Source organism: Pongo pygmaeus, chromosome 5 (genome assembly GCF_028885625.2).
Source record: "Pongo pygmaeus isolate AG05252 chromosome 5, NHGRI_mPonPyg2-v2.0_pri, whole genome shotgun sequence".
Classification (NCBI taxonomy): domain Eukaryota; kingdom Metazoa; phylum Chordata; class Mammalia; order Primates; family Hominidae; genus Pongo; species Pongo pygmaeus.
Window position 1 is genome coordinate 98,169,771 of NC_072378.2, and position 72,089 is coordinate 98,241,859.

Genomic DNA, 72,089 nt, shown 5'->3' on the forward strand with positions numbered 1-72,089 from the left:
TAATAATAAAAAATAAATAAAATAAAATAAAAAATAAAAAAAGAAAAAAAATAAAAAATAAGATGTCCCTGTATGTGATTTTGCAGTTAGTATACACATGTATATCACTAATTACAGGGAACACAGCGCGGATATGATTTCTACTTTACCAGTGTTGGCTCAAATCTTTCCATTAAGGGAGAGAACCAAAGGCATGCAGTGCTGGCTTCCATGATGTCATCTTTATGTACCCGTACATATTCTCTGCAAAACCAATAATTCTGAAAGAAAATGTGTGTCTCCTTAAAACCTCTTAATTTTCTTAATCTGCTTTAAAAGGTAGCACATTTTGAGGCTGCTGTTAGGATTTTTCTTTCATCTAGCTGAGTATTTTAAAAATTCTTTTGCTTTTAATATGTTTCATGTTTCTGTCCTAGACTGAGTCTTCTATATTTTATAATTGCTGAATTAGGATAAGCAGGACCCACTTCTCATTCCACTTCTCTATCTGCTTCTCAGGATTTGAATTCCCTTTTATTCTCTCCCTAAACATAAGTTCCTTGTGATTTACTAGTTTGAATCACATGATCTCAAAATAAGTGAACTCCAGGCATCTCACAGTCATTATTTACTCTGATCTTCTTAACCAAAGAAGGCAGCTATTGTCCATTCTGTACTCAGAGTTACCATTGGCTCCACACAGGTCTTCCCCAAGAGGTAGCACCTTAACTATGAGATATGAGATCTCTAACACCTCTTTCTTATCTTCATACTCTGGGTACCATAGTTGTGTTTTGGAGCTAGAAGCTTCCTAATAGAGTGACTTAAAAAAAGCAAATACCCAAAAACTAAAGGAAAGACCTCAGGGGTGCTACTCCTATTCTTTTTCCTCTTATGAAAACCCATCTCCTCTTCAGAGAAAACAGAATTTGTAAACACAGTATGCAGAAGCTGCGAATTGCCTCCAAACATCTGTAATCCTTTTTAATGCATTAAAATCTTTTAACTATTTGTGCCATATTGTGCATTTTTTTAGTAGAAACTGTTTTTCCCATTCAAATATTCAAATTGGAAGACTGTATTAATTACCTAAATCTAAGGCTAGTGTGTTTTTTCCATATACAAGAGAGGTGAAAAATCTATTTCCTAACTTCCATGCAGGAGATTTTCTTGACATTCCATTCAGAAGCCAGTTTCATAATTATATGCCAATCATTTTGATGAGAAATTTCATTATTTCTTCTTAAGAGATAATGTATATCAACATGTGAATTCAGATGATACACTTCAAAGAAGCAAAAATAAAATTGGGGCAGTATTTTAAGTTGTTGTTTTCCTTTTCTATAATTAAGTTCAGAATAAAAGTATGTGACATAAAATTACACACATTAGCAGAAACTTTAAAAATAATAAAAACGAAGAAATATTCACAAAGTCAACCATTACATTAAAATTCATTTTTGCTGGGTTAGCTGAAAAGACCATGAAAAAAATCCACCTGCCATTCAGTTTAATTTCTTGTGTTTAGAGCTCTACAGCATTCTGTGTAAAACTAATCAATAAAAAGGATTTATGAGACCTTGAAATAGAACAGTCGAAAAAAGGAAATTATAGTCAGTTTTAGTTATTAAAGATTTTTACCACTAAATTTAGTATAAGGGAAACTTTATACATCTTTTTTAGCTGAAACAGGGCATTTATCAAGTACATGGATTGGGGAGACAATTGTGCTTAGACCTGCTGTAATGTGTCTTTATTTGTTGCTCACCATTTAATGTTGGCTGTATTGAAGTAGGCCCAAACAGAAGGGAAATGAGATTGGAAAAACTTGTTTAAAAAAAAAAAAAACAAAACAGGTAGCCACAGTGAGCCCTCACCTACATATAAGATTTTAAAAAAAGTATTTATAAATTCTGATTCCGTCCATGTTAAATTGCTTTGTTTGACAATATTTTTAAAAGAATGAAGGCAGGACAAGGAAAGTAGAAGGCAAGGGAGAGAGGAAGTGAGGAGGAAAAGGAGGCAAAACCCACCAACACCTCAAATGGCTTTTCACTATTGTGAAATCGAAGTGCAGTCCTGATAATATTCAAAGACCAAGCCATCACTGATTTTCATTTATTTTCACTATCTTAATATTTGCAGGATGATGAGCATTTCTGAAAATAGTTATACATGGGCTGTGTAACATTGTTGCTTGGTGACAGTGAGTTTTGTGAGACTGCCCTGAAGCACTTGGGGACTGTGCATACTGCCTGGAGACTTTTACTTACATAGATTTCTCAGCAGGGTAATGGGAGAAAATTTGAGAATTTAGCTTTTGTTTGATGTGTTACAAATGACAGATGGAAAATTGCAATATTTTGAAAAGACAAAAATGCAATGATGCACAGAACATAAGACTGCCATAATAATAATGGTACTTAGCATTTATGCTGAGTTCTTCATCATCTACAGAGTACTTTACAAACAACTAATGAAGCCTCGTAACACTCCTGAAAGGCAGGTAGGCATCATTACTGCCATTCTACAGATGGAGAAAATGAGGCATGGAGGTTGAATATCTTTGCCTAAGGCTACTGGGAATAAATAGCAACACTTGAATTAAGGTTTAGGGATTCAGTCCTTTCTGCATAAAAGATCAGGGGACCAGCATTATTTGAATTAAAACAATGAAGGTTTAATACTAAATATTATCCTTTTTGAAAAGAAGATAAACTCATCATTCAGTTAACATTGATTTTCTTATAAATTGAAATTATACCTGCCTTCAGAAAACAACAATAACCTGTTCCGAGTTTATTTCCCTCATTCATTCTCAGTCTCCACAATTATCCCCATAGAATGCTTTTACTGAATGACGAGATGATGAGGGGCTTTACAGTCAGTGTCATCTCAAAGCATTGAGATTCGCTTTTGCTTTACATTAAAGTTGCAAATCATATCAATAGGCTTCATTTCATATTATGACAGGCTTCTCATTTCTGATAAGTAATAATTGTTAGCAATTTCAAAATCCTATATTATGTGAGAAAAATGTAGATTTTATATCTTTCTGCTAGTTAACTCTCTCCATAATTTTCCTCAATCCCAAAATTATTGCTCAAGATATAGAATGTTGCCAAAGAAATGATTCTCAGCCTGAAAGCAATGACCTGGGAGATTGTGTATTTTTGGAGGCTTTGGTGCTTACCTTTAAAAGTCATGCAGTTTTTGTTTTAGTTTTGTTTGTTTGAGATAGGGTCTCACTCTGTGGCCCAGGCTGTAGTGCAGTGGCACAATCTTGGCTCACTTTAACCTCAGCCTCCTGGGTTCAAGTGATTCTGATGCCTCAGCCTCCTGAGTAGCTGGAACTGCAGGTGCACACCACCATGCCTGGCTAATTTTTTGTATTTTTAGTAGAAACAGGGTTTACTCTGTTGGCCAGGCTGGTCTCGAACTCTTGGCTTCAAGTGATCTGTCCACCTTGGCATGCAGTTTCTAACCAATGTTTTGCAGATTAGAAGCACAATGTGGAAAATAGCACAAGTTTTAGGAAAATCTCCCCCGCCCCTTTTTTTTCTCTTTGGAAGATCAATGACCTTGTTTTCATGTGTAAATATTTGTAAATTCCCAGCTCCTAGGATCTTACCAACTGAGGGGACAAGATTTGAAACAATAGTGAGCAGTTCACTTAACACTATGGTATGAAAATATATAATTAAGTCATACGCTCATAAATGTTGAGGAAACATGAAAAGGAACAGAGATTGCTTTTTTTTTGCTAATGCACTGAAAACACTATTTACCAAACTGATTTTGATTAGTACATGTGGCAAATATTTAAAGAATTTGATTCTAAAAATTATTCCCATAAACTTGTTTTTTAAAAAGTTCTCAACAAAGAAAATGTTCTAAACTTAGAATTTGGTGATGGTTGCACAACTCTGTGAATACAATACAACCTTTTAGTTATACACTTTATGATGTAAATTTCATGTTACATGAATTATAACTCAATAAAGACATATATAGATATAGATACAGATATAGATATATGATGTTTCAAGGTTCAGAAAATGGCATGCCACTCTCCCACCCCACCGCCCCCCACCCCATCCCAACTTCAGTGCTAGTCTGCTTTAGCTCCAGGACCTAGGCTCTGTTTGGTATATATTCTTCAGAGGATTTGGAAGGAATTATTTTTTCTCTTCTCACTTTGTTTCTCTTGACTCTGCAGGAACCACTTGGGTGCCCAGCTGCTGTCCATTCTCCACACCTATCCCACCTGATGGAATGCTGTTGAGAAAAACATCACTGCAATGCCTGATAAACAGACATGGGTCTCAGACCCAATAAGAGTGAAACCATCCCCCTATTTAAATGAAATTATCGCTGATGAGAAAGACAAATTAATTTCTCTGTCCCCAGTATTACACAAAACTCTGGATGCTACCATTGTTACAATCTTATTTTCCCCAGGAGCTCAGAGTCCCACCTTCATTCTTTTTGTTTAATGCCTAAGCTTGCCTCTCCACCTGTGGAAGACTAGAATGAGCAGAGACCATGTATTCAATGATCTGTAAATCTAACAGGAAACAATATAATAAATATATTGTGTTTACTAACCAAATCTGTGAATGGTTAGATCGACTGGTTAATGATTAGATGGATTAACACATCATTTCTATTTTCTCTCTCCTCCCCTACTTCTTGTTTTAATGATACCTTCCAAGTTTTATTTCTCCAAGCCTAACCCCTTACATAATACAAGAGGACAACAGTTTGCAAAATAAATATCTGTTGGTCCTAACTGGTAAATACTGAAATAGATTTCAAGTAATATGAGTGTTTTTGAAACCACCTAAATCTGTAAGCCACCCTGCAAGGAACAAGGGTAGCAAAGTGAATAAGCCAGACATGTAAAAATAAAGATGACAAAAATGGAAGGCAATTAATGCCTGTAATGGAGGTGGGGAAGGGGGGAATGACAAGTTAATAAGAAATTTATTTTTAAATGCTATCTGCCATAACATATCCATGCTTATTTTAGAAAATACACAAAATGTTTAAGAATTAAACATCTTTAAAAAAATCACATGAACTCATCACCCTGCAACAAAACACACACAGATGAGTGCGCACACTTAAATACACATTAATTTTCAATTAGTATATAAAGTTAATATCCTGCTAAGTACAAGATACTATATCATGAGCATTTTGTCTCGCCAATATTCTATGAAAACATAATTATAATTATTACAGAATATTCTGGAAAGTGAATATACCATGATTTATCCAGTCATTTCCCTATTAACATATATTTTGTGATTCCAATTTATCACTGCCACACAGTATCTTCTTAAATAACCTCACTTACAAGTTTTGTTTGAACGTTTTTATTATTTTCTATTTAATATAGTGTTAATATAATGTTATAATGTTATAATGTTAGGGTTTTACTATATAAGGTGTATACATTATTTTAACGCTCTTTCCACTGGACACCCAAAGCCCTCAGTAAGTTTAGTGAATAACAGTACAATGCCCAAATATATGAAAGTTTTTCTCTTCCTTAATTTTTAGCATTTTGCACTATATTTTATTTTGAATAAATTAAAGAACTCATTTAAAGTACCTTTCATAGTGTCTCATATAGTGAGGTATCATACATAATGGTATTACTATAAATTTTGTTACTAATAATGACGTACATATACTTGCTCAATTACTAGGAAAATGAATGCTTAAACTTAGCTTTCTTTTATTATCAGTGGGTTGAATTATGTCTTATATTTATTGACCATTCATATTTCTTCTGTGAATTTTCTTGTCTTTTATTTATTATCAGTATATTTCTTTTTTCTGTAGATTTTGTGTTAAAAAACACTATAATATGTAGTAACAATATTATCCCTTTATTATTTTTGTTTTGCATATTTTCATTAATTTATCAATTACCTTTTAATTTCTTCTGAGTTATTTTACAAAAAAAGTCTAAATCATTAATAAAATACATTGATAATTTTAAACATTATTATATATGCTATTATTTTTATACTTAGAATAGCTTTTTCCAAAGTTTAATCTATGAAACATTAGGCTTCTGAAACATTTTGTTAAATAAATAAAATTATATGGTCTAATAAGTTTGAAGAAAATGAAGATATATAAATTTAAGTGGTTTTCTTTGACATTTTTTATGTTTGTAGGAAGCTAATATGCACTGTAGTGCCAAAGGGCATTTACAAAACATAGTTGACCATGGCACCCTCCATTCATAAAGCATTTCGTAGGGTTAGTGTGTCTCTGAACACATTTCAGTTGACCTATATAGAAGCTGTTTATCTGTTCCAAGACCACATAAAAAAGTTAAACCAGGCCAGGTGCGGTGGCTAACGCCTCTAATACCAACTTTTTAAGAGGCCGAGGTGAGTGGATCACCCAAGGTCAAAAGTTTGAGACCAGACTGGCCAACATGGTAAAACCCTGTCTCTACTAAAAATATAAAAATTAGCTGGGCATGGCAGTGCACCCCTGTAGTCTCAGCTACTCGGGAGCCTGAGACAGGAGAATCACTTGAATCTGATAAGCATAGCTTGCTGTGAGGCAACATTGTGCCACTGAACTCCAGCCTGGGCAACACAGTGAGACTTCCAAAAAAAAAGAAAGAAAGAGAGAAAGAGAGAGAGAGAGAGAGAAAGGGAGAAAGAGAGAGAGAGAGAAAGGGAGAAAGAGAGAGAAAGAGAGAGAGGTAGGGAGGAATGGAGGGAGGAAGGAAGGAAGGAAGGAAGGAGAGAGGGAAAGAAAGAGAAAGAAAGAAAAACTATACTTTAAAAAAATTTTAAAGGCTCATTGTATATTCATTTATTTGTTTGCTTTAACAACTTTTTGCAAGTTATTTGTTTAATAAATATTATGAATTAGGTCTATTTTTTAACCCAATAATTAATTCTCCCAATACCATTTGTTTAGAAACTTAAATCTTTTAATCCTTTGGTTTATCATGCCCTCTGTTTTTGCCATAACCTAAATTATTATACGTACTATAGTGTGTCCAAATACTATCTATTCTGTTCTATTAATCTAACTGTAATTTCACGAACCGGAACCACAGTGTTTTAACATCATAACATATTTAAACACCTGTCTTAATGTATTAAAAGATGTGAATTATTTTTCTTTCCCCATAATGTTCATAGATACTTTTACATGTTTATTCTCACAAATGAACTTTGAATTATTTATCATGATCTCAAATAACATTTATTAACCCTATCATTAATTTGAAAGTTATTTGCATATTTAAAAAAATCCAGTGCTCCGTTATGGAAATACAGTTTCTATTTTTATTATATTGAAGTTTTATTTATATTGCTTAGTAAAGTATTTTAAGACTGCTCATATAGATTATGTACATTTCTTAATAAGATAGTACTATTTTGTGAATAGTACCTTTTCACATTATGCACACTAATTGGTTATTGCTGCTGTACAGAAAAACTATCAACTTTTGCCATTTAGTTTGTATCCAATCACTGCAATGAACTTTAATATTAATTCTCAGACTTTTGCCGATTATTCTCCTGAGTTCTCTATTTAAATAGTCATATTGTCTGCAAATAATAACAAAAATTTGCCTTCTCTTATTTCAGTATTATATTTTATTGCCTTGGCAAGGAAGTCAAAGCCTGTGTTAATTAGTAAGGGTATTAGCAAATACTGTCTTTTTGTAAATATAATATTCAATAGTTTTAAAAGTAATTTTTAAGGTATGTTATCAATTCATAATTTGCTAGGAATTAATTTTTAAAAATTAGGAATGAGTGGTAAGTGCTGTTGAAGGCATTTTTATCAACAAATGAGATGAAAATAAATCTTATGGGATTTCCTCTTGAGTTGTCTATTTATATCTACCTACCTACCTACTTATCTATTTATCTCCCTGTCTATCCACATATATAAATATCACTCTATACATTAAGACGCGTATATACGTAGTTGCATGCATAACATACACTACAACACACACATACACATTTCTATGTCTATTACTAAAACACCTGACTTTTCTTGGCTAAATTTTCTGGTTGAGGTTCAAAAGCTTCCTAGAGGCCATGTCTTAGTGCTTAATACTCTCATATAGTTTTCTTATGTGAGCTCAGATTTCTGTAATAAATCATTTTCAGATTCTTCTTGGGCCTCAGTATAATGTTCTCTTTATCTTTCCTTACTAGACCTTGCGTTGTTTTTGTTTTTCCTCTTTGCTATTCTTAAGTCAAAGGCATCCAGATTCAGTGTTTACCATCAGAAAATGTATCAATTTCATTTGATGCTGCTCACTCTCTACCAGGTGCTAACCGAATCACCTTTTTATATCACTATAGATGAAAGGGTACCTAATGTCTGCCTATGAGTCTTAGCCATACATCAGTGTCTAACACAAGTTTATCAGCTTCATGTCTCTGGACTGAAATGGAACCATTTTCCAACTCCATTGTCTGTAACATCAACACCCTGCAGATGAAATACAAGGGGAATACTATACTATAGGAGCTTCTGCCTATAGTCCATTTATGGTTCCATACCTGGAGGATGATGTTTTCTAAGATGTAACTCCCCCTGTTCAACCCTGTACCACCCGCTTGTGTTCTCAATTCAGATGTACATACTTGTGTGTGGTGGGGTTGGAAGAGGTGTCAGGGGAAGGTGGAGGATAAGTGAGCCTTGGTACCTTAAGAAGCAACACTTTTACATAAGGATGACTGCCTAGTGTTCTCTTAGGTTCTGACCTGGTGTCTCTAGATTGTGGGTATTCAGTGAGGTTTCAATGAGACGTCTGCCTGTTGTTTTTAAGGAAACGTGACTCCTCTGTTGTAGGGAAAGAGATTGGAGAAGACCATTAATTATTTTTATCATAATCTTCCATTATTCTGCTATTCAGTGAAAATCTTTCTCCCAACCACCTCCAAATCAAGCACTATGTCCTCTGACAGTCTTAATTTTCTGTGTTTCTGTGAGTTGCATCTTTTGTTCTGTCTTTGTAGATTTGTTGGGAAGCAGGGAGATATTAGAAACACTGATTGAAGAATTACTTTGTAAGTCCCCAATTAAAGTAGAACCTGGGGGAAGAAATTCAGGATTTTCAAATAAGGATAAAATTCACAGAAACAAATTGGAAGAAGTTTACTCCATTCCGTTCTAGAACACTTCAAGGCTGTTTTATCAAAGAAGACATTAAAGTTAAATAAAAACCTTTAGTCACATGTATACATATGTAACTAACCCGCACGTCGTGCACATGTACCCTAAAACTTAAAGTATAATAAAAAAAAACCTTTAGTCAAAAACTTAGAAACTTTAAACTTACTTTATGTAATGATCACATGATAAAACTACTTCAGATAAAAACACTATGAAGCTATTAGACCATATAAATTCTCAAAGTAATTATTTAAGACAATGAGAAAAATATAATATACCAGTAACTACTTTTCAAAATTATTACCATTTAGGTATAGAATAATTTTTAGAAAGAATAACAAAATGCTTAAAAACATATTGACATATCAACAATGTGTCTGATCATTTTTGAAATCATCCTTAAGGGGATTTTGTAAATTTTCAGTCTTCCCCTAGACACTTGTATTAATCTAGGTTCTCCAGAGAAACAGACTCAATAGGAGATATACTCACACACACTCACTATAAGGAATTGGTGCACACAATTAAAAAACCTGGGAAGTCCAAGATCTGCAGTCAGAAAGGGCTGATAGTATAAGTTTCAGTCCAAGTCTAAAGGCAGGAGAAGACTAATGTCCCAGCTAGAAGACAGTCAAGCAGAAAGAATCGTTTTCTTCTATTCAGGCCTTCAACAATTTGGATGAGGACCACTCGTATTATGGAAAGAAATCCGTTTCACTCACTCTACTTATTTGAATGTTAATGTCATCCAGAAACACCCCCATAGACACTCCCAGAATGATGCTTAACCAAATATCTGGGCACCCCATTGTCCGCTTAAACTGAGGCATGCAATTAACCATCGCAAGTCCACTCCTTATCAACTTGGCACCTATATGCATTTCCTTAAACTATACCTAATCTCCAGATGAAGATGATAATAAAGTCATAATTATGTCTAACATGATATAATTATACTGCATATAATCAGAAACACATTAACCCTTTCCACAGAGGAGTCAAAGTCCTTAAAAGATATTTACTCTTCTCAATATTTCATAACTTAAATACTATGATATAAAATTAACCATACTTAAATACGATATAAATCCAAATATTTTATGTTATATAATAATAAAATAAAGGAAGAATGAAAACAAAGATACACGCACACATACAAAAACATGTTTATAACAAAATAATGAATAAATATTCATGACAATTACAGTCTTCATTTCTGTAACTGGACACGTAGCCACAGCTAGTACATATAACTTCCTTCTTTCACTACTCATTCTGTATTCCTGTTGCCTTCAGCAAGCACCTCAGTTGGTCATAGTTCTTTACCTGGTGGAAAGACACAAGCTTTCATTCCTAAATGATTTGAGCCATTAGTTTTACTGCCAGGATTTGATTGTTGCAGTTTTCCATTGACCTTAATCATATGGCATGGTAATAGTAACAGATGACTTTAGGGATGACCTTCAGTATACCAGACATACTCTTCCTTACCCTCATTGTGAAGTAGCAGTCCAATTTCCACTTGGTAGTCAGGTGGTCACCAAGCATGGTAACTTCTTTCTTTGCCTATTGATTCAGAGGCATGAGGAGTCCAAAGTGGTCAGGCTGCAATCTTAACTTCCAGTTCAATGGAAAACATTCTTATGTTTTGTGGTAGAAGCATTACTCCCTTCTAACCTAAGAATTCTAGGCCAGCAGAACATAAATTGACAGGAATGGGAAGAAAAATTTGGCTAATGCATCACTATGGTTAATAGTGAGTGATGCCACTCCCATTTCCACTCCTTGATTCTTGGACCCATGCATCCTAGCTATCAGAGAAATAGCACAATATATTGAACTCAGAGAATATACAGCTTTTCATAGAACCTGTCCTAACCCTGTAAGTTATTGCCATATATTTGGAAGTATAAAAGAGTCTTCAAAAGGCCATTCTACCTTTCTATCAAGCCAGCTGTTTCAAGATGGTGGAGAACATGGTAAAAGCAGTAAATCTCATAAATGTGGGTCCATCACCACATTTCTTTGGCTGTGAAGTGAGTATCTTTGTCACAAGCAATGCTGTGTGAAATATCATGATGATAGATATGGTATTCTGGTATTCTGTAAGTCCATAGATGGCAAAAACATTCCATACAGGGGAGGAAAATCCATATTCAAAGTAAATGTCTATTAGGGATGAAAGGCTTTAAGATTAAAAAATAAAAAAAAAGAGAGTAAATGTCTATTCTAGAAAGAACAGAACACAGTCCCTTCCATGATGAAAGCAGTATAATGTAATCAATCTCCTACTAGGTAGCTGGCTGATCACCCCAAGGAATGGTGCTATATCAGGAGTTCAGTGTTAGTCTCTGCTGCTGGCAGATTGGGCAATCAGCAGTGGCCATAGCCAGGTCTCCCTTTGCGAATGGAATTCCATGTTGCTGAGCCTATGCATAACCTCCATTTCTGCCAACGTGGCCACTTTGTTCATAAGTTCATTATGTGATGACAGGGGTGGCTGGAGAAAGAGGCTGACTGAATATTCACAGGACAAGTCATTCTGTCCACTTGATTAGTAAAATCCTCCTCTGCTGAGTTCACCATCTGGTGAGAATTCACATGGGACACAAATATCTTCACACTTTTTGCCCGTTCTGAAAGGTCTGCATACCTCTAATCTAAATTTTTTCTTGTCACCAATTTTTCAATTATAGTCCTTCCATGACCCTGACCATACTATCGAACCATTGATCACAGCCCATGAAGCAGTACATACATCTGGCCATTTTTCCTTCTGAGCTAAGAGAACAACCATGTTCTGCTTGACAGAAGGATTTCCCTTTACCATTCTCATTTAGGATGCCCAAGAACAAGGCTACAGTGCTACAGCTACCTACGTTCAGGTTGTGCCTGCATATAATTCACACCCCACGCCCTAGATGTCTTCTTTCACCAGCTGATCATCAGGATCTTCCCATGTGGTGATAGGTATGGGCTGAGTAAGAGAAGGCCGAGTAGCAGAAGTGAGGACCTTAGGCTGTGGGGCCACTTCTTCATGTAACTTACCTGTTTCCTTACGGTCTATTTGGGTCCCCTCACATATATATCACTTCCACTCTATTATGGATTGCTGACGGGCATGCCCAACTTTAGGCCTTGGTGGGTCAGATAACACCTAATTCATAATGGACAGCTCAGGTTGCATGGTAACCTGGTGGTCCATGCTTAAGTGTTCAGTCTCTACTAAGGCCCAGTAGCAGGCGAAGAGCTGTTTCTCAAAAGAGAGTATTTACTTGAAGAAGACGGCAGAGCTTTGCTCCAAAATCCTCAGGGCCTTCTTCATGATTCACCAGTGGGGGCCTGCCAAGGGTTTCAAAAAACATCTTTATCTGCTACTGAAACTTCAAGCACCAATGGATGCAATGGATCATATGGCTCAAGTGTCAGAGCATCTTGCACGGCAGCTTGGAACTGTTGCTCAGCCATCTCTTGTCTCCATTCAAAACTAGCAACTTTTGGGGTCATTTGATAAATGAGCCCACTAAATGTTGTGCCCCCTTGTTTGGTTTTAAGGAGAGGCCAGTTGCAACAACTTATTCTTTACCTTGGAAGGGATATCTCAACATACCCCACATCACAGGACCCTAAGAAATTTCCCAGAGGTACAAGGCCTCTGAATTTTTGAAATTTATTGCACATCCTCTGCTACACAAATGTCTTACCATTAAGCCTAAATTAGTTGCTGCTTCTTGCTCATTAAGTCCAATTAGCATAATGTCATCAATGTAGTGGACCAGTGTGATGTCTTGTAGTAAGACAAAGATCCCTGCAAACTAAATGATGACAGAGGGTTGGAAAAGTGATATCCCCCTGAGGTAGGACAGTGAAGGTGCATTGCTGGCCTTGGCAGCTAAAAGCAAACTGCTTCTAGTGATCTTTACTAACAGATATCAATAAGAAAGCATTTGCCAGATCAATAGCTGCACACCAGGTATCAGGGGTTGTATTAATATTAATTTGCTCTAGCAATGAAATCACATCTGGCACAGCAGCTACAATTGGAGTCACCACACAATTAAGCTTATGATCATCTGCTGTCATTCTCCAAGGTTCCTCTGTCTTTTGCACAAGCCAAGTAGGTGAATTGAATGGGGATGTGGTAGGAATCACTCCCCCGGCATCATTCAAGTCCTTGATGGTGGCATTATTCTCTGCAATCCCTCCAGGAATGCAGTATTGCTTGCAGTTTACTATTTTGCTAGGAAGTCACCATTCTAGTGGCTCTCACTTGGTCTTCATCATTGTAGGCCCTCACATCACAGGTTAGAGAATCAGCGTGAGTATTTTGCCAGATGCTGAATGTATCTATTCCAATTTGGCATCCCAAAACTGGGGAAATAACCCTAGGATGGGGTCAAGGACACGCTGGGCCCACTGAGAGACAAACCTTAGCTAAAACTTCTTTGATTCCCTGCCTACCATAACCCTCTACTCTACATAGTGAGCCACAGTGACATTTTGGGTCACCTGGAATCAATGTCATTTCATAGTTGGTGTCCAGTAGTACCTGAAAGGTCTGATTATTTCCTTTTCCCCAATACACAGTTACCCTGCTAAAAGGCCATAGGTCCCTTTGGGGAAGGCTTGGAGAAAAATTACCAGTACAAATTTTCAGTACTCTACCAAGTTTCTTTCTCTAGGGGTCTTGACCCTTCCCTTCATTCTAGCAGTTCTGGGTTTGAAAACTGGCTCAGTCCTGATAATTGTTTGAGGGGCTGTGACTCTATTATTACAATTCAGGTTAGACTTTTGTTCATGTGACCTAGAACTTTTCTGCTTATATAAATCAAGAAGGAATGTAGTAGGCTTCTTACCTATTTCACTCTGGGAACACCATGGTCAACTAGCCAGCACCATAAGTTTGCATGAATCAGGCTATTCTGATTGCCACTTTGACTCTGCTGTCCGTTACAGTAACCATGCACCCACCTTGCCTTTGGTGGTTGAGTGCAGCCACATGACTGCAGCCACCTGGGATCCAATTACTCCCATTGCCTTTAGTTTTCCCAGTGGTCTGCAGGCACTACTGTAAGGGCTGTCCTACAGAGAACAGCAATCACAGAGCTCTTCAAGGATGCCATGACTCCCCTCACAAATTTATTTCTCATGGTAAGGGTAATAAATAAGTATGTTTTCTGTATCCTTCTAGTGTGGCTGAATAGGCATTAAATGACAAATCTACTCTAATACTCCAATCTCCCTTTGAATCCCTTCCTCTACGTTAAACCAAGGCAGTTCCTGTATTTCTCATTTGCTCACTGTGGGCCACCTTTCAGTCCGTGTTTCCAGCCACTAAGCAAACAAACTCTTAGAACCCTTTCTAACTCCTGAATATCCACAGGACAAGTCATTCTGTCCACTTGATTAGTAAAATCCTCCTCTGCTGAGTTCACCATCTGGTGGCATTCACATGGGACACAAATATCTTCACACTTTTTGCCCACTCTGAAAGGTCTGCATACCTCTAATCTAACTTCTGAGCTATGATATTAAATAGAGAATCTCTGCTATGTGAGCCCATATCAATGAATTCAGACTGATCCAACTTAATATTCTTAACACCCATTATCACACACCCTTAATATCTATTCCCACACGTGTTTCCTGGATTTCTGCTTACCCATATTAGAAAATTTAAGCTGTTCTTTTGGAAAGTAGTGCACCATGGGTCACAATGAGTACCTCCCTTTAGGGGCTGGCTGGAACTTTAGTCTACTACTGGGTCTAGAAGCAAAGCGGGGTGGAAGGGACAGGTCCTGGGAAGAATGAACATTGTCTTCCATGGAAAGTGCCTCAGAGAAGGTCATTACAGTTTCCTTAGGCAATGCAGGGTTAATCCCCTCAGACAAGGGTGGAGAGGCTGAGACCACCAAGATGGGAAAGCAGCTGTGATTGGAGAGGCCACTTCTGCTGGAGGGGAGTAGGCCTCTTCCACTGGCAAAGAAGACTCATCAGAATTTAGGGGTTCAATGCCCTTAGCTTCATTAGGGTCTTCCCACATATCCACATTACAACTTACAGGATCCCATTTTCTCCCAATCAAAGTCCTCACTTTAACAGTAGATAAATTGAGGGGCTGGGAGTTGAACTTACACTGTAATTCAACCAATGGTACGATGAGTTCTGTATTTGATTTTCAGGAATCCCAGCTCCGTGGCTATAAAAGAAAAGACACACATAAAGCATCCAGGTCATTTACGCAGTGTTTGAGCTGAGACTTTGAATTTCTTATCTCATTCTTTCATTTCACCCCTTTGTCCAGTGACATTAGGAGAATAAGCCAGCCTCACTATATTCGTGAGTGTCCTAGTTCATCCATGTTACTATAACAAAATTCTAAACTGGTTGGCTTATAAAAAACAGAAATTTATTCTTCATAGTTCTGGAGGCTGGGAAGTCTAAGACCAAAGTGCTGGCAGAAGGTGTATGGTGAGGGCCTGCCTCCTTGTTCACAGATGGCCATCTTCCCATTGTGTCTTCATATGGTGGAAGTGGCAAGGGTGTTCTCTGGGGTCCCTTTTAAAGGGCATTCGTTCATTCATAACAGAAAAGTCATGACCTTTTCACTTATCTAAGGCCCACCTTTAAAGACCATTAGAGTGGGGATTAGGTTTCAACATATGAGTTGGGAGATGTGCAGGGGGATGTACACATTCCCTCAACAGCAGTTAAATATTCAAAGATGTTCAAAAATATCATATGCACAGTCACCCAACCCCTTGCTGTTTATAAGCTGTAGATTAGAAATATATGATGCAGATATTTTGCGTATGCATATCTTTATTGCCAGACCATGCAATGGACTATCGGTGTTCTCTTTACTACCGGAAAGAGTCATTAGTGTTATTAAATCTAATCAGATTAGGCACAGAATTCCAAAAATCCCAGAATCAATTCAGAAAACACATCCTTAAAATTCTGTTCCTCTGGAACCACTTTCAGTACAAAATTTTATATTAGTCTGGGTTCCCTAGAGAAACAAAACCAATAGGATTTAAATATATCTATATATATGTCATTGGCTCACGTGATTATGAGTGCCGAGAAGTCTAAGGTCTACATTTGGCAAGGTGGAAACCCAGGAGAGCCAATAGTAGAGTTTAGTTTGAGTCAGAAGGCCTGTGAACCAGGAGATCAAACAGAGTAAGTTCCAGTCTGAGTCCTCTGAGACCCTGAGAACCAGAAGACCCATTGATATAAGCCACGGTCGAAGTTTAAAGACAGAAGACTGATGTCTAGCTGGAAAACTGTCAGGCAGAGAAAAATAATTCTTTCTTACTCATCTTTTTATTCCATTCAGACCTTCAATAGATTGGATGAGGCTCCCACACATTAGGAAGATTCATCTGTTTTTACTCAAGCTACTGATTCAAATGTTAATCTCATCCAGAAACATCCTCACAGATACATCCAGAATAACATTTAACCAAATCTCTAGGCACCCCATGGCCCACTCAAACTGATACGTAAAAGTAATCAGCACAACAATCTTTTACGGCACTATTTCTTAGATTAGCATAATAACTGAAGAAAATACACTAAAAGTCACCTGAAAAATTTAAAAATAATTTGCTCCTATACCTTCTAATGCCATTGATCTTTTAACAGAATGCCATTGACTTGCTATAAAGAAACTAAATAGAGTGAAATGTAATTTGGTTCCTTTCAAGGTTTATATCTGTTGTAACTTTCTCTTTTCTATAAGCCAATTGCCTTAAAGATTCATGGGAACTCTAGCTTCTCTAGTTCTTTTAATTGTGAGGTTAGGGTGTCAGTTTTAGACCTTCCCTGCTTTCTCCTGTGGGCATTTAGTGCTATAAATTCCCCTCTAAACACCAGAGATTCTGGTACGTTGTGTCTTTGTTCTCATTGGTTTCAAAGAACTTATTTATTTCTACCTTAATTTTGTTATTTATCCAGTAGTCATTCAGGAGCAGATTGTTCAGTTTCCACATAGTTTTGAGTTCTAATATGATTGCACTGTGGTCTGAGAGACTGTTTGTTATGATTTCCATTCTTTTGCATTTGCTGAGGAGTGTTTTACTTCCAATTATCTGGTCAATTTTAGAATAAGTGTGATGAGGTGCTGAGAAGAATGTATATTCTGTTGATTTGGGGTGGAGAGTTCTGTAGATATCTATTAGGTCTGCTTGGTCCAGAGCTGAATTCAAGTCCTGAATTCCTTGTTAATTTTCTGTCTCATTGAGCTAATATTGACAGTGGGGTGTTAAAGTCTCCCACTATTATTGTGTGGGAGTCTAAGTCTCTTTATAGGTCTCTAAGTACTTGCTTTATGAACCTGGGTGCTCCTGTATTGGGTGCATGTATATTTAGAATAGTTAGCTTAGTTAGCTCTTCTCGTTGCATTGATCCGTTTACCATTATGTAATGCCCTTCTTTGTCTTTTCTGATCTTTGTTGGTTTAAAGTCTGTTTTATCAGAGACTAGGATTGCAATCCCTGCATTTTTTTTTTGGTAAACAAATTCAAAAGCTAGCAGAAGACAAGAAATAACTAAGATCAGAGCAGGACTGAAGGAGATAGAGACATGAATAATCCTTCAAAAAAATCAATGAATGAAGGAGCTGGTTTTTTTTTTTTTGAATTGTTTGTGCTTCATTGAAAAATGTACAAGAGTTTGATATAATCGAAGAATTGCAACCCAGTGAAATTTTGGCCATAAGTAAAAAGCACTTGAATATCTTAATTAGTTTTGGAGTCAAATTTGGTTCCCCCTATATCGGAATGAACTCATCCCACAAGCCCACATCAGCTTACAGAGTTGTATGTCCAAAAACGAATAACTACATAAACCAGATATTGAGAGTATGAACTTTTCCCAGTTTCAACACTCAGCTATGCAAAGATTTGACTTTATGTTTCTATAATAGCTAGGTTTAACTTTTTTTTTTAAACTATACTGTAAGTTTTAGGGTACATGTGCACAATGTACAGGTTAGTTACATATGTATACATGTGCCATGCTGGTGTGCTGCACCCATTAACTCGCCATTTAGCATTAGGTATATCTCCTAATGCTATCCCTCCCCACTCCCCCCACGCCACAACAGTCCCCAGAGTGTGATGTTCCCCTTCCTGTGTCCATGTGTTCTCATTGTTCGATTCCCATCTATGAGTGAGAACATGTGGTGTTTGGTTTTTTGTCCTTGTGGTAGTTTACTGAGAATGATGATTTCCAGTTTCATCCATGTCCCTACAAAGGACATGAACTCAGGAGCTGGTTTTTTTGAAAAGATTAACAAAATAGGTAGACCGCTAGGCAGACTAACAAAGAAGAAAAGAGAGAAGAATCAAATAGAAACTATAAAAAATGATGAAGGGGATATCACCACTGATCCCACAGAAATACAAACTACCATCAGAGAATATTATAAACACCTCTACGCAAATAAACTAGAAAATCTAGAAGAAATGGATAAATTCCTGGACACGAACACCCTTTCAAGACTAAACCAGGAAGAAGTCAAATCCCTGCATAGACCAATAACAAGTTCTGAAATTGAGGCAGTAATTAATAGCCTACCAAAAAAGCCCAGGACCAGACGGATTCATAGCCGAATTCTACCAGAGGTACAGGGAGGAGCTGGTACCACTCCTTCTGAAACTATTCTAAACAATAGAAAAAGAGGGACTCCTTCCTAACTCATTTTATGAGGCCACCATCATCCTGATACCAAAACCTGGCAGAGACACAACAAAAAAAGAAAATTTCGGGCCAATATCTCTAATGAACCTCACTGTGAAAATCGTCAATAAACTACTGCAAACCGAATCCAGCAGCACAACAAAAAGCTTATCCACCACAATCAAGTTGGCTTCTTCCCTGGGATGCAAGACTGCTTCAACATACGCAAATCAATAAATGTAATCCGTCATATAAACAGAGCCAATGACAAAAACCACATGATTAGCTCAATAGATGAAGAAAAGGCTTTCAATAAAATTAAACATCCCTTCATGCTAAAAACTCTCAATAAACTAGGTATAGATGCAACATATCTGAAAATATTAAGCGCTGTTTATGACAAACCCACAGCCAATATCATACTGAATGGGCAAAAGCTGGAAGCATTCCCTTTGAAAACTGGCATGAGACAAGGATGCCCTCTCTCACCACTCCATTCAACATAGTATTGGAAGTTCTCACCAGGGCAATCAGGCAAGAGAAAGAAATAAAGCATATTCAAATAGGAAGAGAGAAAGTCAAATTGTCTCTGTTTGCAGATGACATGATTGTGTATTTAGAAAACCCCATTGTCTCAGCCCAAAATCTCCTTAAGCTGATAAGCAACTTCAGCAAAATCTCAGGATACAAAATCAATGTGCAAAAATCACAAGCATTCCTATACACCAAGAACAGACAAACAGAGAGCCAAATCATGATTGAACTCCCATTCACAATTGCTACAAAGAGAATAAAATACCTAGAAATACAACTTACAAGGGATGTGAAGAACCTCTTCAAAAAGAAATTCAAACCACTGCTCAGGAAAATAAGAGAGGACACAAACAAATGGAAAAAATTCCATGCTCATGGATAGGAAGAATCAATATCGTGAAAAATGGCCGTACTGCCCAAAGTAATTTATAGATTCAATGCTATCCCCATTGACTTTCTTCACAGAATTAGAAAAAACTACTTTAAATTTCACATGGAACCAAAAAAGAGCCCATAGCCAAAACAATCCTAAGCAAAAAGAACAAAGCTGGAGACATCACACTACCTGACTTTAAACTATACTTCAAGGCTGCAGTAACCAAAACAGCATGGTACCAGTATCAAAACAGATAGATAGACCAATGAAACAGAACAGAGGCCTCAGAAATAATGCCACACATCTACAACCATCTGATGTTTGGCAAACCTGACAGAAACAAGCAATGGGGAAAGGATTCCCTATTTAATAAATGGTGTTGGGAAAACTGGCTAGCCATATGCACTAAAGTGAAATTGGACCTCCTCCTTACACCTTATACAAAAATTAACTCAAGATGAATTAAAGACTTAAACCTAAGATCTAAAACCATAAAAACCCTAGAAGAATACCTAGGCAATACCATTCAGGACATAGGCATGGGCAAGGACTTCATGACTAAAACACCAAAAGCAATGGCAACAAAAGCCAAAATTGACAAATGAGATCTAATTAAACTAAAGAGCTTCTGCACAGCAAAAGAAACTATCATCAGAGTGAACAGGCAACCTACAGAATGGGAGAAAATTTTTCAATCTAGCCATCTGACAAAGGGCTAATATCCAGAATCTACAAAGAACTTAAACAAATTACAAGAAAAAAACAAACAACTTCATCAAAAAGTTGGCAAAGGATATGAACAGACACTTCTCAAAAGAAGACATTTATGTGGCCAAAAAACATGAAAAAAATCTCATCACTACTGGTCATTAGAGAAATGCAAATCAAAACCATTAGAGAAATGCAAATGCAAAATCTCACTGGTGTGAGATACCATCTCACACCAGTTAGAAAGGCAAAATGCTTTTCAAAATGCTTTTCAAAAATGCTGGGGAGGATGTGGAGAAATAGGAATGCTGTTACACAGTTGGTGGGAGTGTAAACTAGTTCAACCATTGTGGAAGACACTGTGGTGATTTCTCAAGGGTCTAGAACCAGAAATATCATTTGACCCAGTAATCCCATTACTGGGTATATACCCAAAGGATTATAAGTCATTCTACTACAAAGAGACATGCACACTTTTGTTTACTGCAGCACTGTTCACAAGAGCAAAGACTTGGAACCAACCCAGATGCCCATCAATGATAGACTGGATAAAGAAAATGTGGCACATATACACCATGGAATACTATGTAGCTATAAAAAAGGATGAGTTAATGTCCTTTACAGGGACATGGATGAAGCTGGAAACCATCATCCTAAGCAAACTAACACAGGAACAGAAAACCAAACACTGCATGTTCCCACTCACATGTGGGAGTTGAACAATGAGAACACATGGACACAGGGAGGGGAACATCACACACTGGGGCCTGTCGAGGGGTGGGGCACTTAGTGGTGGGATAGCATTAAGAGAAATACCTATTGTACATGACGGGTTGATGGGTGCAGCAAACCACCATGGCACGTATATGCCTATGTAACAAACCTGAATGTTCTGAATATGTATCCCAGAACTTAAATTATAATAATAAAAAAATTCATGGGAACCGTATTGCTTTCTCATACTTGGACCCATTTAGTTTTAACGTGAAAAAATTTAACACAGTACCCAACCTACATAGCGGCTGACATCTACAAACCTCTCATACAATTCTTTCATGATTTAGAAAGAAAGAATTAACTAGAAAAAACTCTCCTTATCTAAATTTAAACTCTCCATATTTAAAATTTTTAATTAATGATGTGGCATCAAAATATTCTAAACAGGTTCTTAGTAAAATATACAACTGAAGAAACTACACACTGTAATCTCATTAATCCTATTACATAGATAGGGAAATTTAGACTTGTTGATGTTAAATGTCTCCCAGAAGTCATAGGAATAGATAGTGGCAAAGCCAGGAAGGTGCAGGATATGTAAACAAATCAAAATTAAATAAGCACACTATTAATTTTTAAAAAAATATATAAATAAAAGGTATCAGTTAAAGATTTGAGCTACAGATGTTAAAACGTAGTCTTATCTCTTACCTTGGTTAGGTCACCCCACAAAAAGATGACCTAACAAATTAAAGAATAAGAATATAAAACAAAATTTCATGTGACATTTGAGCCATGGAAACACCTAAAGCCAGAGAGAAATTGGTCATGATTTAATTTGAAGTTAGGGAACTACAGGCACTGAAATTGAGAAATCAAAAATAGCTACCTTCAAGGAAGTAAATAAACTTTGTAATTCAATAGTATTTCCTTTACTACTGAATATAAAACAACATGTAACCTACTTTATGTTACTATAATAGGATTGTCTAATGATAATTTTACTTTATTTTCATATCCTCTTTTATCTCAAAACTTCCTAAAGTACCTTGCAAGTTTCAATTTATTAATTCATTCAAAAGTACATTCAGTCAGGTGAGGACCGTTAAGAATGCCCATTCACATTTTTGATGGAATCATCCCACTGAATTGAGACCCACTAATCAGCTCTTCACCTTTCACAAATAATATCTACATTTTTTAGAATATCTTGAACTCTATAGAATGATCCTTTATAAAAATAGATGAAAGAGATCAGAGTGTTAACTTGTGTAATTCACATGGAAATCCATGCACAACTTGATCTGAAGTCATTTTTAAAAATGGTATTATGACTGCAGTTATTAGCTCTGTTTCTGGCTTTATTCCTTTGCCTTCAAGTTGAAAAATGCCACTGTGTCATACAGACAGCTCATTTCCAACTCCCCTAGTTGTGCCAGTTAGAGCCAGCAGTTCACCAACTCCAGCAATATATGTTTGCACTAGAATCTCTGACAATGTACTCCACCTTCTTTCCTCTTCTAACATCTGGTATACAGGACTCATCTTTCTGAACAACGGTGTTAATCTAATACAGATGGCTCTATCATCTCATTTCTCATGACATTCATTTTAATTTTGGTTGCTTAGGTTCATATAAACCATGAAGACAGTTTTAAAGAGCATGTATATAATATCAATGGTACATCTATCTCAGTTACACTGGACTTAAAAATGACTGCAAATTTGTTAAGGGTCTGAGGCTAGCTGATGTGCTGATGTGCTGTTTGGTAGCTAGTTTTCTTGATAATAAACCTTTAGTCAGGAAATATACATTGTACACATATACTGCAGAATGGAAACTATGTTCTTGTAGGTGATTGACTTATAATGTCTGCACTTCAAAGTTGAGCTAGCATCAGGCACATTTCCCTTAACAATTTTTATGTGTGCTGCATCAAAAAGGATTATTGATAAAATCTAAATTCACTTACTCTTGAATTTGGTACTTGAGAACGGCAGATCAGTGTATCCGCATAGTAAATACTAACCAAACATAAGCTTACTTAAAAAAAAATCAAGTATTCACTGGACTAGAGAACTCTATTATCTATATAGAATTTGGATTTCCCTCCCAACCACTGACCCAACAACTATCAATAAAACATTTTAAATGAGTCACTGCAAGCTCAACTTTATAGCTGAAGACAGGAAAGTATTACTTTCATTTATTTAGATAAGTAACTCTACCTACACCCATTTTTTAAATGAATGCAATGACTGTTGTTAGAGCAATATCTCACACTTGGTTGGTCCTAAGGCACTTACAATTTGAGGCTATTGGATGCAGAACTCAAAACCCCTTTATATAATGAAGCAAATCTCAGTGGGACTGCATCTCACCTCCCTCCGCACTCATTCTGGCTCAGCTGAGCTCTTCCAAACTCAGAATAGCATAAGAAATGGGTCCAGTGCTTTTGCTAAAGTAGAAATCCTCATCTTTCTTTATTACACTTTGGGATACATGTGCAGAACGTGCAGGTTTGTTACATAGGTATACACGTGCCATGGTGGTTTGCTGCAACCATCAGCCCGTCATCTTCATTAGGTATTTCTCCTAATGCTATCCCTCCCCTAGCCCCCCAACACCTGACAGGCCCTGGGGTGTGATGTTCCCCTCCCTGTGTCCATGTGCTCTCATTGTTCAACTCCCATGTATGAATGAGAACGTGTGGTGTTTGTTTTTCTGTTTCTGTGTTAGTTTGCTTAGGATGATGGTTTCCAGCTTCATCCATGTCCCTGTAAAGGACATGAACTCATCCTTTCTTATGGCTGCATAGTATTCCATGGTGTATATGTGCCACATTTTCTTTATCCAGTCTATCATTGATGGGCATTTGCGTTGGTTCCAAGTCTTTGCTCTTGTGAACAGTGCTGCAATAAACAAAAGTGTGCATGTGTCCTCATAGCAGAATGATTTATAGTCCTTTGGGTATATACCCAGTAACAGGATTACTGGATCAAATGACATTTCTGGTTCTAGATCCTTGAGGAATCAGCACACTGTCTTCCACAATGGTTGAACTAATTTACACTCCCACCAACAGTGTAACAGGATTCCTATTTCTCCACATCCTCTCCAGCATTTGTTGTTTCCTGACTTCTAATGATTACCATTCTAACTGACATGAGATGGTATCTCATTGTGGTTTTGATTTGCATTTCTCTAATGACCAGTGATAGTGAGCTTTTTTTCATGTTTACTGGCCACATAAATGTCTTCTTTTGAGAAGTGTCTGTTCATATCCTTTGCCCACTTTTTGATGGAGTTGTTTGTTTTTTTCCTGTAAATTTGTTTAATTTGCTTGTAGATTCTGGATATTAGCCCTTTGTCAGATGGATAGATTGCAAAACTTTTCTCACATTCTGTGGGTTGCCTGTTCATTCTGATGATAGTTTCTTTTGCTGTGCAGAAGCTCTTTAGTTTAATTAGATCCCATTTGTCAATTTTGGCTTTCGTTTTCATTGCTTTTGGCGTTTTAGTCATGAAGCCCATGCCTGTGTCCTGAATGGCATTGCCTAGGTATTCTTCTAGGATTTTTATGGTTTTAGATCTTAGGTTTAAGTCTTATCCATCTTGAGTTAATTTTTGTATAAGGTGTAAGGAGGGGGTCCAGTTTCAGTTTTCTGCATATGGCTAGCCAGTTTTCCCAACACCATGTTAAATAGGGAATCCTTTCCCCATTATTGTTTTTGTCAGGAGAAATCCAAATTTTTAAAGCTGCAGCTTTTCTTGAGAAACATACTATTAAATCAGTAACATAGGGCTAGTATTATACTTGTAATTATGAAGTAATAGCGTGTCCTGGGAGAGCTTGTTGCTTATAACAGATCAAAATCAAAGAAAAAATAAAGAAAAAAAGACTTAATTGAAGATCTAGGGTCTGAAGGTATTATATTGTCTGGGATTCAGAAGACATCACATGGATTGATTAAAAATACCAGGTTTCATTAAAAGAATGAGCCCCTAGAGAACATCTTTCCAAAAGGCAAGTGTAATAGACGGAATGTTTGTGTCTCCTCAGAATTTGTATGTTGAAATGTAATCCCCAGTGTGATTTGGAGGTGGGAAAATTTAGGTGGTGATTAAGTCCTGAGGACAGAGCCCTGGTGAATGGATTAGTGCCCTTATAAATGGGACCCCAAAGAGTTCTTTCTACCATTTGAGGACACAGCAAGAAGAACACCATCTCTGAACCCGGAAACTGGCCCTCACCCTACAGTGAGTCTGCTGGCACTTTGATCCAGGAATTCCCAGCCTCCATAACTGTGAGAAGTAAGTTTCTGTTGTTTATAAGACACCCTGTCTATGGTGTTCTGTTATAACAGCACAAGCAGACGAAGACATGAGGAATACATTAGTTCATTTTACAGTCGTTCTTTCAACAATCCTTTACTGAGTAACCATTCTATATGTGAAGAAATTTCAAACAGCCCTAGCTTAAATATACCTTCTACTTTCCCCTATCTTCAATAAAAGTTTTGAAACTCCATCTTCATGTACAATGAATAAAAGTTTAATATTTTTGTTTTGAACTGTTTGTTGGTAAGCATTGTTATATATTTTGAAATGGATTAGTAATTGGAGTAATTTTTTCTGTTTATTTCAAGTCAACATTTATGGTAAGCTAGACTTCTTGGATAAAATCTTCAAAAATTAACTTTAACTCTATATTAAAGGATGCATGCTAATTCTAATAGTACTAAATGACTTGAGGATTTATGGACTTGATAGTTTCCTGATACCTTATAGGAATTATAGACAACTTAGGGATTATCCTAAAAGTACTAAATAAAATGATGGCACTACCTTCCTACAGAGCCACTTTAGAACATATTTAAGAGTGTGAGTTCTGGAGCCAGTCTTCCTGAGGTCAAATTCTGGTGCTACCACTGGTGAGCTGTGTGACTTTGGGCAAGTTATTTACCTCTTTCTGTTTCAGCTTCCTTGTCTATAAAATGAGGCTAATAACAGTTCCTGCCTCATTGAGTTGTTTTGATGGTAGTGAGTTAACACACATAAAGCACTTAGAATAATGGATGGTACATAAAATACCCAATAAATGTAAGTTTTAAGTCTTTTCAACCCCATCTTCCCAAAAGTGTACCTGAATGGAAGAAAGGTAGATTTTAAGGTCAGAACCAATTAAGTGATGCTAGTTCCATTCTGCTGAGCAACCTTGGACTGACCTAGGTTAGAGAACCTAAGAGTACCACCATTTGAAATCTGTCAGGCCACTTTTGCTTTAGTTTTCTCTTTCAGTTTGCTATTTTCCTCAATTTAAAATGTCCTCAGATGGTAATTCATCATTCTGCCCATTCTTCTACCAAATGTGCCTCATAGTAATCACTTAACTCCAAGATGCTTTGGGCACTGGAATCCTTGAAAATTAACTCCTTTATGGATTCCTCTCTGAGTGCCTCATGGAACAAATTATACAGTAAAGAAATTAGTTGTTCACTGAATTTTAAATCCAGCAATTAATTTACTTAATCTCTAACTATTTAGTTAGGCTTTATTGTTCATATTCGATGTGCTTGATCTTACACTCTTCAGAAATAAAACTGAGGGAGACTGCAGATCAGTCTGGTTAATTTAGAATATCCATAAGGCAAGATTCTATAAGAAAATACAATATATTATGTAAATTAAGATATAGCACAATTATTGTATATAGTTCAAATAAATAGAAAGACTAATAATATATCGGATGCCAAGATTAACCTCATCTCCCTATTCATATTTTTTGACATGGAGTTATAATTTGAGGTTCCAGAGAGTGAAAAAATGTGGTATTCAAAGTTGCTAAATATTTCAGTATCAAATGGTTGGAAGGAAACTTGAGAAGTTATTTCAGGCCACATCTAAAATGTCCCAAGCAAATATAAATGTACATGAATCTTAACCATTAAAGAAGCTCCATATCGCCACAGCTAGAATAAGAGAATGATAGCTCCATCAGACAAGGGAACTTCACTTTTTATAACATTTCCTGACTGCCCATGACTTTCACATGCTAAAGTTTGCCTTTTCAGATTTTTTTTCCTATTGGCCATTCAATATTTCATTGTTTTCATATTGATTATCTTTCAGAGTGTAGACATTGGATTTAAGATTGATTCTATTCTCTGAGAGTTCTGCAAAATGTATTCTGTTCTTCCTGATGCCCACTTGGAAACAGAGACACAGAAGTTTCTCCACTTGGAAATAGAAAAGGATTGAGTATTACAAGGGACAATGTATTAGCCATGAAGAATAGAGTTGTCCAAGATAAAATATTTTTATTTTATAGAGGATACTAAATATAGTTGATACTTGAAGATTTGCTACTAGGTTGCAGCAGGTTCTTTTTCTCCCCTCCAGTTTAATTAGTTTAGAGTGATAAGAAGGAATTCCAAAAAGACGGCTGTGAAGATTTGTTATTTTAATTAGCCAAGTGTATAAAGAGGAAAACCATCATCTAAAAGAAAACTGAAGGCAACTTAAACAGTATCAAGAAGAGATAAGACCATCTCACCAACAACACTAGGCTAAATTAAGAGTTTTATTGGCTAATGCAGACTCATAAAACAACTGAAATGTTCTCGGCGTTTGTACATGAGAAAAGTGCTTTGCAGGTCTCCGATACTGATGTCCCTGCAAAGCAAACTATCTCATTGACCCTATGCTGAAGCTACTGGAATAACTTCCAATGGTAAGAAAAAACACCATGGCAACTGCCCAACATGTGTGCACTGTATATGCCCATTTAAAAATGCCATAGAGCATAAATACGATTTAAATGGGAGTAGAATAGTAGAATTTATTATTGTGTTATCAAAGCAAAGCATTTAGAAGTAACTTGGCATTTCTTATGGCTAGAATGTCAAATAGTTCACATGATTTAAACTGAGATTTTATGTGCATAATTTTAGATTGATTATCATAGATATGTTTTTCATGTTTGGCCCAGGTTTCCTTTGGCTCAGATGTTTTAAGTGCTTTGTGTGCATGGCTTCTGCTTTAACATTGTGCTGTGTCTATTTTGTGATCTGTTATTAGTATTATCAATTGGAACTCAGGCAAACTTTTACATAAAACGAAGGCAAGAAATGAAAATCGTCAATATCTTTTAACTGTTAACCCAGGCCTGAGGTAGTCTGCATATGCATCTGCTCTGCATTTCTAGAGATAGCTGTTTTTCTACCGTAGCTCCCTAATTACACCTTCTGGGAGACAGGAATTTGTACCATTTTGCCCTTCATTTGCATCATCACAGCAACTCTAGCCTTCATGTCCCTTTGCCTGATAAGTTGCAGGGTTTTGGTTTCTGCACACTGATTATTCAGCCAGGCTCGCCTCTCCTTGGAAGGCTCCAAGGACATTGCTGTTCTTCCTTCGGGCTTATAGCACACACTTGAAAAGACCCATCTTGCCTTCCATCCTGCTCAAACAGTGGTGCATGACATCCTCTCAGCCCAGTTTCACCTTTCTGAAGACTGGAGTATGCCTACATAAGAGCTAAATGCACAGACATCTTGTTGAAGGCTGAATACAGCCTGGCATTCACTGGAGAGTTAACCCTTATGAAGCATGCCTTGCAGCTTACCCATGGTTATGGCTCTCAGAGCAGGTTCATTATTTTCTTTATTTGCCAGAGGTAGTAAGGTATTCAGCATCTGTCCTAGGGCTATAGGAGTGTGCTTTCTCAGTGTATGTATGTCTAGGGCATTTAATCATCTACCTTTTTAAAGTATTGCATTGATCATAAAAAGATGGTAAATCCAGAATATATATATATATATATATATTTAGCTTATAAATTCCTACATGAAAGTTAGGTGAGACTGCTTTAAAAACTATGAAAGAACTAGCTGCAATTCTGAAGAAATCAGGTTGATGTAGTGCAAAATGAAGTCTTTGGGGACTGTCAATTAATTATCTGAAAATTTACATAATAGAAATGGTTAAACTGGATGATTTAAATGAAACATTTAGATTGTTGTGGTTGTACATACTATATCTGAGCAATTCATAGAACTCAAAGCAAAACGTTCATAAAAGCCACATGAAATCCAACTCCCTGTGGGATTTGGTCAGATATGATGTTCTTACGGTTTGGTTTTTAGGTACTTTTCAGGTTGGAGAATTTTCCCACCAAATTCTACTTGACTAGAATAATTATTTTTGTATTACTGATCATAATTTAGGAAACTTGTCTAATTTGGTCCAGTTTCAACTAACCATAAAACATATGTCCGGAAATTGCCTTCATCATTGATCAGACTGAGTAGGAAAGAATGAAAAGAGCCCTTTCGGCCTAAGAATTTAACAATGAAAATATCCAGGCCAGGCACGGTGGCTCACGCCTATAATCCCAGCACTTTGGAAGGCTGGGGCAGGTGGATCATATGAGGCCAAGGGTTTGAGACTAGCCTGGGCATCATGGTGAAACCCTGTCTGTACCAAAAATACAAAAATTAATAATCTGGCATGGTGGCAGTAACCTGTTGTCCTAGCTACTCGGGAGGCTGAGGAGGGAGAATTGCTTGAGCCTGGGAGGCAGAGGTTGCAGTGAGCCAAGATCACGCCATTGCACTGCAGCCTGGATGACAGAGCGAGACCTTGTCTCAAAAAAAAAAAAAAAAAAAAAAAAAAATATATATATATATATATATATGTATTCAAATAGAATGTAATGGAACAATTTCATTAGATGTTACTTTATACACAGTTCTAGTACACATTAAAGTAGCGCCTTTGCAAAGAAAATATATAAATTAAGTATACTGAAACCTAATGCATTGTAATGATCTGTAATCACCATTTGGCAAACACACAATTCATCCATGATCAGAATGTGTGGCACCCCCCTATCCTTCTTGCCAACCCAGTTCACATGTTAAAATCCTAATCCCTGAAGCAATGGTATTAGGAGGTGGGACCTTTGGGAGATGATTAGGTCATGCGGGTGGAGTCCTCATGAATGGGATTAGTACCCTTATAAAAGAAGTCAAAGATAGCTCCTTTTTCCCCTTCCACTGCAGAAGGATATGGCAAGGAGGCACAATTTGTGAAGTGGGAAATGGGTGCTCACCAGACACCAAATCTGCCAGTGCCTTGATTTGATCTTAGACTTCCCAGCTTACAGAACTGTAGGAGATAACTTCCTATTTTTATAAGCTTCACAGTCTATTTTGTTATAGCAGCTCAAACAGACTAAGACATTATCATTTGGTGATGTATTTCTTGGAAGTTTCACTGAGATTAAGCAAACGGGTAACAGCAGAGAAAAACTGATTGCTTGAAGCTAACAAACTCTGAGAACATTTCAGGTGTTTGAAGACAGTTACTGGAGCCCAAATAAAGCTTTGCTTTTTGTGCTAGATATAATCTTTCTTTAAACTGTTATACTATGGGAACTTTCCTACATATTTTGACTTAAAATACAGTCTTCCTTTCATTAAGCCTTTGCGTTCTTTATCACATATTTGATTTTCTATAGAATGAATTATCATTTTAAGTATATAATTTATAGCCATCCCAGGTAGATTATAAGCTCCTTATATAGAAGAACAGGGAGTTAGGTAGAGATAGAGAAAGACATTCTATTTGCCTTCCAAAGATAACTTTCTGGGTATACTGTCATCACTCTACATCACACAGATTAACCCCATACCTGGAGCTTGTTCAACTCTTTCTCAGAGATTCTGGGTAGGACAGTGGAAAATCACTAGGTTTGGATTAAGTGATGTTAATTACAGATTCATGAAAAAGTTTAGGAAACTACAGATGGCTAAAACCCAGAAATGAGAAGATATGTTGAATTCGAGATTTATATATCATTTTGAGAATTCATAATGTTAGTAAAGACATACCTACATATATCTCATGGTAAGAAAATTTTTGTATATTTATTTTTCCACTGATTGAAACCTCTAATCTGGAAGTATTGATTACTGAACATCAACCAATAGGGTAAAGGTTAAATAAATGTTGTTATATCACTAAAATGGAAAGCTACAGAGACTTAGAAAAATGACATCATTGTACTTACACTGACATGAAAATATGTCTGTGATATATTGTCAAATGAAAGAAATTTAATTGTTTTATGACATATATGATCCCATTTGATTAAAAAACACTTATACAATTGTTATAATACGTAAACTACAAGGGCATAGGAGGACACTAGTAATTCAGGTTTTTGTTTTGTTTTAGTTTGTTTTTGGTAGTCAGTTAAGTCTTTCCAGAACATATCTAAGCCAAGACGTAAAAGATAGATAGGAGGTAAAATGATGACGTTAAGACAAGGTAGGGAAAGTATTCTAGGAAGACATAAAAAAGGAATATATTTGAATATTTGAGAAATCAAAAGAAGTCCAAAGACAGACCACAGAATATAAGCAAGCAGTTTAAAAGTTGAGCCTGAATGTAAACACGAAGAAGATTGTGGAGTATAAATCTTGTTAAAGATTTAGGCTCTTATTCTAAGAAGCTCTGAAGGGATTTTTCAAGCAGAGAAGTGACATAATCAAACACAAGTCAGAAATATCGTTGTGCCTGCTACCTAGACAATAGATTGGAAAAGCAAGATTGGAAAAATGGAGAACATTTTTGAAGAATTTGTAATAATCTAGCCAAGAGACAGTTCTGACCTATATTAAAATATCACCACTAGTGTGAGCATAAATTGCTTTAATTTATGAACTATTTAGGAGACAGAACTATAAGCCATTCACTGAGACAGGAAACTCGGAAGGAGGAGATGTTTTTCAGGAGCAACTGAGGAATTAAGCTTAATACACTGAGATTGAAGTACCCATAGCACATGATCATGGAAATGCACAGTGGACAAATGGAAAGACGAATGTAAACTCAGGACAGGCCACTTAACTGGTTGCATTTATTTGAGATTATGAGCATGTGGATTGCAGTGGGAACCTGAGCTCACACAGGGAGACAGTAAAGTGATAAGAGTAGAGCCTCACTAGGTTACTGAAGAATAGCAACTTTTGGAGGCCTAGAAAAAGAAGAGAACTTACCTAAAAAGAATGGAAGCCCAAAGAATAAACCAGGAGGTTACATAATCAAAATAAATTAACATTTTGGTAGTCTTTAGCAATTAGTCCTAGCCAACTATGGAACTGGATGCATCATGAGGTCATTAGTTCTCTAGTCATTGGAAAACTTTGAGTGAAATTCTATGCTTAATCTTCTGGAATATCACAAAAAATATTTTTATACTGAGCAATAGTTTAGGCTTAATGTCCTCAATGGGATTTTTTGTCTTTTTACGGCTTTTCCTGAAACCCTATAATACTAAATCACATTGTAGAGTTTATGAGAATGACAGATCCCTGTTGTAGCCTTTCCAATCAGCTCTCTTAAAAAGATCACAAAGGTCAGATCTCAAGTAAATGGTTCATCTCAGGCTAGCCCTGTTCCATGAACCCAGTGTTTTCATACAACCTGCAGGCAGGTGAACATAAAAAACTTTCACAGAAAAAAATTATTTATCTGGCATTAGTCCAAACCTATTTCTACTTGCTTGTTCTAACCTACCGCATATTACTCTCTCTTCCCTAATTCTCCAACCCTCTGTTTTCTTCAGTAATTTGGATCCTAATATTTTCTGCCATTGGTTGGTGATTAATAGACATGCTTTCCTGGCTGATCTTGGTATTATTCTCTTTCTTGAACATGATCTCTTTAGTTTACCTCTATTATTAGTTAATGCAACACAAACTACTGTAAGAAATAAACTCCTGAAATTTTAGAGGCTTAACCTCAAATAAGTTTGTCCCTTGCTCAGTCAGGTGGCTTACTTCAGTATGGTGACACACAGACTCAGGTTCTTTCCACTGTGTTGCTCTGTTATCCTCTAGAGACACAGAGATCTCTACAACCCACTACAAGGAGGGCAAAGGGAGTAATAACTCTACACTAAACAAGGATGAACATGGAATTTCTGGCACAGCCAAATGAATTTTGTACAAACTCCACCAGAAAAAAATATGTATGCATTTATAGACCAATTCTCACCATCCATCGGTTGAAGTCTCCTGGGACTTCAACTAATTCTGTCTGATGTCCAGCCTGCCATAGGTGTGGGCACAAATGTCTTTATCTTCATGCAAAGAAATGCAGATGCTGGTAGCTAGAAATCAAGGACAACATGCTTTAAATGGCTTATTTCAGTGGACTACAAGTGGAATATTGCCACTAACTGCTGCAGCAGCTTATCATTTTCACTAATAATTTCTATAGGTTAATGCTAACTGCTAGCATATAAACTATATCAGTGGCTTAACACAATGAAGTTTATTGACATATAAAGAAGCAATATAGTGCTTCTAGCTGGTGGGCAGCTTTCCTCCATTTGTTGGTTTCAGAAAATGATACTCCTACCATCTTTTGGCACAACTATCTTACAGTGCTTTGAATACTCTGCATTCAAGAAGTGGAAAAGGAAAGAAAGTATGTAGTGAGAACATTCATGGTGTTCAGAAGTGACCCACATCATTTTTGTTTACATTTCATTGCCAAGCACCTGTTACATGGGACCACACAGTAACAATAGGATCTGAGAAATGTAGTCTGAGGCTGAGCAGTTGCTCTCCAGAAATGAGTCAGAGATATGGGATGCCAAGCCTTGAAACTCACATGTAAAAGAAACTTCTACTTTGAATGCTGTGATGAAGGACTACCAGAAAAGCCCACATAGAATTGAATTGGATCCAAGTTTGTCCTGAACCCTTTGAGCACAACAACCTTGAACTCAAGGCACAGTATAACTCTTGATGCAATTGGGACTCCTCCATGAAAGAAATCAAAATAGCTATGCAAACACATTTTTCAAAGTTGTGTGAATGAGCACTGCTCTGCATACTTGCTCTAAACCTTGAAGCAGAATATTATACACAGAACTGAATTTCCATATGTGGAAACTGTAAAATTGTTATTTGCAAGTCATGTTCATTTGTATACCAGAAACCTGCCAACAATGCACCCAAAATTCATTTGTAGCTGCTATTTATAGCAATATCAGCATTCAAGTTTTATGTAAAAATAGCGAAGTGAAGCTACTGGTATAATAGTAGCTATAACATCTTTACTCATTCACACATGAATGTTTATTTGCTCTTTGTAGAAATATATATTAGGATCTATATTTAATATTAGATAGAAAAAAGCTGTGAGGAGACATAAGAAAAAGGCCAAGGTCAAATATCTATATTTGCCAATATGTCAACAAAAGTAAAGAGACTTGCATGCTCAGATGCCACTTCTTTTCTAAACATAACCATAACCATAACCACAATCATATCCATAACTTCTCAGTGAGCTAAAGTCTACCTAGAAATTGGCCATGCTATATATCCTGGGAACACCTCGAATACAGAACTTGGCAAACAATTCCCAAACAGTTCACATAAAGGGCTAAGGAACTGTTTGTTCACCTACATAAATTCTAGAAAATTGTTTTTTTGTCCAGACGTTTCCTTTCTTAAGTCAACTATACTTTTATAATTAGAAAGAGAGTTGAGAGAAATTTCTGGTTTTAGCTCTAATATGTAAAGATCTTGAAAGCTGTCTCTCTCACTCATCCTTACAACAACAACAACAACAACAACAACAAAAACTAGAAAACCTAAAAATCAATAACTTTAGTTTAACCCATCAGAGATCTAAGGTTCCAGGACAAATTGCTGCCTCAAAATTTGAAGGGGAATGTGCATCCAAGAGAAATACAAGACTGAAATACACTTCTCTAGAACAGGAGCTACTACAGCCATAAGCTAGTCAGAACATTTCAATGGTAAATTTGACAAATTGCTGAATGTGGACTAAGGTGAAAAAGAGAAATTCCTGGGAGTCCAGTATTAAGAGAGTGTCACATTTTCCTAGGTTTTCCCTCATAAGGGAAACTTCTAAGCTTCTCATGGGGAGGAGCTGAAAAAGATTGTGAACTATACGAACAGCCTTCTCCATAACGAAGGCCTACTCTCCAGGGAAAAGGACATCGCCATAGCACAATTCTGAAACTTTGTCCTAGCTGGGAGAAGAAAATAAGTCTCTACTTTGCCCCACTCCAGATGATTCTCATTTGAGGGGTAAGACTAAAAAATAGTAAACAGGAGATAGGGCTTCAGGGGAATATATTTATTAGAACAGTGCAGTAGGAAAAAAGAGAAAAACACTACACCACTGGAAGAGGGATAGAAATTGTTATGTAGGCTACAGCTCTGTGACACAGGCCCACTAAAAGACTGAGTCTTAATTACAACATAGAATGCCCCTCCCACCACACTATGGTCATACCAACTATGCTCCAGTTTAATAACATTGGACTGGCTGAAAGAGCTGCAAAGCACAGACTCTCTCCTAGAGCAATGCATAGGAAAACTCCAAAGCTAAAAGGGAAGACAAAAACAAAGACACTAAAGGAGTTTTAAGCCTCTAGTATCTACAGCTACAATAAACATTAAACACAGCTTAAATCCTAACCAAATTAACATAAACTGTCACATTAAATGCCTACTTACCTTAGTTACTATTACCCAATGCAGCATATCCAAATTCAACAAAAAATTACAAGTTATGCCAAAAGGCAAGAAAAAACAACCTGAAAAGACAAAGCAAGCACTAGAACTAAATTCAAATAAGGAAAGCAGAGCGAGATGGTGGAATAGAAGCCTACACAGTTCATCCCTGCTGTAGGAACACCAAATGTTAACAACTATTGCACACAGAAAAGCACTGTCACAAGAACCAAAAATTAGGGTGAACAATCAACATACAAAAATCAGTAGCATTTCTATATGCCAACAGTGGGCAATCTGAAAAGGAAATCAAAACAGTAATACCATTTACAATAGCTGCAAATAAAATAAAACACCTAGGGATAAACTCAACCAAAGAAATGAAAGATCTCTATAATGAAAACTGTAAATACTGATGAATGAAGTTGAAGAGAACTCAAAAATTGGAAAGATATTTCATGTTCAATTGACTGGAATAATCAATTTTATTAAAACTTCTTCTGTACTACTCAATCTTATTAAAACGTCCATACAGATTCAACACAATGGCTATCATAATGCCAATGACATTCTTTACAGAAATGGAAAAAAATGGTTCTAAAATCTATATGGAACCACAATAGGCCCAGAATAACCAAAGCTATTCTGAGCAAAAAGAACAAAACTGGAGGAATCACATTACTTGTCTTCAAATTATACTACAGAACTACAGCAATCAAAACAGCATGGTACTGGCACAAAAACAGACACATAGACCAATGGAGCAGAATAGAGAACCTAGAAACAAATCCACACACCTACAGCAAACTCATTTTTGACAAAGGTGCCAAGAACACACATTGGAAAAAGACAGTCTTCAATAAATAGTGCTGGGAAAACTGGATATGCAAATTCAGTAGAATGAAACTAGACACCTATCTGTCACCATATACAAAAATCAAATCAGAATTTATTAAAGACTTAAACCTAAGACCTCAAACTCTGAAACTACTACAAGAAAACATTGGGCAAACTCTCCAGGACATTAGTCTGGGCAAAAATTTGAGTAATACCCTATAAGCACAGGCAACTAAAGCAAAGATGGACAAATGGGATCACATCTAGTTAAAAAGCTTATGCAGAGAAAAAGAAACAATCAACAAAGTGAAGAGACAACCCACAGAATAAGAGAAAAGATTTGCAAGCTACCCATCTGACTAAGGACTAATGACCAGAATATATGAGGAGCTCAAACAACTCTATAGGAAAAAACATCTAATAATCCGCTTTAAAATGGGGAGATGATTTGAACAGACATTTCTCAAAAGAAGACATACAGATGGCAAACTGGCATATGAAAAGGTGCTTAACATCACTGATCATCAGAGAAATGCAGATCAAAACTACTATGAGATATCATCTCATCCAAGTTAAAAAGGCTTTTATCCAAAAGACAGGTGTATTATTCTGTTTTCACGCTGCTGATAAAGACCTACACAAGACTGGGAAGAAAAAGAGGTTTAATTGGACTTAAAGTTTCACATGGCTGGGGAGGCCTCAGAATCATGGCGGAAGACAAAAGGCACTTCTTACATGGCAACAGCAAGAAAGAATGAAAGAGAAGCAAAAGTGGAAACCCATGATAAACCCATCAGATCTTGTGAGCCTTATTCACTATCATGAGAATAGCATGGGAAAGACCAGCCCCCATGATTCAATTACCTCCCCCTGGGTCCCTCCCACAACACATGGGAATTCTGGGAGCTACAATTTAAGTTGAGATTTGGGTGAAGATACAACCAAACCATATCAACAGACAACAAATGCTGACGAGGATATGGAGAAAAGGGAACCCTTGTACACTGTTGGAGGGAATGAAAATTAGCAAACCACAATGGGGAACAGTTTGGGGGTTCCTCAAAAAACTAAAAATTGAGCTACCATATGAATATGATCCACCAATCCCACTGCTAGATATATACTCAAAGGAAATCAACATATCAAAGAGATAGCTGCATTCCTATGTTTATTGCAGCACTGTTCACAGTAGCCAAGATTTGGGAGCAACCTAACTGTACATCAACAGATGAATGGATAAAGAAAATGTGGTACATATACACAATGAAGTACTATTCAGCCATAACAAAGAATGAGATCCTGTCTTTTGCCACAACATAGATGGAATTGGAGGTTGCTATGTTAAGTGAAATAAGCTAGACACAAAAAGACAAACATTGCATGTTCTCATTTATTGTGGGGTCTAAAAATCAAACCAATTGAACTCATGGAGATAGACAGTAGAAGAATGGTTATCACAGGCTGGGGGTGGCAGGTACGGAGAGTGGAGGGGAGATGGGGGTGGTTAATGGGTACAAAAAAGTTAGAAAGGAGAAGAACTAGTATTTGATAGCACAACAGAGTGACTATAGTCAATAATAATTTAATTGTACATTTAAAAATAACTGAAATAGTATCATTGGATTCTTTGTAACTCAAAGAATAAATGTTTGAGAGGAGGGATACCCCAGTTTTCATTATGCGATTATTAGGTATTGCATGCCTGCATCAATATCTCATGTACCCCATAAATACATACATTTACTATGTACCCACAACATTTAAAAATAAACAACTTAAAAATAAATAGATAAATAAATTCAAATAAAAGATAAATATTGGAATTATCAGAAAGGGAATTTAAAATAACTATATTTAATATGTTAGGGGCTCTAATGGAAAAAGTAGACAAGATTCAGGAATAAATAGGTAATGTAAGCAGAGAGATAAAATAATCTAAAGAATAATCAAAAAGAAATACAGGCATATCTTGGAGATACTGTGGGTTCAGCTCTAGACCACCATAATAAAGTAAATATCACAATAAAGTGAGTCACATGAATATTTTGGTTTCTCAGTACATATAAAAGTTACATTTACATTATACTGTACTCTATTCAGTGTGCAATAAAAATTATGTCCACAAAAAGTACCTTAATTTAAAAAGACTTTTTGTAAAAAAAAAAAAAAAAAAAACACACTTTATTGCTAAAAATGCTAATGATCATCTGAGCCTTTGGCAAGTCATAATCTTTTTGCTGGTGGAGGTCTTGCCTCCATAATGATGGTTGCTGACCAATCAATGTAGTAGTTGCTAAAAGTTGGGGTGGCTGTGGCAATGTCTTAAAATAAGACAACACTGATGTTTGACATGTTGATTGACTCTTCCTCTAAGGAAAGATTTCTCTGTAGCATGTGATGTTGTTTAATAGCATTTTACTCACAGTAGAACTTCTTTCAAAATTGGAGTCAATTCTCTCAAATCCTTCCACTGCTTTATCAACTAAGTTTATGTAATATTCTAAATTCTTTGTTGTCATTCCAATACCGTTCACAGCATGTTGAGTAGATTCTATCTCAAGAGCACACTTTCTTTGCTCATCTATAAGAAGCAATTCCTCCTCCTTTCAAGTTTTATCATAAGATTACAATAACTGAGTCTTAACTTCAGGCTCCACCTCTACTTCTAGCTCTCTTGCTATTTTCACGTCTGTAATTACTTTCTCCACTGAAGTATTGAATCTCTCAAAGTCATCCATGAAGATTAGAATCAACTTTTTCCAAACTCTTCTTAAGGTAGACCTCTTGCCCCAAGAGGTGACCCTTCCTTTCACTTGAGCACTTAGAGGCCATTATACCGTTATTAGTTGGCCTAATTTCCGTATTGTTGTGTATTAAGAAATAGTGAGGCCGAGCAGAGGGAAAAAGATGGGGAATCTTTCTGGTGGGACAGTTAGAAAGCATACATTATTGATCAAGTTCACTGTCTTACATAGATGCGCTTTTTGGTGTCCCAGAACATTTTACAATAGCAACATCAAAGATGTTTGATCACAGATTATCCTAACACATAAAATGGTAATGACAAATTTTGAAATATTGACAGAATTACCAAAATGTGACACAACTGAAGTAAGCACATGCTGTTGGAAAACTGACACCAATAAACTGGCTCAACACAGAGTTACTAAAATCCTTCAATCTGTAAAAAATGCAATAACTGCTAAGTACAATAAGTTGAAGCACAATAAGATAAAGTATGCCTGTACTAGAAATTTAAAGCACAATAGCAGAAATGAAATGTACCTTTGACAGACTCATAAGGAGATTTAACACAGCTGAGGAAAGAATTAATGAACTTGAAAATAGGTCAATAAAAACTTCCTAAACTGAAATGCAGAGAGAAAGAATAAATCAATAAACAATAATACAACATCCATTCAACAAATGCAGGACAATATTAAAAGGTATAATATAGGCATCTTTGAAATGCCATTCAAGAGGAAAGAATGAAGAATCTGAGAAGTTTTAAAAACTAATGATGGACACAAAACCACAGATTGAAGAAGCTCTAAGACACAAACCAGGGTGTCTACCAAAATAAATAAATAAAATATCCCCCCCCAAACACACACAGAATCAAAAAATTAAAGAAAAAAAAAGAGGATAGCAAGAGGAAAAAATAGCTCTTACCTATAGAGGAACAAAGATTAGAATTAAAATAGTCTTCTCACCAGTAACCATATAAACAAGAAAAAAATGGAAATAAATCTTTAATGTATTGAGAGGAAGGAACCAACTTAGAATTCCATATCCATCAAAATTATCCTTTAATGGAAAAGAAAAAATAAAGACTGAGGGAATTCATTGCCAGAAGGCCTACTTTGAAAAAATAAAGTTAACAGAAATTCTAATTAGAAAAAAATCACTTGTTATAAAACATAGATCTTCAAAAAAATAAATAAAGTCAGAGCATTACAGAGGGAATGACAAAAGGTAAAATAAAATCTTTTATTTTTATAAGTTTAATTTGTCTAAAATATAACTATTTGTTTAAAGCAAAAATAGTAACAATATACTTATTCAACAACTGTAGCATCCATGCCACAAGAGGTGAGAAAGAATTGGAAATATTCTGTATTAAGGTACCTGTACTACACATAAAACAGTGTAATGTTATATAAAGGTAAACTTAGATAAATGAAGAGCAGAGAATTTTAAGGGAGGTGAAACCATTCTGTATGAAATTTTAATGGTGAGCGCATGTCATTATGCATTTGTAAAAAGCTATAGAACTATACAACCCAAAGAGTGAGACTTAGTGGGTCTCATTCTTTGGGTTGTACATGTGGACTACAGTTAATGACAACATATCTATATTGGTTCCTTAGTTATAAAAAATGTATCACATTTATGCAAATATTAGGAGAAAATGTGTATGAGGGGAAGGAGAATATAAGAATTCTGTTTAATTTCTGATCAATTTTCTGTAAACCTAAAACTGCCCTAAAAAAAATTCTAATTAAAAAAAAAGTACACTACGAATAGAAAGAACTTCCTTAACTTCATAAAAGGTATATATGGAAAACCTACAGTTAACTTTACATATCTTGTAATATTCCAGAAAGTAAGAAGTATTCCAAAAACAAGGAGATAGGAGTCGGAGTCAGAGGACAGCAACAGAAGAGTCGAGTGAAAGAGCTCCCAATGGCCAAAGCTGGAATGATTGAAACAACAAAATTAAATAGTATTAGATATATAACCTAAGTTATAAGCTCTATAAGTCAATACTTGTAGAAATAAAATATTGAATAAATAAGTGGATGAGAATAGACACGTTTCCTGTGAAGAAAAATTCTAAATAATTTTTGTAGATATTTCACCAAGAAGGTGAAATATAACTTTCTACTCCTGAAGTGTGAACACAAACTCTATCTCAGCCATATGACTGTGGTTAGCATCAATAGTGAAAAGTCATGTTGACAGCATGACTTGAAACAAGGTAATGAGAAGACATCTTTGGCCTTCCTCCCAAAAACCCATAACCCCACACACTAGTTATGAGAAAGACATAAGACAAATCTCAATTGAGGAACATGCTACAAAATTCCTAAGTAGCAGTCCTCAAAACTATCAAGATCTTCAAAAGCGAGGAAAGTTTAAGAAACTGCCACAGTCCAGTGGAGTCTAAGCAGACATGAGGACTAAATGTAATTTGGTACCCCGGGTGGGATCCTGGGACAGGAGATGAATATTAGACAAAAACTAAGAAAGCTGGACAAAGTATGAATTTGGGTTAATAATATATCAATATTGGTTCATTAGATATGACAAATGTACTCTACTAATATGAGGTGTTAAAAATAAGGTGTTAACAACTGGATATAAAGACAGATGAGAGTTCTCTATACCATTTTTACAAATTTTCTGTAAATCAAAGACTCTTCTAAAACAAAAAGCTTATTGAAAAAAATAAAATGAGCTTAATTGGTGATATCTTCACCAAAAAGTATCTAGAAAGCTAAAAGTCAATATTTAGCCCTGGGTTAGAAACCATTAGAGACAGTTAGAATTCAAAATATTAGCTATTTTTTAGAATCTTGCTATAATATGCATGTAACTTATGAAATAAAAGATTTTTCTACTAACAGTATCTACTTCATTATGTTGACATTTGTGAAGGGTGAGTTGCAAAAAAGTGAGTTGCACTCTGACAGATACAACCATGCCTTATGCTTGCATGAAAGAAGAACATAGCACTGGCTCTCTGGACAAATGTGGGCTCCCTGGGCCTAGCCTTACCATCAGCCTGTGCTCCCTGGATCCTTCAGATCAATTCCTGTTTCTTCTTTCAGGCATCACACCTGACCTATGATCTCTGAACAAATGACCACCACCTACATTGGACACTTCATGGAGAATAACTTTGTTAATTAATACAATATTTATTGAATGAATAGGAATAAGAAATCAGAAACAGTCGTTCTTACTTTATTATGTTTTTATTTATTTATTTTATATTTTATTTTATTTTTCATTTTGTGGCAAGGTCTCATTTTGTGCTCAGGCTGGGGTGCAGAGGCATCATTACAGTTCACTGCAGCCTCAACCTCCAAGGCCCAAGCCATCCTCCCATCACAGCATCCCTAGTAGCTGAGACTGTAGGCATGCACCATCATACTCAGCTAATTTTTCTTTCTCTTTGTTTCTTTTTCTCTTTTTCTTCCTTTCTTTATTCCTTTCTTTCTTTTCTTTTTTCTTTCTTTCTTTCTTTCTTTCTTTCTTTCTTTCTTTTCTCTCTCTCTCTTTCTTTCTTCTTATTCTTTCTTTTTTTTTTGTAGAGACAGGTTTTACCATGTTGCCCATGCTGGTCTCAAACTCCTGGACTCAAGTGATCCACCCAGCTCAGCCCACTCCAAAAGTGCTGGGATTACAGGCATGAGCCCCCGTACCCAGACATATATTTATAATAATTAAAATCTTAGCAAAGAAATTCCACTAGGAAAAAATATATAACAACTTAAAGAAGACCTTATAATTGAAAGCTATCATTCCATTATCACACCTTATCCAGCCCTACTTTCCAGTAGGAACCATGTCTAATTCATATATGTGTTTTTCCTTTTAGTTATTGTGGTAGGGAGTATGCATTTTATCTCAGAAAAAAATTATCAAGGGATCTCTAGGCTGAGGCACAGCACTAGAGAGTGTGCATTCTGAAGGCCGGGGTCTGCACACAGATAGTCCAGGGAACGCCCACCAAAGCCTCACTGTTTATCCCACCCTCTAGCTCAGTCCCACAGAGCCAGCTCTCTGTAGGACCCCCAAAAGGAGGTAGGAGATGAGCACTCGGGGTTATCCAGATTTTGTCTCACCAATCTGCCACTTACTTAGCTCAAATTTAATCACGGATCATTATACTCCTTCCTTTACATATACTCTCAACTACCTTGTCTTCTACAGCCTAAAGTCCTGATTAGAATCAACTATTTACCTACTGCAACTCCACAGCTAGGTGCAGTTGTAGAAAACAGAAAACTCTATCCACTGTTCTCACTCAATTCATTACCATTTCCCTCAGATGGACCCACAATGCTGCTAGACCATCACACAATATTTCCCTGGGTCATGTGCCCGCTGCTCTCTAAAGAGGACACTTTTCAAACTTTAACTTCCTCTTCAAACACTCAATATTTTCACCACTATCTTAACCCAGATTCTACAGAAAACAGAACTGGAGGGAACAGCTTACATTACAGTGCTAATGTTTTATTGAGTATTAAAATCTTGGGAAGCAAAAATGAGAGGAAAGGCAAGGGAAGCAAATGTACCAGGCATGGCTACAGCATTGTGACAAGCATAGTGGATTGATTATGCTGAATTGCCAAGGAAGGAAGGGAGGAGAATTTATGGGCTGGCTCCCTTCTCCCTTGGGATATTCCTTACAGGGCATCAACTCCCCTGTACTTCCAGGTTGCACCGTTAGTTCCTCCAGCAGCCCATGGGGAATGCAATCCAATACTGCATTAGCACATCTAGAGTGTGTGTCACAGCAGGATGAGCTAGTGCACATGTAAGGACATCAAGCTGATCCCACGGTGTCTTCTGCCTCAATACGAAGGGGAAAGCACAGGATCAGTAATGAGAGGCTCTCGGGGTAGGTGTGAGGTATGGACTTATCATATTGGGTCATCATGTCAAACTGTAAGCTGCAGCATTGGCAGCAATTGCAGTGACCTTGGAAACAATGAACCTCCTTGCTAGGGCTGCTTAGGCCAGAGAGTCAGAAAAAAACATGGATCTGGAAGCAGCCCATATACCAAGTTCTGTACAATCACCTTTACTGTCAGTTTATGGTCTTGCCAGTTCACTGAGAAAATTGAAGGAAGCAAAAAGGAACATCTTTAAGCTCCCTCCTCCACAGTTGCCAACCTACTAACATCTGTGCCTGTAAACTGCCTCCCCTTCTGTTACAATGAACAGAATGTTTGAGCTCCCAGCTAAGGTCACCCTCTCATTGTTCAGAAGATTTCCTTTTATCTCCCTCCTCAAGGACATGTCTTTTCTTTAAATTTAAATTTCTTAATTTTTTAATTGACAAAATTATGTGTATATATATATATATATATCTTGTGAACATCTTGTTTTAAAATATGTAAACATTGTGAAATGACTTAAGCTAATTAGCATAAACATTACCTCACAAAAACTATTTTTTGTGGTGATAACACTTAAAATCTATTCTCTTAGCAATTTTCAGGAATACAATTCATTGTTATTAACTATAGTCACCATGTTGTACAATAGATCTTTTGAACTCACTTCTGCTAACTGAAATTTATCCTTTAACCAACATCTCCCCAGTTGTCCTTCCTTCTTTCCCCCAAAACCCCTGGCAATCGCTTTTCTACTCTATACTTGTATGAATTCAATCTCCTACAATTTTTACCTCTCTCTTCTACATTATTATACGTTATCATGTTTTCTTCTCTACTGAATTATGTCTTCAGTCTATAAGTATATTGTTATTTGTCTCCCATTTGAAAAAAAGAAAACAAAGAGAAGCCTCTCTTGATCCCATATCTTCATCTATAATGCCATTTCTCTGCCTCTCTGTATAACTATGTTTCTCAAAAGAGTTATCCAAAATCACTGGCTTCATTTTCTCTCCTTCTAATATCTTTTGAACATAGCCAATTGTGCTTTGAACCACCACTCCTCCAAAATTGCCTTTCTCAGTGTCATGGATGTCCTTGATGCTGTTAAATCCATTGGCCAGTTATTCCATATACTCTCACACGACCTATCAGCCATATTTAGCAGTTGTTCATTCCCTACTTGAAATGTTTTCTTTTCTTGGTTTCCAGGACACCACATCCTCTATGTTTTTCTCCAAACCCACTGCTTGATCCTTCTCAATATCATTTGCCAGTCTTAGCTCATCTCCTTACCCTCTCAATGCTGAATGTCTCAAATTTCAGTCCTTGGGCCTCTTCTCTTTGCAGGCCTACTCTCTTAATGATCTCTCATTCAGTATGATGGCTTTAAAGGTCCTCTATATGCTGACAACTTCTAGATTTTTATTTCCCATTCAGACTTCTCTCCTAAACACCAGATCCACACATCTTAAAGCCTGCCCCACTCCATTCCACATATCCACTTGGATGTCTAAAAGGCATGCCAAGGAAAGACTATAAAGGGAGTGTGATGGTTAATAATGAATGGCAACTTGATTGAATTGAAGGATATAAGGTATTGATCTTGGGTGTGTCTGTGAGGGTGTTGCCAAAGGAGATTAACATTTGTGTCAGTGGGCTGGGAAAGGCAGACCCACCCTTAATCTGGATGGGCACCATCTAATCAGCTGCCAACTTGGTTAGAATATAAAGCAACCAGAAAAATGTGAAAAAAGAGACTGGCCTAGCCTCCCAGCCTACATCTTTCTCCTGTGCTGGATGCTTCTTGCCCTCAAACATCGAACTCCAAGTTCTTCAGTTTTGGAACTTAGACTGGCTCTCCTTGCTCCTCAGCCTGCAGATGGCCTATTGCAGGACCTTGTAATCATGTGAGTTAATACTTAATAAACTCATATATATGTGTGTATGTGTATATATACACACATATGTGTGTATATATATGTGTGTGTATATATACACACATATATTGGAATACATATATATTTATACACACACACACACACACACACACATTCCGTTAGTTCTGTCCCTCTAGGGAACCCTGACTAATACAGGGACTCAAATAGAGGCTAAAGGCTGATGCTTTTTCAAGAGCACCTTAAGACCATGTGACTCCGAGTCAGAGCAGAGTTAGAATGTTCATAGTTGGAGGAGAAGAGGAGAACACGTGACTGCATTGCAACTTTCTTTATCCATAACTACTACAACATTTGCAATTACAATAGCTGGGAGATATTCAGTTTTCATCCCTCTCGCTCAGAATCATTGACACAGTCTCTTTGGGGCAGCTTTTTGTTGGGAGTGAGCTGAGGTGGGTGGATCACTTGAGTCCAGGAGTTTGAAACCAGCATGGGCAATGTGGCAAAACCTGTCTCTACAAAAAAAGAAAAAGAAAGAATAAGAAGAGAGAGAGAGAGAGAGGAAAGAAGAAAGAAAGAAAGAAAAGAGAAAGAAAGAAAGAAAGAGAAAGAAAGAAACAAAGAAAAATTAGCTGAGTATGATGGTGCATGCCTATAGTCTCAGCTACTAGGGATGCTGTGATGGGAGGATGGCTTGAGCCTTGGAGGTTGAGGCTGCAGTGAACTGTAATGATGCCTCTGCACCCCAGCCTGAGCACAGAATGAGACCCTGTCACAAGGCTCTCTTTTGAGAGCTATCTTTGTGAATCTTGTGAGTCATTTGTTAAGTGTCTAATATCAGTTAAGTTTCAGAGGAGGAGATAGAAAAAGAGCAGAGAAAGGGAAAAGAGAAACTATAAAGAAAAGGAGGCAAAAGTCAAAGCAAGCAAAATGAAGGCCTATTTTAAGTCTTTTGCAGGAATCTTAAGCTCAAGAATTCCTAATCACCCACAAACAAACCCACTTCTTCTATGGTCTTCCACATCTCAGTTAATATCAACTCCATCATTCAGTTGCTCAGACCAACATTTTGGAGTTCTCTTGATACTTGTCATTCTTTCACAGCCTGCAAAAATCAGTCTATCAGCAAATTCTAATGCATCTACTTTCAAAATATACCCAGAATCCAACCTTCTCCACTACTACACGGTGATCTGGCCACCACCATTTCTCACCAATATTATTATCATGGTCTTCTAATTGGTTTCACTTTTTATCTCCCTAAAGTCTATTCTCCTGTAATGATCCTGTTAAAAATATCATATGAAATGTCAATGGACTCAACCCTATAGAATAATTCCTCATCTCTATTAGATTAAAAGTTAAAATAAATCCATATGCTGGCTATAAAGCCTTGTAAGATCTCCATCTTCATTCCCCTTATGTCTTATAACTTCCTCCACTTTACTCACTCCATCGCACACTGCTACCCTCTCATAAGCCAGGCTCTCTCCCACTCCAGAGCTTCTGTACTTGCTTACTCCTGTACCTAAGGCTCCCTTCCTCAGGTATCTGCAGGCTTCATTCTCACATCTCTTTTACTTCAAAGGCCATCTTCCCAATGAGGAATTCCATGATGGTTTTTCAAAATTTGTAATCCTTCTACCTCCTCCTCACCCAGCACTCTTAATCTCCTCACTTGCTTATATTTTTCAATACCAGTCATCACTGCCTGAATATAATAAATTTTAATGATTTGTTAGTTTTTTTTTATCCCCACTCTTGCTATTCCCCCACCACTACCACCACCACTAATACAGGCCCCATGAGGGCAGGAATTTTGTCTATTTAATTCACTGCTTTATTTCCAGCACTGCTTTATTGCTAGAACATGGCTCAGGACATAGTAGGAATTCCTGAATGAATGATTCTTATAATTTTCCACCCACAACTTTTCTCTGTTATCTTTTTCTAAAACTCCTATTCATAGAACATTAGACATTCTGGATGACTCGTGTTTCTTTTCATATTTTTATCTCTTTGTCTTTTGGTTCAATTTTCTGAAATAATTTTTCAACTCTATCTTCCTAACTTTGCATTAAAGTACTGCTTTACTCAATTGTAAGTTGAATTTTCCAAAGTTCTTGCCTCTGATTATAGCTCATTTACAACATTTTTATTATCTTATGGATCTAATATCTTTTCAAATATCTCTAAGGATACTCTTTGGATATTTTCCCTACGTTTTAGGTTATCTTTTACTCCCTAAACTATCTGTTAACTCTCTTGTTATGTTTTTTTGCTTGTGTATAAATTTGCGTTGAAAACAAAGCCTAGAAAAGTCCACAATAAAATGTTAACTGTGTTGGTAATGATAGCTGGGTGGTAGATTATAGAAGAGTTGATTATAAGTGTGAGTGTATGGTTTTTCTTTTGCTTATCTATGTTTTCTTATTTTCTCTATGAGCACATACTGCTACTCTAATAGAGAAGTATTACAAATTAAAAAAAAAGAAAAAATGAAGAGGGAACATTAGTCCAAGAGAAAAACAAGGATAAGTAATATATAGACTGAGGCCTCTGGGAAGAAAAAGACAAACTGAAGGAGACAAGAACATTAGAAATGAATCTAAAAAGAGAAAACTAAGTGGTTCTACTGTCCAGAAGTAACAAAGTTCACATTCCTAATCACTGTCTCCTTTTATTCTCTCAAAGTCTTCACCGTTTATTCCAATCACTGTATTTCATGTACTATCTCCAGAAGAACAATTTATTTTCTTTTAAATAGTTCACTTTCCAGAGGCTGTGCTGGAATTCTGTCTCCCTGGAGAAAACCCTAGGGAAGCCAACAGGGTTAAATTTGTATTATTTCAGTCACGTGGTTACCACCCTTCTCTACAACAACATATAGGCACTTCTGGAAGAAATCCCATGCCAGGGGCTTTCTAAGTGGGCTTTTCTTCCAGCCATAGACACTGGAGTTGGATTTATCAGGAGCTGAATTTTTTCAGTGGCAGAATTCTATGGCTCAGGCAATTGAAGCTTATCCTTATCTCGTTTGACACTTAAAAGTTTATCCTCTTGAACTATGGGAAGTGAATTCAAAAGGGAGTAAAGTTAATTTCACCTAGGCACATTGGATCATATTCGTACTTCATAATAAAGTTTCGAAGTTATCAGCTGGCTAGCAGGGTTAGTAGGGAATATAATACAAACTAACTTCGTTCAGTAGAGGCAATTTTCTTTGAAAATGAAAAAGTCAAAAACTCTGAAACCTTGTTATTTTAATGTGGAGGAATACATAAGAGCAGTAGTTGAAAACAATGAAGTATGTGAGGGCATCTAGCACAGTGCCTGGGTCAGAGTAGGTGATAATTTTTTATCACATCTAAATGTTGGTCAAGCCTTTCATTCCACAGAGGAGGAAGCCAAGTCTTGGTGAATTAATTGACTTGCCAATGGGAAATAAGTTGTAGAGCCAGGATTAGAGCCTACACATAGAAGCAAACTTATAAAGCAAACTTAAAAACCCCAAATCATGATTTTAGTAGTGAAAACTTCAACTCATGATTTTTCCCAAGAGAAAAGCATTCTGCCATTTGTGACTACACATGCAGTTGGCTTCATAACAGTTATTACAGCAGTGGACAATCAAATGTTGCATACACTAATATATTAGCTAGTTTTTTAAAAACAGCTTTATGAAAGTAATAATTTACATGTAATAAAATGCATCTATTTCAAGTATGAAGTTTAATGAGTTTTGACAAAGGCATACAAACTTGTAATCACCACCACATCAATATTTAAACATTTCTGCCACCCCTAAAAGTTCCCTCCTAACCCTTTACAATTTCCCCTCCCCAACCCCAGCCTCAGGCATCCACTGATGTGTTTTCCATCATTACAGATTAGAGTTGCTTGTTCTAGAATTTTACATAAATGGAATCATACAGCATCTACGCTCTTTTGTCTGGCATCTTTTGCTAAGTATGATGTTTTTGAGCTCATCCATGTGTGTTCTTTTTTCTTACTGAGTAGTATTCCATTATATGGATATACCAGATTTGATTATCTATTCACATGTCAATGAGCAGTTAAGATTATTTCCAGGATTGGGCTATTATGGGTAATGTTATTATCAACACTTGTGTATGAAAATTGTTTTCATTTTTCTTGGTAAATTACTCACAGTATAATTGCAGGATTACATGTTAAGTATACATTAAATTTTAAAGAAATCGCCAAATACTTTTCCAGAGTGGCAATGCAATTTCATATTTCCATCAGCAATGCGTGAGAGTTCTAGTTGCTCTATAACCTTTCCAATATACAGTATTTCAGTTTCTTAAAAATTTAACCATTCTAGTAGGTGTGCGGTCATATCGTATTGTAGTTTTAATCTACATTTTCTTGATAACTATTGATGCTGAGCATCTTTTTATGTGTTTACTGGTCATTTGTATGTCTTCCTTTGCAAAGAATCTGTGGGGTTTTTTTGCCCATTATCTATTAAGATTGTCTTATTATTGAGTTGTAAAAATTCTTTATAAATCTTGATAAAGCTCTCTATCAGATATATATATTGCGAATACATGTACTACAAAACTTAGTTCATACCTTGCCTTTTTATTTTCTAAATTATGTATTTGAAAAGTAGAACTTAATAATGTTGATAAAACATAATATATCAATTTCTTTTGTTCATGGTTTGTGCCTTTTGTGTCATCTCTATGAAGTCTTTACCTTAAGGACACAAAGATTTCCCCTTATGTTTTCTTTTTTTCTTTTTGAGATGGAGTCTTGCTCTGTCACCCAGGCTAGAGTGCAATGGCGTGATCTCAGCTCACTGCAACCTCTGCCTCCTGGGTTCAAGCGATTTTCCTGCCTCAGCCTCCCAAGTAGCTGGGATTACAGGTGTGCACCACCATGCCCAGCCCCTTATGTTTTTTTCTAGGAACTTCACTGTTTAAACTCTTACATTTATGTCTATGATCAGTTTTAGTTAAATTTGTGTATAGTGTATAGTCAAAATTCATTTTTCCCCCATAAGGATATTCCACTATTAAAGCACCATACATGGAGAAGGCTGTTCTCTCCCCCATTCAACTGTCTTGGCATCTTTGTGGAGAATCAATTGTCACATAGCTGTGGTTCTATTTCTGGTCTCTATCTATTTCATTATTTTGTATATATATCTTTATGGTAACCACACTGTCTTTCTTACTGTATTTTTATACGACAATGTGAAGGAAGCAGAAAGGTTGCAAAGGAAAGAAAGAGGAAAATACTTTTCTGGCAGGAAATGATGCTAGTTTTCAAATGGGAAAAGTGAAAACATGAGCCCCACTTCAGAACAATAAAGTTCATCCCAATTTTTTTTAAGTAATCATTTAATATTTGCTAAGCATCTCTGTAGTCTATGTGTGTGGCATATATAACAGGCACAGTAGAAATATAGGTGGTTACTTCTATTGTCACAACTACTGACTATTATCTTGTTGCTCACCTCTTTTGTGGTCTTATATTGATAAATTTTAGAATTAATCAAATCAGTTAACATTTTCATGAGATAAAATTTTTGTTCCAACTTGAGACTCTATTTAGAATGCAAGAAGTTCTTTGATAAAGTAATTTTTGCTAGTTATATGAGTTTTTTGTTTGTTTGTTTGTTTTTTGGCTTTTTGGGTTTTTTGGAGACAGGGAGACAGGGTCTCTCTCTGTTGACCAGGCTGAAGTGCAGTGGTGCAATCATGGCTCACTGCAGCCTCCACTTCCTGGGCTCAAGTGATCCTCCCACACCAGCCTCTCAAGTAGCTGGAACTACAGGTGAACACCACCATGCCCAGCTTATTTATTTATTTATTTATTTATTTATTTATTTATTTATTTCTGGAGAGACAGGTTATCTCTCTGTTTCCCAGGCTGGTTTCAAACTTCTTGGCTCAGAGGATCCTCCCATCTCAGCCTCCCAAAGTGCTGCGATTATAGGCATAAGTCACTGTGTCTGGTCTAATTATAAATGTAAAGAGTCCATTGAGATGTTTTATAAAAAATATTTCAGCTAAACTGAGGAAGATATGAAAAACTGGAACCAACGTTTATTGATCAGCTACTATTTGCTGCATGCTATGCTTTGTATTTTATATAACAATCAAATATATAATTGCTACAGTTTGTTGACTACCTATTATGTTTCTGCTATTTTCCCACTTAATTCTTGGAACAGTCCTGCAAGGTGGGTGTTACTATTCCCATTGTACATATGTGTCCACTAAAGTTAAGTATTTGACCTACTAGCAAGCAGTGGAAATGCCTTAAAATCTCACCTGATTTGGTCTTTAATCCCAGAATGTCCCCACTTACCATGTATCACATTAAGGAGACCGATGATGATAATCTATATATTACATGAATTTCAGGGCAAAATCTAGAATTCAAGTGGCAGTTTGAGAATTTCAAACAGGTCCATTAGCTTCCCACCAGCTACATTAGATAAACATCAGTTTTTTTTCCTCCAAATCAGAAAAAAATAATGAACTGAGGGCTAATGAAGTATAATCTGAGAGAGTACTCCTTTAACTTTGTTGGGCTAACAATCCTCATCTAACTCAGTGAGACACACATAAGAGATAGATAGTCTAAGAGGAGATGAGAGAGAATGAGCAAAGAAATAATAGTGACATATGTGGTATGCATTAGAGTTCTCAAAGAGGATAATCTTATCAATTAAGAAAATCCACTGAGTGCAGGTATCATGACTTTAGAGAAAGCAAGCATCTGAAGAGCTAATGTATTAACCAAAGTATTACAGCTTGTAAGAAAGGGAGCTAGAAGGCTAAACTGGACACTTTGCACCGGCACTAGAGAGAAATGGGGCACCGAGGTAAAGCTGGAGAACAAAAGAGTGATTTGTGAGATGAGGGAGCAAGGGGGAGCAAGGGCAAGTGTAAGATCACTTAATTGTTCTTGCTGAAGCTGAGCAGCTCCCTGATCTTATATCCCTGCTCTTGCTACTCTGGCATGTACAGACAACTAATTCATTTTCTTTTATCTAAGACTTTTAAAGTACCTCTGAGAAAGACGGGGATATACAAATCAAATTAGAATCACAATAGGTTGGGAACTGATCCAAGAACTTAATATGAGACGTAAATAATAGAAAGCAAAAATAGCAGAAAACTAAGGTAGTTTGCATTCCTATGTCTTATGAATAAATCTAAAATAATTACATCATCCCTTGTTCTTTAAAAGATTTGTGCTGTTAACATTTTGACATGAAGAAGTGGTCATTCAAAATGAGGCCAATGTGATCCACTGACCTTTGGTCTTCTCTTCGAATGACACTCATTTCCCCTTCTCCACCTGTACTACAGCACAGATTCTAAAGGGGGAAGAATTCAGTGGAATTAAACACAGCATCCACTGCCCTGTGGTCTTCTCTTTGAATAGCACTCATTTTCCCCTCCTCCACCTGTATTACAACACAGATTCTAAAGGGGGGAGAATTCAGTGGAATTAAACACAACACACGCACACACACACACACACGCGCACACACACACACACACACACACTATTCTGTAGCTCTCAGAGGTAGATTTTGTTTATGTAGAGAAACCCCAATGTCAATTCTACTTTTATACCCTTCTCGTAAGTACTTTATTTACCATATAAGTTCTTTTAATGTAAGTGACTGATCAGGGCATCTCAAGTATAAGTGCTTTCAGGGGTCAGGCATTACCTAATTGTAAGAAGACTGGCAGGGAACTGGAACAGTTGTGCCTCATATAAAAGCATTCTAATTGTACCTGTTATAAAGGCTGTCTTTCACAGAGAAAATGCACCTATTTATAGGCCCAATTTGAGACCTTTGCATAAGATTAACTGTTTTGATCAATTGTCTGCCATATTTAATAGAAATCTAATTGGAAATATTTAATATAAGACCTTCAATAAATAATTTGATTATAGAATTGTGTGTATGTGTATATTAGAAACTCATATTGAATCAGCATAGCTGGTAGGAAGGAAGAGAAATATATCAATCACATTTATATATTCAACAGCAAACAATGAGACTACATGATCTTTTGGATAGAATTGGCAAGTGGTTAAATCAAATTGTTAGGTTACTTATGTCTAAACGCTTAAACATCTATGCATAAAGACTGGCCTTTTCCAGCTTTCCACTTGGGTATTTTTTTGGTGCCAGGTGAAGCTCATTCAAGACACTCGGAATTAACTGCATCTTAAAAGTTAGGTAAAACCTTCCTTGACGTATAAATATTTGACATACTCTGCTTTCCCAAGGATGACATCGTGTTTGTGATGGACTAGGAAATGGGGAAAACAGTTTTTGATTGCAGAAGACCAAGATTTTGTGAACTCAAATATTGTATCTAACCTACACATTTTTAAGAGCAGTAGGAAAAAAGTTGTTCCAAATTCTAAATTTCAAATCAGAAAAGTCAGTAAACTCGTGGTTCAGGTGAAAGTTTTAGTGGTGTACAACCTCTGTTGATTTTCAGGTGTTAAAAGCAGTAGGAATATATATCATCTTGATACTTACTCCAGCTGCTGAATTTAAGAGATCATTGACCAGATACCTGATTTAAGAGATTCCGTATTTACAGACATACATGCTCTTCTCTTCTGCAGAGGAATGAGCTTTAAAAGCCAACAGATATCAAGTACATAACGCTCCATAAACCAATATTCTTAATAGACTAATCTGATTGTCTATCAGCTTCTACACCTATCTGAAGAAACATTTGACATTTTGTCTATATTCATTTATAAAGGGTCTAAAAATAGATTTAATTTAATAACATTAGTGTTCAACTTGTCCAATGTTCAGATCTTATTCCAGGGGGAACAATGCTTGTAGCAATGCTAAAATTAGGAAAGTTGTTTTATGTCGCATTAGTTAACATATGCAAGCTTACTTAACATGTGGACGGCAAATAAGTGTAATTACATTAAAACAAGGAGCTGTAGCGCAGAAGCAATAAAAATAGACTAGGTTGTATTATTAATTCTTGTGTTAAGGGTTTTGAGCCATGTTGATTGGCCTGAATTTTTTGATTTTGTTATGGTACAAAGGGATTGTTTGAAGTAATTTGTCCCCGAGAGAGGCTCACAATCCCAAGCGGGTTTCAATTCAGCAAAGCAAATCTAATTTTGTTTGCTTTATGCAAACCAGAAGGGGCTGTGGTTCATTCTGTTTTCACTGGAGGGGAAAGGCGCACTAATGGGACCTGCTGAAATGCATGCATTGCAAACATCATACCCCTGCATATATTAAATTTAGCTATGTGATGCACTGTGTTCATCATCTTATTGTGTACACAGATATGCTTTAGAACAAAGCCTTTTAATAGTGAGGGAAACTTACTACATTATGTCAATACTCTATTGTATTTATATTTAATGCCGCCATTGGAATACCTGCCCTTAGCTAGAGTATGTTCATATTTGTAATCATTTTGAATTTCAGCTGCTTCTTATGTGAAAGTGGGCTATATACTGGGGCTACTATGCTGGACTCTAAAGCCAACATCTGAAGATTAATTATACTTACGTTGATGAAGATTTCCAATTTTTTCAGTCTCCACCCCTACACATATACTCCTTGTATACCTGAGTTAAATTGGAGAGATGCTTAGCACCTTGTTGAAAGAATAGGACACATCACAAATCCGAATATTCAGGCTGGAAGATAAATGGAGGATAATAATATCTGCACAACAGGTAATGCTAAAGACGGTCTCCATTCCTTTGACAAATTACCATCCTCCTACCTGCCCCCTCCCCCCAACTCGCTGTGGTCTTTCCTTGACTTGCCAGATATAGCTATGCTGCCAGATATATTTGATCAAATTCATCAAAATTAGAGGGTGCATGAGATGGGAAGGGAAACCAGCACATGATAGATGATAATGCAGTTATTGGCTAGGTGGATTTATTCACATAAAAATGGAATTATTTGTCAATTAAAATTGCATAATGACTGCATCTCCTGTCATGCCAGCACTGTTTTCAGTATGTTTTTGTTTTGAAAACAGTTCCAATACTGCAAACAGACAGACACATCTCCAAACCCTTCAATTTGTCATTAGACATTTGGCGGCATGCCTATTTTGCTGTTAATTTTCCAAAACTACATTAATTTGCTGAATGACTTTTGTGAATCAGTTCACATAAAATTCAAGATGATACTTGTCATGTATCAAAGAGTGACTATTAAAAGCACAGGTTACTTGTAAAAAAAAAAAACACCGTGTGAATCAGTTTGAATTTTTTGTTTTAAGTTCAAACATGGTTTAGCATTAATGATTTTTTTTCTTTCCTAATGTAAGTTGCTTAATGAAACATTACAAGGATAATCTTCCTATTGGTTTTTTTCTGCTTCTGCTTATCTGTTTCTTCAATTTACTAGTGTATACATTCTTAATTTGACTTGATTTGGAACAACCCCAGGCAGTTGAAATTCAATGGTGTAGCCAAAAATAATTGTTTAATATTGTGAAATAAGGGATTTGGTCCTCAAGGTAGACTGCATCAGACAGTTGTGCAGTTTAAACATTGAGAGAGATTACTCTGTGCACAGAACCAAATAGCAAGATCACATGATATTCTTAGAAGAGTTTATTCCCTAACAAAAGAGGGAATTTGATTGAGAGATGCTACAACTGTTACCGGCCTCTTGTAGCACAACATCATGAAATAGTATGGTCACCATCAGAAATATTGATTTATTTATATACGTATTTTCTTGGTCCACAAAATATATTTACTTTAAAACAATAAAAACATTGCCTTGGTCTTGACATAAACATTATCCAGTGAGCTGTGACTAGAGATATTCCAGGTCAAAGTACATTTTTTAATGTGCGTGTGTGTGTGTGCATGTGTGTGTGTGTGTGCATGTGTGTGTGTGAGCATGCACATGTGTGTGTGTTGACCCTTGAGTAACATAGGTTTGAAGTGCACAGGTCCACTTATATGTGGATTCCTTTTGCCTCTGCCACTCTTGAGTCAGCAAAAACAACCCCTCCTCTTCTTCTTCCACCTCTTTAGCCTACTTAAAGACAACAACAAAGATGAAGACCTTTATAATAATCCACTTCCACTTAATAAATAGCAAAAATATTTTCTCTTTCTTAAGTTTTTAATAACATTTTCTTTTCTCTAGCTTACTTTATTGTAAGAATATAGTACATAATACATACACATATAAAATAGGTGTTAATATGCTCTTTGTGTTATTAGTAAGGCTTCCAATAAATATTAGGCCTTTAGTAGTCAATTTTGGGAGGATCCAAAATTTTACATGGAATTTTAACTGTGAAGGAGATCAACATCCCTAACCTCCATGTTGCTCAAGGATCAATTGTATATGTGTGTGTGTGTGTGTGTGTGTGTATGTGTGTGTGTGTATATATATACCTCTTTATATATGTATGTATAGTATATGCACACAAATAGGAGATATATGCCTAGTGTGTGTGTATATATATGCACACACTTATACATATATATCTATATGCATGTATTATAGTGTACTCTGTGTCTATATAACCCTTGATACTTTATGGATGTTTTTGTTATAATTACCTAAATAAATTATGAATTATTATAATGTAATTGGCCTAATGCAGCCATAGGGGCTGAATTAGAGAGAAAATAATTATATGAACCCCTAGTGAGTTCAAACCTGCAACAAATACCATAAGAAATCGTGTCACTTTGAGCTGTAAGCCTAGAAAGGTATATGTGGCAAAAAAAAAGAAAAAAAAAAAGCAGTACAGGATGATACCCTCTATTTCTCAAACTTGTGTACCTTATCCTGGTCTACCTCCTCAGTATGATGAGAACAGGGAGCTTGGGAGGATGAGAAGAATGGAAAAAGTGAGGGCTAAAGTCCTCCTGCTGTGCTACACTGTTGTTCAATTACTGCCAATTCAGGATGAATCTATAACACATTTGGCAAGACTGACAAAATATCACATCAGTGAGAGTGAATATAAATGTTTCCTAATAAACCAACTCATCCCAACAATAAACATCTTCCTAGATTAAGCTCTAATATTTAAAAAACAACTGGAGATGTCAGAATCGAGGAATTTAATTTCCTAGTGTGTTTTTCTAGAAGGCAGCACAACATGCTCACTCTACCCCAGTGCACTGGTAAGTCCTGCACAAACGTTTCTTCTTAACCCTGAAGTACTGAAGGCGGACCCTGCCCAAATTCCTGTTCAGCTAAGCAGTCTAAGTTTGCATGGGAAGTTATGTCTGTTCTCAGAGAGCTTCCAGCCAGAGCAGTGTGCTGATAAATGTTTAAAAATCAGCTCTCTTGGGGAAAAAATATAAAAGCAATAACCCTGATTTGTAATGTGGGCTAATTCCAAGCTACCAATGTGATACCACTGAATGCAGAGTGGGGAACAGGCACGAAGTATCATCATTCCATAGAATAACCACTCATGTAGAGACAATAGATGCAAATAACTTCAAAAGCACAGATTATAGCAAAATGTAGTAAGATAAGAAGGAATAAATTTGGAGTGTTGCTGTTATTTTTAATATAATTTATTGAATTTTAAGATTAAATACTTTTTAAAAATTAACTGTTAATACTGGCTGTATATAAAAACAGCTTGCAAAATCCTAAAAATTTGATAGTCAGCTCTTATGAGTTGGTGAAGATGGCCCCAATACACAACCGCCTCCATTCAATCTCACACACACAGCACACAATTAGCTTCCTGGTTCATTAGGATCTGCCCAGAGTTACGCTTCATCAAATGTGGAAATATTTGTCCAGGCAATAAGCAAAATAGCTTCTTGCTGATCAATTGCTCTTAATGTGGTTGTGTAGTACTGTCTCCACCTGTATTTTCAGTGGTGCATTCTTTTTTCTTGCCATCGAAGTCCCTGGTTGGACCTTTATTTTATTCAACTGCATGGGGAACATAGCCTCTGTCTGCATTCCTTTGTCTAGGAATAGTGATTCTGCATTCACACATAAAGAAGAAGAGAAAGAGCTTCTATACAATGGTGTGGAGTGCTATGAAATTTTACTGACACAAGTCTGGGAAGACTGCCTGATCTGTATTTGGAACAATGCTATTTTGTTTAATTTGATATATGTGTGGGCTTTTTATTCAAATAGAGTTGAACAGTTTGTTCCAGTGGGGGAAAAAAGGCCTGCTTGTTACAGAAAGGTTATTTATCGTTCACTATAACACTTGGCATTCTGAAGAAAATTGTAAGGATTCTCCTTTTGGGGGCTGTATGCTGCTATCCTAGCCTCTGTACAAAGAGATAAAGCAAAAGTTGAAGGAAAGATCCTTGGAGGCTGATTTGGGGCATTGTTTTAGATGCCCTCAAATGAAGGTGCTTCTCAGCCTTTAAAAATATTCAGCTACCCATTCCATCACTCATTTTTGCAGCTAATTGGACATTTTAAAGTATGAATTCCCACTGCTTCAAAAGATTCAATGCCAACATCAATTAACACCTTCTGGGGGAAGAGTATATAGAGGAAGAGCTAAAAAAAATCTTAGCAGTGTAAGCACAATTGAACTTTGCTATCCCAGGCAATATTTGTATTCAACATTGCTCTAAAATGCTCATTTTTACACTGTAATTGCAACTCTTTCTCTTGTTTACTTCCTTGGTCTCAACTCAACTACTGTCCATTCAAAATCAGTTCAACTTTGACTCATTTATAATCAATTTCAGGTTCTACAGATTACCATACCAGTGACTCACACTGTAGGAGAGAAACATATACTATAGAATTCAGATGCTGTAGACTTTCCTAAGATCAATAAAAATGAAAAAAATCAATTATATGGAAAGAATGTAACCACATGTCATTTACTTTTCTATTCATTCAACAAATATTCGCTAACCATATACAATTTGGGGACCCTATGATACACGACTAAATATTTTTAAAATAATGTTGTCTATTTGAAAACTTAATAGATTGTAATGCAAGTAGAGTCAAATTGAAATTCTTCCATATTTTTTCAGTGGTGGTCCACTAAACCTGGACAGCCAACTCACATTTATGAATTATCTTATCCTTGATCATTTTACCATGTCATTCTCCTTTCACAGCTGTCCCCAGCCCTTCTGAAATGTAAGTATTTGTCAGCTAGAGGCCGTATGTGCCACTATGTTTTACCACTTCCACCACCAGACTCGGTGGCCTTCTAGAACTTCAGTAAACATTTATCAGATTGAACTGTACCCTCCCCTTTCCACATTCATTAAGACATATATGAAATGAGCATGTTCAACCACAACATTTAATACCATGTGATTCAACAAATTAAGGATTAAGAAACAATCACTTCCCCTGGGACCAAAGATCATCAAAGATCACCTAGTGGACAGGGGTCAGGAAAAAGTGGAGGTAGACATTTAATTGGACCTTAAAGGATGCTGGAAATGCTAGAACTTGAATAAGAAAACATGCATAGGATATTTAGCATAATTCAGCAGAAGTTGTTATTAAACAGATTTGGGTATTCTTCCAAACTATAATCCTAAATTATAGGAGCTACATAGGATTACTCAAAACATAACCTACAAAGCTGCCCTAATGTCTATTAATTCTCTTTCTGGCATGCAGACACTGAAAGTACTCAATGAGAGAGGTTTCTAGCAGGAGGAGACATTGAAGCCAGGTCTTATGGATGGAGAAGAAGAGGAGAATATACCTATAAAAGCATGAACAAGCCGGGCACGGTGGCTCACGCCTGTAATCCCAGCACTTTGGGAGGCTGAGGCAGGCGGATCACTTAAGATCAGGAGTTTGAGACCAGCCTGGCCAACATGGTGAAACCCCGTCTCTACTAAAAATATGAAAGTCAGCTGGGCGTGGTGGTGGGCACCTGTAATCCCAGCTACTAGGGAGGTTGAAGCAGGAGAATCGCTTGAACCCAGGAGGTGGAGGTTGCAGTGAGCCGAGATTGCACCATTGTACTCCAACCTAGGCAACAAGAGCAAAGCTCTGTCTCAAAAAAAAATAAATAAATAAATAAAAAAGCATGAATAAAGTTGATGGAGAGGAATGTGAAAAGTCATCTTCTATGAAGAAGGTAAAGATTAGCTGGGTAGAAACAGAAGGACCATTTGTCATAATAAATAATAAAGTGTCATTTATTGAGCACCTATTTTGTGCTAGGCATGATGGTAAGTATTATACATGCTTATCACTATCTTAAAAAAAAAAAAACCTGTGGGAGTGCAAATGTTTAAGAGGAAACTGAGCCTCCAATAATTACACCATACACCTAATGTCAGGTTAGTGGGTGTGGGATGGTGAGAGAGTGGAGGATTTTAAACAAAATGACAAGTAGCTTGAATTTAATTTTATAGGGGAGACACAAAGGAAATAGATTTCAGGAAGCCATGGTACAGAGAGAAAGATTTCATGCCCTGGTTAGAAGGTCCCTGAGGTAGCCTAGGTTAGAGTGAAAAATGCCTGAATGTTGAAGTTCGCTGTGGATTTGAAAAGGAAAAACAAATCTAAGAGGAATGTGAGAGAAGGTATTAAAAGTACTTGACAACAGGGTTTCAGGATGAACAGAATAAAAGAGGATAGGAATAGAAGGTTTATCATGTGTCCATGATGTGAAATGTATTCATGCTAACTGTAAAATGTATTGGAAGTCTTGTACATTAATGATTATAACAAATTTGACCGTTCTTGAGTCAAATATCATTTCTCTTCTCACATCATTAATATTTTCAGTTGTGTGGAAACTACCCATCCTCCCACCCTTCTTTTATTCCAAGAACTTATAATGAATTATAAGTAAGGTCAATAATTATGAACTGCTAAAAGGAAAACAAACTGAATAGATTAATTTGGCAGGAACACATGCTGTATGGCTTTGAAAGCCTGTGGAGTCTTTGAGGGATCTTGGGCCAAAAGGAAGGGCATATGCCAGACAAATGAGACTCTATTCTAAGCACAGTTCACACAGGAGGGCTTAAAAGAACAGACAAAGAAGCCTGGAAAGGAAAACGGAGAAAACAGTGGGGAACATAGAGATACAGAAGGTCAGGGCACATAGAACCTAGGGGAAAGAGAGATGCAATCGATGTGATGAAAGACAGACTTCCAGAATATTTGGAGCAGCACAGAGAAAATGAGCTTAAGAATGCTCCACTACTAGGCTACAAGGGAGAACATGGAAAAAGGATTGAATAACTAGAATAAATTGGTGGTCAGAAAATAATGCTGGACTACGGTATTAGCAATGGTGATCGAATGGCCATAAGCTCCACAATTAAGTGTCTTTCATCTGTGTGTGGAAGTGTCCTTCGTACAACAACTCTCATTTTAAGATCTTAAAAAATTTGAACACATTCAGACCATCATTCACTCTCAAAATATATTCAAGGAGTGAGTACTAGAGAGGCAATTACTGTTCACTGTAGCTATTCTTACTTACATCACAAGTGTTCTTGTGTTTCAGGATACCACCAGGAGTCCAGATTCCCTTGCTCTTGCTCCAGAGCTTCATTTGCCAAATATGAGGTCACTCTCACAGGAAACAAGTCCATCATCTAAAGCTCCAAAGATCAATGAGGTGGTGCTTATAACATTATTCAAATTCCCAGATCTCCATCCAGGCATGAAAACACATGTTCTCCATAGCTTCAGTGATAATATGTAAAAGATGTACAAAGTCAAGAGAAGATGTGCAAAGTAAGTCACGACAGAAAGAAAGTAACTCTGAAATCACAAGGTCCAGAAATTTTACATTTTCATCTTTATGACACTGAATTATGAGAAGCATGCTTAAAATACAATTAAGCAAAGTTAAATACATGGTAGATTCTACTGTCTCCCCTACAGGGCAGAGTCAGTGAAAGGAACTGATTAAAATGTTAACCCTTCTGATTGATTCAAGAGTTGATGACACTATGTCTACCCAAATGAGTTTGAAAGCACTCGACTAGCCCAATCCATATATTGGATAATAGAACTTGTTTTGTAAGTGACGAAAAGAAAGATGGGTATAAATCAACATCACTATAGGAATTATCAGGTAAACTCTTCATGGACATACTCTCCTTAGACTAGAACCTTTTCATTTCTCTTTATTTTCATTCTTTTACTTTTATTTTTCTTTCCTTTTTTTTTTCTAGATGAAGAATGAAGTCATGTATAGATTACAACATAAATTCTTCCCCACACTTGCAATGAGGACATAGGGCCTGTTTTGCAGGGGAAAAAAAAAAAAAGAATTAGTCTCTTTCAATGTGCTTACTTTTTGCAGTAACCAGAACCATGCCCGCATGCCACTGTGCCACAGTCTGCCAAAGGAACTCCAGTATAATTGCCAGTCAGTTCCTCCATAAATAACTCTTCCAAAACAATGAGTCATGCATGTAAATATTGCCCTTGTAAAGCATATTTATTGTGTGTTGATGCTGATTGTTTAAAAAGAGGTTATGGTTCAATAAATTGAACACCTGAGCTGAGCGCTTGTAAGATGAAATTGAGAGACGGGCAGATCAATTTAGACTCACTTCTACTTTTCGATCTGTTTAATAGATTTTTAAAATGACACTTAGAGCCCCATGGAGGCAGCAGCACTTCACATCCTCCCTCAGACACACCTCATCCGGCACTCCCAGGCTCGCTGCACTTGGAAAAGCTGATGATCCTGTGAGCAGAAATTCGCAGAACATGCTCTTGGCCTCCTGCTCTCAGCTGAACCTGGCTCATTTATTCAGCTGGTATTGCGAGTTTGGGGGCATGACAGTACATCTGACCCCTTTGGGGTAAAATTTGATCTGGCATTTCATTTCAAGGGCTCAGCCACTGGTCTGTCAAATCTTCATTTTGCGGGTGCCCACTAGAACTGCTGACGCTTGTCTCTAACTCCCTCGGCTTTCATCTTTCACTGGCAATAAACATGTCACCCTGCTGAGGTGAAACACAATCTGGAATTAAATTTACTGCATATAAAATATAGTGCCCTCTTTATTGGTTCAAATACTTGTCACTCATAATTTATTTGCCCGTGTATGGCCTTCATGCAGGGAGAAAAGTGCCGCAAACAGAGAGGGGCTTTGGTGTTCATTGTTGCTGGGATCTTTTTCACTTTTCATTCATTCCCATCCTTGGTCCTAAAATCCCACTTACTGGCTTGGGCTAATCTGTTTTCCATGAAGCACCTCAAATAAAACTGGAACCCTTTGCCAAAGTGTGGTGAGCATGTCGCTGAGAGCATTGGCGCCGGGCTTGTTGGCTGAGCTACTGCGTGTTTGCTAGGAAGTGGCAACAGCATGGCACCTGGTATGCCCTCCAGTGAGCAAACCCCAAATATCAAATTGGGGAAAAGGGAGGAGGGATTTAGTCCCCGTCAGTTTCAATCTCCCACTTGCCATGCCTTCCCTTCTGGCACTCAACTTTTTCATGATTTATTCCAAATACTGTCGATCAGCTTTAACTAATACAGTTCTTGTATGAAGCACCTCTCTAATCTCTTCAAACACAGATGTGGAAGCACGGCTTAGAGCATGGAGGCCAACAAAACCCTCTGCCTGTACCAGTGATTAGCTTTGATTGACACAGAACCCTTATGCTCTCCTAGGCATCCTCTCACACCCATAAATGATTGTTCTAAAAATGAGACGCACAGGGTATGATGGGCACCAGCTTCAATAAATTTGCGGTGCAACCATACTAGCAGATAACGCGTAAACCATACAACACTAGATACATGACATTGCCCCCGCCGCCTTCCAATGCTATTTCTTTTTATCACTTTTAGGTCTGTCTCTTTATAGAAAAGGTTTTAGTGAACACTAATTTCTTATTTAGAATTGTTAAAACATGGAAAGATGTATGTTTTATCTTTCCCTTGTGTTTTCAACATTATATGGTCCCAGATATAAACATTTATAGAAACAGAAATGTTGGGACTTCTATGTGTTTTCAACTTGCTTTTAAATATGAGCCCAAAATTTGAATTTAACCCTCCAGTAGTATTCAGGATCACCAGAAAGGGGTATATGTCAGTGACACAAATCCAGATTCCCACAGACTATTCAAATTACTTTAAAAACTTATTAATTTCAGTGACATATACTATGTTTTTGCTTTTATTAATTCTGTCATCTTATCTCATGCTGAGTTGTGAGACCTGAGAAACTTCCCCACTTGTCCTGATTGTTTGGGACTGTATCATAAAGTGACAGTGGGAAAGATATAATCTTCTCCATAGGAAGAATGTCCTTTGTGGGTAGAAGCGCTCTACAGACTCCAGGTAATTCCTGCTGCCTCAAAGGTGGTCCTCGGGGTTTATGTTAAATCTCCAGTGATTCTCCCAGATTGTCTCAGATCTTAAACTTCTGGTGGTAAAGCTTTCCAGAGTTAGAGGATGTCATTACTGTCTTCCCATTCCCAGAAAACAGTCACTTTGACTAGGCATGGATACGAAATGTCTCTCTCTGCCTGCCTTTTCCAAGCAGCAGTGTAAGTGAAGAGAGAGACAGAATAGGAATTCTTGCTCCAACCAGCTATGAAATGCCTAATTCTATTTGCATCTGCACACATATGCAGTTAGATGTTTTATTCATTACTTACACACTTACTTCCAAAAGAAACTTATGAAAAGCAAAAGAAAAAGCATATTAGTTTTTAAGATTTCAAAATAGCCTAAGTTAAACATTGATTTTCCAAATGTTTTCTAAAACATTTTTTAAATAAATTATATATGTAGAAGGAGAATAATTAAAGGAACATATTAATATTTTAGAAAGTATCTCACCTCCTAATCAGTTTTAGGATTATAGAAACAGAGTAGAAAAATAATTTATCTCATTTCATTTTAAGCCTGAGGAAACTGAGAGCCAGATAGTTTAAGTGACTGACCCAAGATTATCCAGTTAGTAAACAGAAGAGTAAATAATAAAACCAGGTTTATGTCCAACACTATGCTCAGTATCTACTAGTTGCTGGCATGCAGTAAAGTCTCACTAAATAACCGTTGAATGAAGAAACAAAAGCACACCAATGTTCCCAGACCTTAGAAGCTGAGAGTGATCCCAGCTCTACCCTCTCTGGGCGAACGTACCAGTACACACCTAATCAGAGCTGCTTGTACAAGACCTGTGAAAAGTAAGAGCAAAAATACTGCTCTTTGTAAAAACCTCAGAAAGTACTTTTTGTGTACTTTTTAAACATCAATTAATCCTATCTTGGGGTGAAAGTTATACTCTCTATTCCTTTTAAATTAAGAATTTAATGATTATTTCAAGAAATTCAATGGACTTTGCGTTCCAGACAGTGTTTGACAGAGTGATTTTGCTTCTACATGCACTGTTCTACAACAATCCTGCTATATTCTTACTTCCTTCACAGTTGGAGAACATGAGGCTCAGGAGTAAAAATGACTTCCCAGAATTCACATAAAGTCTAAGGCAGAGCCCAATTTTGAACCAGGTTTGTTAACTCACAATCTAGGGCACTGTGAATGGCGCAAGGCTCCTGAAAAGGAATGACATCTCTGTTTTAAAGAACTAGGAAGACTAATTACACCAAGTAGGAATTTAATTTTTTAGTTAATTTTTCAACAGTTCAATGGATATATTAGCACTTTTTATCATTCTTTAACCATTTGCCAAGTGAGTGTCTGATAACTGTACATTGTTATTTGATTTTCTAATGCTTTTGGACATCCTTGAGAGAAAAAATACAGAAAAAAGGAAAAATTCAAGCTACGGTGTCATTACCATTTATAAAATTTCGCTAGATATTTTAGAATGTCTGATTATCACTCACTGTAAGATTATATGTGACCAATAAAATAATCAGTTATCTACAGCACTTGTCATAATAATTTTCTCTTCAAGTGATAGTACACATTTTTGCTTTTATTTTGGAGTATTTTTGTTGTATTGTGTTTGCATTCTTTCAGTTTTATTTACAGTTTTATTGAAATGTAAAATCTACCACATAAGCACCAATAAAATCAAATATGAAAATACACATCTTTGAGTTTTTGTTATGTGATTGTATCTGAGTATATTATTCCCAGTGTAATAAGAACTATCCTACATGTACAAGTCCAAACTTCTATCTGAAACATAAAATATATTATATTGTAAAATCTATTAAATATGTTCTTTAAAATAGCTATTATATCTCTTACTATGTACATGAAGTACTTTTATGTCCCCTAAACTTTAAAACAGTTTAGATCAGAATAAGAACTAGGAATTTCAGAATGGCCAGCATATGCGCATTGGATAATCTACAGTATTTGTGTGAATAGTATTACCCTGGGAGGGCAAAAAAAGAGAGAAAAGCAGCCGATTTATGACTAAGCCTTTTAAAATGTCTCAGCATTTAAGGAATTAGAGGAGAAAGAGGGTATCATGATGGAGACAGACCCAAACGTATGAATGGAAATTAAGGGAGGAGAATGTTTTAAGTGAAGGAAGATGTCAACAAAGGCAAATGCAACAGTGGAATTCCTCATGACAAGGATTGATAGTTCTTTAATTTGGCAAGAATGAAGGTTAGCCTGAACCTACAAGAGCTTCTCTGTGAAGCAGGGAAGATGGAATTCAGACAGTGGTGAGTTAAGGAATGAACAGAAACTGAAGAAATTGGGTAAATACAGATATTTGCTTGGCTGGATAAATATTACATAATACTATAAGTCTTTGCAAACGTATTTTTAAAAAATGTCTTTCTGTAAATAATAACGTATGTTAACTTGTAGAAAGTTTGGAGGCTATGAGAAAGTGTGAAGAATAAAATTAATCTAAAATCCCATGACTCAGAGAATACTAAAGTTTTGTTCTATTTGCTTCAAGACTTTGTTCTATGCAATTTTTTTTGACATTGAGTTCATTCTACATATACAGCTCTGTATTCCTTTCCACTTGTCACTATTTTGTACATTTATCAACGACTGTTTTAGAATGCATAAATTTAGTGTATTTTTTTAGCTTCATAAGAAAATATCGTCTAGTGAGGAATCATTGAAGGGACAAGTAAAAGAGATAAACCACTGGACTGATGTCCTACAGGATGAAAGAAAATTGATCAGGAACACGGAAGAAGGAAATAAGAAATGCACCAACACAGATACACTTATGAAGGGGAGTCAGAGGCTGAGTGAATTTGCACACGTTTTAAATGGCTAAGAATGGAACCACCCGTATTTAACTAAGTATCTTGACTATCAGGAAGTAAACACATTGTCAGCTTGAACACAGTGCCAACTTGAAACTGAAAACCAGGAAATTATAATGTCAGTAATCTGCATGGTAGTGGTTTTCCCTCCAGCTGCTCTCAGAACTATGTTTTTTCAACATATAATAGTTCTGGGCAATTTCTTTACCTTTCTCCCTACTTACGTATCAAATATATTTTCCTTACCCCCCTTTAGTAACTCTGCTGAAGCAAATCTGAAATTGATCATAGAGAGCAGGAACTATTTTGTGCCTAAAATCAGCCTCACAATATATGTGAGATTAATCATATTTTGGGATCTCCCCAAAAGACTGTATCTGTTTCATCTTATAACATCTTTGTAGCAGGTATGCTGTTTCAGAAAGGGGCTTATTTTCTTTATATTTTCTTTACAGCAAAGGGAAAAATTATATTTATACAACTTTGAGGTTAAAAATCTATTCATTTATTTATAATTACTTCTAGTCTAATAAAGCAGGATTGAGGATTGAAAAGAATGTTTTTCCCAAAGCTTTTCTATTTAACTTGAGCACCACTCAATCATAATTTCTTGTCTTTTCTCATTGCCTTGTTTTCTTATGCAAGTGTTAAAACTCTCAATTAGTCTTCATAAGAAACAGTTTTCTTTCTTTCTTTCTTTCTTTCTTTCTTTCTTTCTTTCTTTTTCTTTCCTTCTTTCTTTCTTCTTCTTCTCTCTTTCTCTTTCTTTCTTTCTTGGCAGCATTCTGTCAATGTTTTAAAGTTCTCAGATTCAGGCTGCTTAACACAGTTAGGGTATGTCTGATTCTAAAAGCAGGTACCAGCCCCAGAAGATAAGCCTTTTTCAGTGGCTAGTCATACTGTTTAATAAAATATGATGCATTAAGTCAGGAACTGATATGGTTAGGATACCAAATTTGTACCAGAATATGAGCTTTCTATCATTTAAGTTTACCAATATCCCAAGGAAGAGTTGAGATGATTACAAACATCTTCACTGTATTTGCAGCCAATATATAGTAGATGGTACTGGATAGACAGTTTATATTTAGGGACATTTGCATTTTCATCTATAATGTAGAAAACTGGATGTGTAGTCCATGTCCAGATTCTTCAAATGGCAGACCATAATCATCCTTTTTCAGCTTTTATAATATCTGTTGTCAGGCTCTTCTGAGAGACTTCTAATAGGGTCTTGGCAAAATGCCACAGGCAAACGCTTCCACTGCAGCTGATTCATAAATGCTTTTGGGATTGTATTACAAATCCAGCAACCCCTGAGGTTTGATGGGAAGGTCTGCCAAGGTTCAACTGGGATTGTCTATTAGCCCACTGAACTCCCCTGAGCCCTAGAGACTCAAGAGTGGGTTTGATCCAAGCAACTTGGTGAGGAGAGATTCATTGTCTCTGCTGGGAAGGTAGGTTATATACATTTTAACCTAGGAAGGCTGATTTGAGCCAAAAACTGTCACATCCGCTTCTTTCTGCCTGTTGATATAGTACAAAAGGCTACAACTGAAATTTAAGTGATAAAAGTGATTAAAGGAAACAATGGCTTTTGATGTGATCTTATTTCTTTCTTCATATGTAAAAAAGATGTCCATGATCAACATAGAATGAATACTTGATTTCCTTTTTCCCATTATTCCTCAGATTGAGAGAGAGAGGGAGTGTGTAAGGTTCACATGTGAAGGGGTGATGCCTATTTTGTTCGCTATTCTGTTCATAAAGATTAGAGCAGGGAAAAAATGATAATGATTGTGGAATGAATGGTTATATTAGTGACTGCCTAGAAAGAGAAATAGATTTAAGGTGTAGGCCTTTGGACAGTTGCTCATGTTGCCAATCTATGTGGGTGCTAAAACATTACTGAGATGATATGAACCAAATTTAATGATCAGAAGTCTTCTCAAGTGCAGGAATAAATGTAGTCAATGTGGTGAAGGGTAGGATGCCCACTTCTAAAAAGGCAAGCTCAAAGAACAGCAAAAGGCCATCAAGGATGTGGACTGGGATACCTGCAGCGAAACATTCTGGCATGGAATATGAAATATGGGACAAGAGAAGAATTACTCTAGACAATGGCGGAGTGGTTGGACCCTTTCTCCAGGTGTCCTGCTTCATCACCTTCTCTGTGAAGAGCTAACTCTCTGTGTAAGCATGTAAGAAGAGGAGCTCATGTGGAGAGGTAAGAAATAACATTTTTATGCTTACAGTGATAAAGAGGAGAAACTGTTAGCTCTAGTTTCTTTGTGTATAGCATTGCATTCTGCCCTAATAGTTCTATTTTTCAAACAACGTTAATACACACTTCTATTTTCCTTTCTACTTGCAAGATTTCCTTTTAGTGGGATCATATTTGTCCCCAGCTTCTTAGAACACTTTTAATTCTCTCACAGTCTTCCTCCCACTTGCCACCTCCTGATTTTTGTTTGTCTTCACATAACTGTTTCTTAACTTCTCTTAAGTCCACTAGCCACAATTTACTAAAGACCTAAGAAAAATTACTAAACCTTTTTATTTAGCCTCAGTTTTCTCAACTGTAACATTAGATTAATAACAGCCCATTTGCAAGGTTGTGCTGATAATATAATAATGTTTTTAAAAATCTTAGGTAAGATATCAGCAAAATGGTGAAATAAGAAGTCGCCGCCTTTAAATATCCAAAGCAGCAATAATTTGGCAGCTATCCATAAACAAAAAGTGCACTGGCAGGAGCTACTCTTGTATGCACCCTGAGACAGGCCCATTGGAATTAGTTTGGCCGGAGATCCCTAACACTCCCCTGTGATTCAGATTCATCGTCTCTCAACCACAGTGTGGGGTCAGTCATGCCTATCCAGTGATAGGGAGTCCTTCTCAGGACTTAATAGGAGCCACACCCATGTATGCATCTGGTAACAGGCCTGGCATCTGCACACCCAACTGCAGACCCTGCTCCAGCATCAGCTGTACTGACCAAGGTCCTGAAAGCAGTGCCATCTCTTGAGAGACCAGGTAGGATCCATGACTTTCCAAACTTCTGGTAATAGGCCTACCAATTGTAGACTACTGCAGACCCAGGAGCAACCATGTGATCCAGCTATATGTGCACCCTACTGCCATCATAGAGATCAATCTCATTAGCCCACAGGGCCAACAGGGGAAGTTATTTATCATCCAAAACCAATCTATGAAGACTTCAAGGGATGTTTACCTCTTCAAACGCACATACACTAACACAAAACTACACAGGTTATGAAGAATCAAGCAACCATGTCACTCCCAAAGGAAACTTATAAAACTCCAATAATCAACCCCCAAAAAATAAAAATCTAAGAATTTCCTAATGAATAGTTCAAAACAGTCAACTCAAAGAAGCTCAGTGAGACACAAGAGCATATGGATCAACAACTAAACAAGACCGGGTAAATAATAGATGAATGAATTGAGAAGGTTAATAGGAAAAAAATAGAAAACATAAAAAATGAAACAGAAATCCTAGAGCCGAAGAATACAATAACAGAAACAGAATATTCAATAGAAAGCTTCAACAGCAGATTTGAGTGTGCAGAGCAAAGTATCAATGAGAAGACAGGTCATTTGAAATTAGTAGGTTAGAGGAAGAGAAAGAATGAAAAAATGTGAAGAAAGTATATGAGACCTATGGGATACTATCAAATGAACAAATATATATATTATGGGGGTCCCAGAAGGATAAGAAAAAAAGGAGGGCAGAAAGCTTATTTCAAGTAATAATGGCAGAAAATGTTCCA